We start from the raw sequence: 60181 nt of genomic DNA on the forward strand, positions 1-60181 counted from the left end.
ATCCTTAATTGTTTAGATATTCTAATATTGGTGGTAAATAATAGAATTAATTACGGATAAATTTTCAATTTATGTTATGAATATATATATTATAGCTTAAATAAATCGAGCTTGTGTGTTCATTGGTTAAAATTGGTCATCTTTCTAGTAATTAACATTGTTGGTAAATTAAACCTTAAGAGCTTGTTTAGGGTTGTTTATTAACAAGGAAAATAATCAATAAACTTGTCTTGATTATCAACAAAGTAATACAAAGTAATGAGAGATAAGCTATTAGAACTTGTTAATAATCATAATCAATTTAGTGAAAGAATAGAGTCTTATTTTTGCATCGATGATCAATTTCTCGAATTAATTCTAAAATTATACCTTAAACTGGATACTTGCTTAAATTGATTCTTCGTTAATTTATATTCTTGTAATTGTTTAGTTCTAAATTGTTTAAATTTCAAAATTTAAAACCCCCAATCATTTCTTCTATTTATTTTAATTTTTAAATAAATAGATCTAACTAATTCCTGTGAATACTACTTTTGCTTGCCATTATTATTAATTGTAAGTAGAATAGAAGAACAATGAAAATCAATTCGATCTCACAATTCTTGCATAATCAAAACTTCGATTATCCTTATTCCAGCACGACTTTATTGTTCCCATTTGATTTTCTTGCTTTTCTTAAAAAAATTAATATTTAATATATAAAATTTAAATAAAATAATAAAAGAAAAATAAAATATGCATAATAACAAGAACAAATTTTATTTTTTATTTTTAAATATAATTTATTAAACTTTGTCATTAATATCTTATAAATAAAAAAGCATCATAAATGAATACTAGAAAACCTAAAACATATTAAATAGACTAAATGTTAAGAAAGTAAAAATATAAAATTATGAGTTCGTCGGATCCGCACATAAGGCTCACCCATGTTGCTAACTGGTTTCTTTCTCTACATGTCTCTCAAATACTATATTTCAGACACTCCTATGCTATAAAATATATATATTATTATATTTTAGTAATAACAATTTCATAACCGAATTGGCTAAGTATCGCAATTTTAATTTTATTCAATAGGTATTTAATAAATTTAATTTAGTTAGAGTATATATGAATCTAAAATTTTGTCCTATAGAACAAATATGATTAAAAGGATGGATACAAGAACTGTTACCAATACCCTAACACATACGTATAATTTAATATATTTTTATTTTATTTAGCACAATAGCAATACATTAAGAATCAATAATGTTATTTATACATGAATTTTAATATTTTTTATCCTAATAAAAATAGAAGCATAATAATAGCAATACATTAAGAATCAATAATGTTATTTATACATGAATTTTAATATTTTTTATCCTAATAAAAATAGAAGCATAATTTATTTAGAACGATGGTTAAGATATAATAAATACATCTTATTTTTAGATAAATTTAATTTATTAAATTTTGCTAAACAAATTTAAAAGTAAACTATAAGCATCGAAAGATTTTTATTTATAATTTTTTATTTTTTTACACGTGAGTTACTCCTCTAATATATATATATATATATATTCATAAATTTGAAAGCATAAATTTAAAGAAAAATTTTATAGATAAACTTTACGCATAAATATTTAATCTTATGACGGAAAATGGATAAAATGGAATACATATTTTTCTTAATCAGAAAAAAGGAAAAAAAAAAGAAGAAGATATTGATGTGAAATAGTTAAATATGATATTAATTATAAGAAACTTAAGTAAGTTCATTTATATTATGGTTTATAGTACATAATTAATTTATTTTGATAAAAGATAAAAAAATATTATGTATAATAATGATTATAATAAACTTAAATATCTTACAAATATATAATTATTATACAGTTCATACAAAATTGTATGAATCATATATACTTTATTAATAATGATCGGTAATATGATTTTTTCTTCATTTTCATTAAAAGATATTGAAGAAATTGGAACAAATGGGGGTAATAGAGGTGTTTTCAAAACATAAAATGTGATCACAAATTTCACCTAATTTGAGAAAAAAATAGTAATCTATCTTATATCTTTTGTTAATAACAACGAACAATATCGTCTTTTCATAATTTTCATTAAAAAATATTGACAAAATTGAAACATAAGAAATAATAGAAGTATTTTCATAATACAAAAATATAATCACGAATTTTATCTAAATTAGAGTGGAAATAGCTATATTCCTTCATTTATTCAAGTACAGATTGAGTTCCTTTGGAAAAATGATCAGACATATAATTTTTACATTTTTTTTAATATGGGAAACTTGAGAAGTCTCTGATCACAATTAATTTTTTATTTGAATCGTCTCACCCTTTATCAAACTCACAATCCACATTGATTCAGTTTAGGTGTAAAAGACAGGGAGAGGCGGATGTAGGGGGGCTGGCACCAACTTTAGTCCGTACCAGCTCCAACTGAACAATAATTTTACTAAATATATATATATATATATAAACCTAGCAGCTCCCCTTCCCGCAACAATCCAGCCCCATTTTCTTCAACTAAATATTAATTTATATATATATATATATATCAGGTAGCCCAGCCCCCAACTAAACATTATTATATAAATTTATTACATTAATTTTTTTAATTTCTAGCCCTTACGCTCTAAATTCTTGGATTCGCCCCTGAAGACAGGTTCACTGCGACCCGAAACTTGAGACCTAACTCTCAAGATAGACTCAGACGATTACAAAGTCTCATGTGAAGGCAAAATTGAATCTACAACTAGGGTTGCAATTGAACCGAGTTTCATTGAACTTAAGCTTGATTAATATGAATTGAGCTCGAGCTCGAGCTCAACTCGCCAAAGAGCTTGAGCACGTAAGATTAAGAGATGAGAAAAACTACAATAATTTTGAGAGATTAGGAGTTCTATCGCTGGAGAAGTTTGTCGGTAACACTTGCAAACACAATCACTTGAAAGACTACCGAAGCTACTTCGTTGGACGCCTATTGCAAGCTTCGTTGGATGTTGTTGCTCTGCTCATCAATACAATGCCGACAATCTACACACCGTTATTTCCAACGACTTACTTGATATTGTTTTTGGCAAACAAAAAAAAAAGATTAAAAAAAAAAAAAAGTCCATAACAACTTTCCCAAAATCCTTTTCTCGCTCTTTCTTACTAGTTACGAGCTTTTACAGATAATTTTTTTTTTTTTATTAAAGCTTATCTAAGAAGCTTTCTTTAATATATATTTTATATATATACCTTTTTTTTGTCAAAGCTTCTCTAACAAGCTTCTTTTAATATATTATATATATATATATATATATTATTGACGGAAACATGTGTGAGTATGGCAAATTTCTAAACACGTGCAGCAGCCCATGTACTAATCCCTGTGTATTCCGACGAATAACGTGCAAATTAACTGATTTGGATTGGGCGATTTGAAATTTTGAACTTGGGAAAGGCGCATATTTTGGCGTACGCTGCAAGCTTTGACATTCCCCCGTCCTATTTAGAAATTTTTTAAAATTATTATAATTTTTTTATTATTTTAATAAAATACTATATTTTTTAAATTATTTAACAAATTAATATATTTCTTCCAACTCAACATGCTCTGTTATTTAACAAATTAACCGAGTCATGAAAAATATTTTTCTATACTTTTTCCTTCACGCTTTAACGAATTTTTAAATTTTCTCAAACTCGTTATTAATAATAGTAAGATATAATAAATAATTTTGAAAAACTTAAAAATTTTATTAAAAATGTCAAACAATAAGTGCTAGGCGATGGCGAGTGAGGAGAAATAATTGAGATAAATTGAATTCGTTAATGGGAGTAGTAATGCTGCTATTAGTAGCGATGGCAAAAAGAAGAGTAGAAAAATATAATAATTTATTAAATAGCTTAAAAATATAATATTTTATTAAAATATTTAAAAATTATAATACTTTTAAAAATGTCTCTTCAATCTAATCATATTCATGCCTTCGCCTTCGCCAGCATCGCGACATTTATACCTCTCGTTTCTCCAACAGGTTGCTAAACGGATTGTCATTGCTAAAATTTAGGGAATCAATTTTAAAATCACGCTCCAAAAGTCCTTGCCATTGTTAAATTGATTTGCCAAATTTTTGAAGAACTTGAAATCAGTCACCAATTGTGATGAGCAAAATCTTAAACTTGAGAAGAGCCCAACTAGACGCGCAAATGTTGAATTGGCTAAAGAAGACGAGTTGCAAGTGAAAGTGAAGGTAAACGAGTTGCAAACACCAAATTTGGCAGCAACGGTGTGGTGCCCCAATAATCGGAAGGGAATGACACATGAAGCAAATTTAAGTTCGGAAGCTATCTCCAGAAGCAATCTTCAGAAGAATAGAAATCAACTTCGAAAGATGGTAAATGTCGTAGCTTCGAAAGGCGTATCGGTGTAGCTTCCAGACCCGTAGCGACATATCTTCGGAAGGTGACCTCCTAGGTTCGCAACCCGTCATTGGAAGTAGGACTTCCGAAGAAACAGTCTTGATAAGTTCGGAAGATTCCTTCGAAAGATATATTTCAAACAATCATGTACGGTCGATTGTTGATCTCTATATAAGGCCAAGCTTAACGTTTCAAAGGGGATCTTTTTGAACACTAGTATTTTCTCTAACTACTTACCTTCCGAAGATCTTAGTTTCCTTTCCGTTCCTTACGTAAGTACCCCTTCCATATTAATTTAAGCTTCGGAGGGTCTTTGTGGGAAAAGTCCCACAAGCCTTCTAACCATTCTCTTACAGAAGCTTCGGAAGCTACTGCAAACTACCTTCGGAAGATTACCGCTGCCACCTCCAGTGGCCAACAACCGTCTCTTGGTAGAAATCCTTTCGGAAGACCTTTGGAAACCTTCGGAAGCCCGTCATCCGTACTTCGGAAGGACCATTCTGGTCTTCGAAAGTAATCAGTTAATTAGCTTCGGAAGTTCCCTTCGGAAGCCAACTGCATAATCGTTCTTTGTTCTGGTCTCGGGGTCAATGGCATTTATGCACGTTCCACTCGTAAAAGTTTTTAATTGTTGTATTTTAGCAACAACAAACGGTGATGAGCAAAATCGGGCGGCGGCAGCGGCGACATCTTCTTCGGCGATGGTGATGAGCAAATCAGTCTTGTGATTTTGGGATTTTTTTTGTATTGGATGAATAATATTGTGTATTTAATTATTGATTTTGTGTATGTGTATATTTGATTATTAATTTTGTATATGTGTATATTTAATTATTGTGTATTTAATTTTTAATTATGTATATGTTAAAATAAATAAAATTAAAATTTGTTAATAAATAAATCAAAATAAGAATATAATAGGGAGTATTATTTGAATATATGTATAATTTTTAAGATAAAATTAAAATATAGAGTGAATTATTTATAGTACGTCAGGTAACGGGATGGGAGGGAGATAGCCCTTTATATATACACAACGTCTGCTTTAATCGCTACTTGTCATCACTGTATGCTTCCGCCTTTCATCCATCAACGCAGATCTAGAAACAGAGATGGCTGATCAATTGTTTCAGACGCAAGGGGAAGACTACTCGAAGAGCAGGCCGAGTTATCCCCAAGAGCTCTTCCAATTCATCGCCTCCAAGACGCCCTGCCGTGACCTCGCCTGGGACGTAGCCACCGGCAGCGGCCAGGCTGCAACATCGGTCAGTTCATTTATATATATATGTGTGTGTGTGTGTGTGTTAATTTCAGCAATGCCATTATATATAAATCTGCTGATTATACAACGGAATCATCTCAATAGCTAGCTGCTATTTACAAGCAAGTCATAGCCACAGATACCAGCCAAAACCAATTGAACTTCGCAGAGAAGCGCCCTAACCTGCGGTACCAGTGGACGCCGCCTCGAATGTCTACGGCGGAGGTCGAGAGCTTCGTGGCGGAGCAGTCAAGCGTCGATCTAATTACCGTAGGTCAAGCTCTGCACTGGTTCGATCTCTGCGCATTCTATGAACAAGCGAAATGGCTGCTCAAGAAGCCCGACGGCGTGATCGCCGCCTGGTGCTACACCTTGCCGGAGGTCAGCGACGGCGTCGACTTGATTTTCCGGCAACATTACTACGTCGATTCTAGGCGTTATTGGAGCTCCGGCCGGAATTTGGTAGTGGATCGATACAGAACCGTCGATTTCCCGTTCCAGCCGGTGGACGGCGAGGATCACACGGGGCCGTTCGAGTTCAAAACGGGGAGGCTGATGAGTTTGGAGGACTACCTCGCGTACACGAGATCAAGTTCGGCGTATCAGACGGCTCGCCGCGACGGTGTGGAGCTGTTGTCGGAGGACGTGATCGAGAAATTCAGGCAAGCTTGGAACGAAGACGGCAATGAAGAAAAGGTTGTTAAATTTCCTGTCTACCTGAGGATTGGAAAAGTAGGACTGCAGGAAGCCTGAATTAAAACCCTAAAATTGAATCAAGCAAGAGAATTTTGACTTTTCATTTATGCATATGAAAAATATCATAATTCTCTTGATGAATTTAAGAATAGAAATGAAAATTTATTCACACCCATTATTATGTAATCCTAATGTCGTCTACACATTAGGATACTAGCATTACCATTGGCTTGTAATATCATATTAATTAATATAATATAACAATAGTTAATAAAAGTGGCTCATAGGTGGTTTGAAAATGTTATCAAACATTTTCATTTTATTATATTTTGTTATTTTCATTCCAATTTATTAATTTTCATTTATAATGAGGAAAAAAAAAAAACTTAAGGTTGTGTTAAATTTGCTACTTTCAGTCCGTTTTAAATTTTTAGTTTTTCAAAACACTGAAAATGCGTTTACTTTACTATTTTCAAAAACACATTCTCAAAAATAAGAATAAAATTATATATAAAACCCAAAACAAAATTTGTTATTTTGAATGTTTCCAGCCAAAATGCGTTGAAAATACTAAAATGCAAAAAACATCCCCTTCTCCCTACCCTCAAATCTTAACAGATCTCTTGTTTTTCCTTCTCTTTTATCTTTTTCCTCCTCTTTCTCTTTCCTTCTCAAGCCGCCATCAACCACACTTGCCACTGCTATCAGTGTCGCCAACAACTCTTCTTTTTTCCTTCATCCTCTATTGTCGACGGCTACATGAAGTCGACGATAATGACTTGATGATGTCGATGGCGCCAAGCAACATCCATTACCATGACAAGGGCAAGAAACAACAATCATGACAAAAGAATAAAGACCAACAACCATGGCGATGCATAAATTCATGGTCAGTCGAACTTGGCACAAACACTCAAGGGGTCGTAGTTAGAGATAACGTGTCAAAGGAGAAAACTAAGGATAGATAACGACGAAAGGCAACATTCATGGCTATGGAACCTTCAATTACCGACGACGCATCATCGACCATGACAATAACCGTAATCCCTTGCCACATGAAAGAGGTCTCTGGTAATTGGAAATCACTAGTCACGATAGTCGATGATGACTAATAATGAATTTTTTATTATATTAGAATAAGAGTTGAGTAATTCATCAAAAATAAAAGAAAACACACGAGGAATAGAGACGAGGAGAGACGTCTCCTTTCCGTGCGTCTCTGACATGCTGTGGTGCCGCCCCTCCTATTTTTTCCTTCCAATTCTGTCCGTTTCTCTCCCTAAAATGTTGAGATATGTATATATATATATATATATGCTACGTGTGTGGCTGCGACCTAACTCTCCTATGACACCATGGGCCCACCTCAATTGAAACTTCAATTCATTTGGGCTGCCATCATTAGCGTTCAAATAAATAATATTATATTAATATAATATGGATGCCTTTAATTGCACTTTCACATGAGACGTCATTTTTTTGGGTCTTCAATTGTTCTCATGGTTCCTTTCCTTGATTAAAATATTAATTTTTTTTTGGTCCCCAACTTCAATTTCAATTTCCCAAGACATGGCTGCTCCAATTTCTCTTTCTCCATGGCTCTGCACGGCTTCATTGTTCCCATTTGATTTCCTTACTTTCCTAAAAAAATAATAATATTTAATATATAAAATTTAAATAAGAAAAATAAAAATAGAATATGCATAATGACAAGAGCGAATTTTTTTTATTTTTTATTTTTAAACATAATTTATTAAACTTTGTCACTAATATCTTATAAATAAAAAGCATCACATTATAAAATCTAAGATATATTAAATAGACTAAATGTCAAAAGAATAAAAATATAAAATTATGAATTCATAAAAAAAAACCACTAGTTGTTGGATATGCAATCCTTTTAGTGGTGGTGATCCCAAGCTCGAGCTCAATTCATGTTAATCTAACTTGAGCTCGAGCTGAGCTTTTAGACTTAACTCGAATTTGAGCCTTGGCTTAGGTTTGCCAAGTTTAGCGAAATCGAGCTCGACTCGATTGTAACCCTAATCCCAACCAATTATGTGACTTTATTTGAACCACCCTCCTAAGATATCTATATAATGGCACAATGTTTAAGGAAAAAGTTTTTGTCATTTATTATGTTCCCTATTACATCACTGTTAGACCATCCTCCTATTACTATTGTGTCATTTTAAAATATAATGACTAATTTGAACATTGAATGACCTATCGAAGGGCGAGACCCCGTTTTCCTTTTTCTCACAAGAGTATTTGACACGTATTCGAGTCTAAGAATTGTTAAAATGATTTCAAGCCAATAAATAACCATAAACCCTTTACCTTATCAATAACATTCTCCCTATACAAAAGTGACTTATTTCACTCAATTAAATAATAACCCCATCAAATCTAAAAAAATCATGCATACGTTAGAACAGAAAATAAAAAAATAAAAAATGATATTTTGCCAAGAAGATAATATAAGCGCCAATTTTTTAGGAAACGAAAAAAGTATGAAGTAGTGTAGAAGATGAATTGAAACTTCTGGTAGGAGTAGTACGTCGCTTTCACAAATGCAGTGGCCAAATCCAAATGGGTAACCAGTAAGGTGGGTGAGTTCGTGAAGACCAAGGAACTGGTTAGTGGTGACGTCACCCATGACGCATTTGTTGCTTCGTTCTTCCATCCCCAATCAAAGATTCTTTAAATATTTACAATAAATATAAATTGAAGATAATCTCTCACTGGCTTATAAATTGAAGGATCCTAAGTCAAACTAAATGCAGAGAGAGAGAGAGAGAGAGAGATGGCAAAATTGTTCTTGAACCAAGCGAAGAATTACGCCGCCGGCCGGCCAGGTTACCCGGAAGAGCTTTTCCGATTCATCGCGTCCAAAACCTCCTGTCATGACCTTGCATGGGATGTCGGCACCGGCAGCGGCCAAGCCGCAGCATCCGTAAGCTTTCATTTTTCTATTTTTAATTTTTAGTCTTTTTTTTTTTTTACTTAAAAAAAGATATATAAAAATACTTTATTTAATAATTTTAATTTCAAATAAATTACACCAAAGACAGATCTAGAAATCTCTGTAGAAAAAGCTAAAATTTTTTTGAAGTATAAAATTACACATCACAAATTTTGGGATGGATTGAATTTTTTTTTGGATTAAATTATTAATAAAATTTATTATTTTTTACATTAAAAAATTATTTTTAATACTAAAATATAATTTTTAATTGTAAGCTGTGCATGGATCCACCCTTGAATTATACTTACCGTCTGAAGATTTTACTAGATTATCGTAAATATCTCCCAATTGTAATAACATATCACGACTTGATCTCCTGTATAAAATTTATCTATTATATTTTTACATTATCATATATTTATCATTAAATGTAAGCGTCTCATTAATTCTTTAATCTACCCATGAACAAACAAACTACTTATAAAAGGGTAAAATTGAAATGTGACATTTCACTTGAACAAACTCATCTCAACCTCACCAAATTCATGAGATTAAATTTAGTCACCTACACTAGATTGAATCGAGAGAACTGTAATGTTACCAACTTTCTCATAAGGTTCGATATGCTTATAAAGTCATGCTCATAGTATCGAACACACAACTTATCATATTTGGAGGACAAACTCAACTCAACTATTCTCAAACTTAATCCAAACATGTCTTTAATCATGTCTCTGGCATCTTATCGCATATCTATCTTAGCATTTTCATCTCAATCACGCTCACATTTTGCACATGTTAAAACTTTATTACCCAACAATTCTGTGTGATACAACAAACAACTGTTCCAAAATCCACGTAATTTTATAAAGTTTTAAATATACCCCATGTAGTAATAATACTAACCCAATGTTCTTCCAGTTGGGTGGGATCTACAAGAATGTGATAGCCACAGACACCAGCCAGAAGCAGCTTGATTTTGCACCAAAGCTCCCCAACGTGCGCTACCACTGCACCCCTCCCACCATTTCCATGGCCGATCTCACAGCCAACATTGCAGCCCCGGCAAGCCTTGATCTTGTCACCATAGCCCAAGCTCTGCACTGGTTCGACCTCCCCACCTTCTACCAACAAGTCAAATGCGTGCTCAAGCGACCTGAAGGAGTCATCGCGGCATGGTGTTACACCATCCCTCGAGTCAATGACAGGGTCGACTCCATCTTCCAGCCATTTTACTCGGACTCCTATCCCTTCTGGGAACGTGCACGCAAGCTTGTGGATGACAAGTACACGGGGATCGACTTCCCATTTGAGCCCGTGGATGGAGAGGATCACACTGGACCGTTTGAGTTTACTTCTAAGAGGGCAATGGGATTGGATGACTTCTTGACATACATAAGGTCATGGTCAGCTTATCAGACTGCAAAAGAGAAAGGGGTCGAGCTACTGACAGATGATGTGATAAACAATTTCAAGCGAGCTTGGAGTGAAGATGGTCATGATCAGAAGGTGGTCAAGTTCCCAGTTCACTTGAGGATTGGAAGACTCGGAAATTAATTTGAACTAGAATGCTATCTGGAATTAAGTCAGTCACATTGACAACGGATAGACCACTGTGCTGTGCCCTATCCCAATTGATGAATAAAGCACATATTTTATGTCAATCTCGAGAAGAAAGGGAATCTAAACAATGCTTTCAAAATATAAAAATTTAATTGATTATCATTTATGTTCAGAGAAACATCATAGCAGAAGAGACCAGTGTTTCCACTAGACAAAAGGGAAAGAGAAAAACAGAGGAAGCCGTAAGGAATGTAGTCAGCACAATATCAAGAGATAATGAAGAAGCACATACAATAAAAATGATGGTAAAACCAACATTGTGAAAAGCAGAGACACTGGGATCTCACTCAGCAGTGGCAAGCGCTGACTGCAGGACATCTTCAAGGTACTTCTCAGCAGCAGCATATTGCCTTTTCTTGTCCTCGATTGCTAATGCAGCCAAGGCTTTGTCCTGAAACAGAGAAAATATCGTGTAATCAGCATTTCAATAATTAAAAGGAATTATGATGGAAAAGATTATTTTCTATTGATGTATGACACTACAGGAGGCAAGTCTTGGTAGCTCCTCAAGGTGTCAAGGATGGGCTTTGTTTTCTTCTCCAAATCCTTCCTGTGCTCTGCCATCTCCACCAGCATACCATGGCTAATCTCAGGGGTGTAGCCCACACGGTTGAGTATAGCCTGCTCCCAAGGAATTAATGTTGAGTAATTAACAAAATAAATTTAGATAAGCATCAACAGAGTTTAAATACAATTAATGGAAAGCGAATTGAATATCAACCAATTGAATGAAACTTCAAAATCTCATTTTTGTGAATGAATTATTAGGGATGGGAAATTTCCTAATTCTTCCTAATAAAAAGGTATCTCCATTCTCCACTGCACAAGACTCCCAACTTTGTGAGGGTCAAGGGAAAGTTGTATTTATATGCACCCTTCTCCTTTACTTTTTTGCAAAGAGACTGTTTCCACAACTCACACCCATGGTTGTTTGGATATTTTTTTCTATTAAACCTATTTTGACCTATTAGACTCTGACTCTCTGGAAATAAGATTAGGTTTTGAATCCTTTGTCAAACACAATTGACTAAATATTATCAGGTTAGATAGCATTATTTATACACATTTAATGACTACATTTTAACATAAGAGGTCTACCTCAATGAATCTTGAAGTAACTTGTATCTTGGACACAACGGTCAGCATGTATCTCTTAAAAGGCTCTCCATTTCTTTTAGTATTTTTTTTTTCACTATTTACTCCTTACCTAGTAGTCAATAAACATGCCCAATCCTGAAATAAATTAGTGTCATGATACCAAGTTTCTGGGCATTTGGGGCTTTTATTATGTGACTTCTATTCATGTGTCCATGCCCATACACTATGCTACCAACATATAAGGAGACTCAAGTCATAATTTTAGACATATAGGATCCCCTATCTCTTTATGCTCCTTAATTTTTATAGATTCTCCACGGGCTTCCTGGTACAGACCATGCATGGCAAGAGCAGTTTCTTGGCTCTAATTTCTCATCCAAGTGGTACTATTTTTTTTCCCCAATTCAGGTTTTCTGGGATTCCTGCTGGCACGCAACCATATAGTGGCATTTATCATTTGAAGTAAAGCCCAGTTGTAGTTCACTCTTAAATCATCCTCAGCACTGTAGATTTGGTCTTCTCCATCCATCCAAATGAATTTTATTTGTAGTTTAAGTCTCAAAGATGAGTCTTGGTAGTTTTAGTAAGATTGCTCTTTTGTAACTGGAAGGTCATTGGTTCAAGTTATGGAAACAGCTTCCTTAAGATTGCTTAAAAAGATCAGAATTACAATTTGAGACTCAAAAAGCAATGAAAATTGCTCCAAATCACAAAGGAAACTGATTTGAATTGTTCCAGTTTTAGTAAGCACCTTTGTGACTTACAGTTTTAGTAAGCCTCCATGTGACTGGAACAAATCAAAGGAACTGTAAGGAAACAAAGGAAACTGTATGATTACTCCTTTGTGACTTACAATTTTCATTGGAAGCTTACTAAGATGGTAGTTAACAATTTTCATGGGAACAAATACACTTATAAAACATGTAATTCCGATCTTCTTCATAGTTAATAAGATGCACTAATGTAACATCTATTTCTCCATCTTCACTGAATAGCTTTGAGAAATACTACCCCAATCTCTCTTTGATCACTCCCTCATTTACTAGTACCTTTTGATTTTCAATTTTGCCTTATTATGCATTTCACTTGACTCAAATAATTAGTTTTCTTTCTCTTCCTTTAGTTAATTTATAAATACCTCTTTTCTCATATTTCTTGTCAAGTCATTGATATAAATTTCCATAAGCTTTGACTTCGTTTAAAAACTGCCTCATTTGCTTCCTTTTTGGCCATCATGTACCTCTTCAAATTTTCTTCATATGTCATGTAAAGGCTTGTAGCAAGCTCTTTTAGTTTTAATTTTTTTTCTCAAATCTCTTCATTCCACCATCAAGACTATTTTTTTTTGGAGCCTTTTCCTTCAACTATACTAGAATCATTTTTTTTTTTCTTTTCATATTTCCATTAGTAGTACCCATCCTCAATCCACATTTGGTATCCCCCGTCCTACAATCTAATATCTCCTGACACATACATTTTCTTTGAAAATAGTTTGTTTTCCACCTTTAAAATCCCATCATCAAGACTCTTTTCTTTTTGGAGCTTGTTCCTTCAACTCTGCTAGAATCTTATTTGCATATTTCAAATAGTAGCCATCTCAATCAATATTTGGTTAGTGACATTAGTTCCTCCTTCTACAGTCTAGTCTCTTCTGGCACAATGTGACCTTTTCTTTGAAAATAGTTTGTTTCACCTTTTAAACCCACCACCAGATTCTTGGGCTTCATTTTATATTATTCTTCCTCCCACATGACCATTAAACTCACCTTTCATAACAATCTTTTTTCCTCTAGGTGTTCATTGTATCGATCTCTTCAAATTCTCCCAAAATTTTGTGTTTATCTCTTCTCCTAACCCACCTTGCAATGCATATGCATTGACAATATTCATAGTTTCTTCTAGAAAGACTTTCTCTACAATAATCTTGTCTCCCATTCTCTTCACACTCACTATCCTACCCTTTAGAGTTTAATTCATGATAATCCCCACTCTATTCCTTGTACAGTCCTTCCCTGAATTCTAAAGTTTCTATCCAAACTCTGCCAATATTTTAGCCTGTTCTCCAATCCATCTTGTCTTTTGGAGGCAACCTAATCATCTCAGCTACCACAACCATAGATTTTCTTGTGAAAGTCTTATGATCTTGGAGACTTGGACTCACCATTGCAAATCTGATACTACATTCGAGCATCAAAGCAACAAACCTAGCTCATTTTTCATTGCACTGGGGCAATGCAACCATCAATAAGAGGATCACGGCCAACAGTTTTCTTATTTGTCTAGAATTCATGATGTTTTGACTCAATAAGTTTTATGTTGTCTGTCAACTGCCTTATGCAACCCTCCTTTATTTGGGTTTGGGATCAACTGTAAATCAAAGAAACACTTACAACACTAGAACTGTTGAGGGAATTACACAATCCACGGAGAGTTTTTACACATATTTAATCATGTGATAATTTTTTTATCAAACATCATTCCATTTTTTATTTTCAAAAACAAAAGTATTATCAAACATAATGTTTAGTTTATATTTTTTAATAGAAAATGAAAACGAACACAAAATAAATAAAAACTAACACATGAAACTGACCAAAAAAAAAAAATCAAACCCCTTACTTTTTGTTTAGACACCCTTACCAACTGCTAACAGTCCTGTATATTCAGCAGCATACACATCATGAATACCAAACAGATGCTAAAGACAAATTATGGGTTTTCTAGATAAATAACCATCAGTTTCAAGCTGCAAAAATCGGCAGTAATATTTTAGAAGTGCCCTCAATAAAAGTTTCTCCTAGAGATTATAAGACAGATTCTTTTCCGATCATTGTGGCAGTTATGTTGTAGTCACCTCTAGAATAGGGTTATATGCCATCCTAGAATCCCTTGGAAGTTAAAAACCATCCTGCTAAGAAAAGTATAACATCATAAAATACAGACCCTCCGTCATCAGTTGTCAGACAGATGTGGAAATTAATTCTTATTGAAATAAACATCATTTATATTTTAAACTCTTAGTCAAAGTCAAACAAATAATTTTCAGAATCAAGAATACATTTCTTTAGCATGTTTTTCATATATTGGCAATGCAAGTAGACCTACATCAAGGAAAAACTTGTTGTATCCTGAGGTTTCATAAGTGATAAAGTACACTTGAACAAGAGCAAAACAACCTTACTGGAAGTAAATTCTAGGAATTTGCCATAAGGGCAATGAAACCAGGAAACCCAAGTTGGCAAAAGAAGAATAGTGGATTAACATAATAACATACATAAAAGAATTAAGTGTTATACACATCACCATCACTATTTATCTAGTAAAGTAACAGAACAGAAAAATATAAATTCATCCACCTAAGATTCCTGAAAAATAAATAAAAAGAAAAGGCATGAAAATTCAATAATAAGATGCAAATAGAAATAGTTTTTTTTTTTGGGGGGGGGGGGGGGGGGTGTTGGAGTGGGGGAGGGGAAAGGAGTTGGGTTCCATGATATAGTTGAAGGATGACTTTGGCAATTATGCTGACCCCTCAACTAACAATTACAGAACTGAATGCAGAATACTGGCACCTTTTAGTTGGAATATTATCAACAAACAATTACAAAACTGAAGGCAGAACATTGGCACCTTATAGTTGGAATATTGTTGCAGATATTGCCTCTCCTTAGAAACCATAATAGCCAAGTTTGTCTTCCAATTCTCCATTTGAGATTCACAAGGAGCTACGTCATCCTCAAGTTGTGCAAGTGTTCTACAAATGTAAGTTATTGGGGGGGAGGAAGATAGATGGATATATCAGCAACCCCTCACCAAGTTCAAGTTTTGAAATACCTAAAGATTTAAAAAATTGTTATTGAAACTTTTTATCAAGAACCCAGAGGGTAATATTCGTATCTTACCTTTTTAAATAAGTCAGCCTGGCTATTGCCTTTCTAGTGTAATCAAGAAGAATTTTTGACTCTTTCTGAACTTTAACCCTCTTCTCCTCTACACCTGTCTTCCTTAGAGAAATATCCCCCATTGCTACAAGAAAACTGCATGTTTTCTCCAGGTAAGACTTTACTCAGGGGAAAAAATAATTAATCTAGAACAAAAACAAAACCAACCTGCTTAGTTCAGTATCTCTAATATTCAACAAATTTGCCACATTTGCAAGAACTTGTGCCGATGTGACCACATTAGATGGCAAACTGTCTTGTGCCAATCCCACATTCTCCAAAATCTCTCTAATCCTTGCAGCTAGAATTATCAGATATTTCGAAATAATGCCCTATCAGATTCTTTGAAATTGAATTGCATAAACTGTATAATCAGATGTACATATGCATACACAGACGCATATAAATCAGAAGACCTTGAGAACGATACTCAGCAGCTTTTTGGCGGAAATCATTTGCAACAATTTCTGCAGCTTGAGTTTTGGCTCGGGAGAGCGTAGCAAGGCTGTGTAAATGAGCAATACTTCGAGGCGTGTACTCGAAATCAGGGATATCTTTTCCAGCTGCATCAAATTGAGAAGCAAGCCACGCTTTCACTTCTGCAATTCGACTAGCATCAAACCCACCACTCTTGGCTTCGGCTACCGGCGGATTGGCTCCAGAAATCATATCACTCATGCTGCCTTCACAATGGAATCAAACCTGCAAGAAGAGTAGAGAAAACCAACAGCCATTACTAACAACAGACTTCCGTTTTCCGTACATGTAGGAGGGTAATTACTGGGTAGGATTTGGAAAATTTGCGATGACTGCAAACTAGTTAAAGAGTAAAAATAGTTCCATTTGTCAGAGCACAGAAATCTCATCCAGCAAATACGAACACATTATAATCAACAGATACTGATCTCCAAAGAATAGAGAAAGTCAACAAATCCGCCGTGTTCAGTAGGATTTGGAGAAATCTCGGTGTTAAAAATGGGTAAGAGCGAAAATTCGTCGCCAATGGATCCAGAATTTGGTTACTGCAGAAAGAACTCCAAAGAGGCAAAAAGGGGTTTCATAATAACCAAATTGTTCACAGATCAAAAAAGAACTAGCTAGGGTTCCCCATTGCTACAGGAAAAAAAAATCAGATCAATCAAAGCGTGGAGTGTGAATTCGGGGAATTTGAACTAATTTCACTATTTCAGCACAAGAAAAGCAGAAGAAGAATCACATAAATCTTGAAGTCTCTCGTGTAAATGCAGAGAGAGAGAGAGAGAGCTTGCCGGCGGTGTAAGAGAAGGCGGAGAGAGAAAAGCCGGCGGGGCTGGTCTTTGCTTCGTTGGATATGGTACTGGAATGGAAGATTTTTGAAACTTGAACGAATATATATATATATATATATATGACGTCATTTTGTCGATAATTAATTAATTAAGATTTAGAGGCAAAGTTGAATTTGGACTTTGGCCCTATTTGTTGCAGTTCAATTAAAGAAATTATAACTTCTAACTTCTTAGATTATAGCTTCTAAAACTTAGAATAAGTTATAAACCTGTTTGCTGCAACTTCTTAGAAGTTGTAGTTAAGTAGTTGTGGTGTTTGATACCATAAGCTGTAAAATAACTTATTTTTGTATAATTATCTATAATACCCTTAATAGTTATAGAATAATAATTTAAAAATTAATTAGTGTATATATATAAGTTTCAAGTGTTATAAAAAAATTAATTAAAGTATAGAGAGAGGAAGATGGCGAGAGAGGGGAAGAGATCTAAAAATGGAGATGGTGGTGGAGAAGAAAAACCCATAATTGCATAGACAATAGGGTAATTCTTTATTAAAAATAAGGGCAAAATTGTCATAAAAATGTAATTATTTAAGCAGAAGTTACCCTAACTTTGAAAAAGCCAGCTTCTATCCCTTCTAAAAGCTAATAGAAGCTATAAGTTAGAATTCTATAAACTAAAACAAACACTACATCCTAATTTTTTTGAAGCTAGAAATTAAAGTTGCAACTTTTAAGTTGCAACAAACAGGCCCTTTGGCTTATGTCTTTTAACCTCATTATAATATAATGTGTATTATTATTTAGTTTATCATTTTTAGTAACATAATTACATAAATTTCATATAACTTTAATTTAATTATTATCTCATTAAACTAATATAATATTGACATTATAATAAATATTTTCTCCCACACCCACTAACAATTTTATTTTTAAAATAAATGTATACAAAACAACTCAATACAACTATCAAACAAATATCATAAAAAAAGTCAAAATTTAATAAATGAACAAAATTTTACTTCTTATTTAATGAATAATGTTAAAAATCAATGTCATTAATTATATATCGTAATTTCAGTAAAAAAATGTACTAAACAGATAAGATAATGACATATAATTTCTTTAATCTTCTCTGATGAAAATACATCACATGACTAAAGAATTTAATAAATGAACTAGATGAATCTTAATGACTCCTAATTTTATTTTTATTTAATAAACGAATCTAATTTAATACAAGTCGATTCTATTCATTTATGTTCTACAACAAACTTATTTGCATATGGTTCAAAACTTATTTATTATTTTTTGATTGTCCAATTAAAATATATACGCATGCATATAATTTATATTTATATAATATAACACATGACTTTTAAATAAATTGATTTATGAATATAAATGAGCCAAGCTTATATATATATATATAGTATTAACGAACAAAGTCCGAATACCATTTGCAAAGCTCAACTCATTTGAACACGTTTGTAACTAAGCAGGCAGGGCCCAAACAATGCTAAGCTCAAGTTGACTCGTTTTTAGCCCTAAGTTAGGTCCAAAGGACGCGCTACGCTGGGAACGGAGGAGCTCGAAGGTGAGCATTACGATTGACACAAGACAGAGAGAAAGTAATGGAAGCTTACGAGAGAGTTAACGGCATGCATACATCCAATAAAACCATTTGTTTATATGAAAATACTAATTGAACATTCAAGTTTGACACTTTTTACAACGACGATGCAACTAAGCTAAGCTGCAGCTGAAAAGATGGGATGAGACGGGCACTGTATACCCAAATCACCAAACACAACGGTAAGTGACATGAGACCCTGTAATCTCACCACTGTAACTAACTTTAACCACTTGCCCCTTCTCCAGTCCATAATATCGTGCAATTGCATCTTTCTGTAACATTCGAGGAAGCTGCAGGCAAGAAGACATAACTAAATAAATTAATTAAAATACAGTATTTCCAAGAGGGGAGGCAATTAAATTCTTCACCAAACCCAGGGAATTAGAGAGCACGAATGGAAAATCACGAGAGAGAGAGAGAGAGAGACAAAAGGGCACCATTGAACATAAAATAGTTAGATCCCTTTAGTAGACCTACTCTTAATACTCATAATACAAAAGTATACATATCATATAGAGTAACGTTAGTAAAGATTAAGTAACAATAAATGTACATTGCTTTAGATAAAGTGTATGTATTGGATCTTATTTTTAACATCCAAACAATTCTATTGGTTGATGATAAATGCATCGTGTTTTAAATTATTTAATCAACCAACAGAAAATTGTTTTGAGTGTTAAAAACAACATGTAACAAAAACAGTGTCTAAAAATAAAGTGCATTTATTGATGATTAACCATTGCCCTTAACATTCCACTTTAAGACAATAGTCAGCATTACCTAGGAAATAATATTAGAGCTTCAGTTTGGTGTTTGAGAAAATTCTTTCTATTTTTAAGACTATATTGTGTTTACATTTGTAAAATTTAGGAACTGTTTGACAAAGTTTCCTATTTTCATTTTTTGGACACATCTAATTTCAGTTTTATGTCCAAAAAACAAAAAAAAAATGAAAGGTTAACATGTTATTTGATAACTATGGTTTGTTTTCAGTCTTATCTATGATTTTGTTTTTTTTTTTTGGGGGGGGGGGGGGGGGGGGGGGGGTTATTTTTTCCTCCTCTACCCTTATCCCACTGCTGGAATTCACCAGTGAGTCACAAACTCCCAGAGGCCTTGAGAGTTGCTGGCGTCTGCTGGAGGGATAAGGATAGGAGAGGGCAAAGAAATAATAAAAAATGAAAATTGTGAAAACACCTAGTGTTCATTTTTTGAATAGTTTTTTTTTTTTTTGAAAAAAGAAAACAAGAAAACAAACATTATTTTCTGTTTATGAAAAACGAAAACAGATCATTGAAGACTGAAATGCCTACCAAACGGGACTTTAGATTAAAAGCTATCTTTAATATTTTAGTACTACGGGAGTTCAACATGTTATGACCTGCTGAACCCAATCCCCCCCTTCAACTGGGACTAGTAGAGGATTGGATAGAGGTATTCAACTTACAAGGGTACAAGTAGCAGAAGTATAAAAGAAAAAAAAAATCTTACTAGAGACGGGCTGGTGTTCATTATCAGTATACACCAAATGAACTTCGGAAGCACTAAGATGCAGGTGACTTTCTGTCCTCAATCTAACCATTGGCTGGACTTGAAGAGAGAGAAGAGAGAGGGTTCTAATTTAAATAGAGTCAAACATTGACATTTGGATTCATGACAAGTATCGGGTCCTCATCTTAAAAAACAAAAGAAAGAAATGAAAAAGGAGCAACTTTCAGCTGAGTGCATCAGAGAGGTCAGAAGTATTTGTATTGTCTGGACCTTTTTATTGCTAAGTGACCTTTTTATTGCTAAGTAGCCTGGACATAGTTTTAAAATAGAACAAAAATATTTTAATCTGAGGAGGAGAATTTCTATTATTATTAGGCATTCATAATACAGATTTGAAAAGCATGGCAATCACAGCAACCTAGGAGAATGAAAGGAAAATTATAATGCTTCAACAGCATGAAACAAAATTTCATTTCATTTCCAACAAAACAACCAAAACATTTCCATTTCCTAGAAAGTAAACATTAGATATTCATGAAAAACACAAAATTCTAATATTTATACCAAAACATACTAAAACACTATGAAAGATTCCAAAACAGTGCGTTGCTTCAATAACATGAGGAAAATCTAACATATTATTTTGATATACCAAATTCATTATAGAAGTATTCAGAAAGTCTGAAAAAATATTTAATAGAGGAAAAATGAAATAGAAGAAAAATTAGTCATCACTTATTCTCTTGTTTTGTTGTTTCATGCAGGCATTTCTTATATAAATGTATAGATTTTTTTTTTCTTTTTACATGCTGCAACTATACAACCGTGTCAAGTCTCTAATGTGAGGCTTGAGCAATTCTGAAATTATAGAGTAACCAAAAGAGAGAGAGAGTTTTGGAGGGAGAATTTGAAAGATGGAGGGGAATTGAGAGAAAGAAATGAGAGGGAAAGAGAATTAGGAGGGAAAGAATTATGTATTACTCAACATGAATTCCCATCCTCATACATTCTAGCCTTATATAGGCTCTTCCTTTCGGCTAACAACTTAACCATAGAGGTACAATCATCATGGCAGTAACTAACTAGTACAATTGGCTAATGCATCAACAACAAAAATTCAAATTTGCCCCTGGGATTGTAACAAACTGCCCTTTTAGTAAATCCTTTTTCGGCAACAAATCAAGTAAAATTTTTAAGTATTTTAGTACTCATTGTCCAATATTAAACTTCATTTTAGTTCAATCATATAAAAGAAAATTAAAAAGGAGAGCTGGTATTTGTACGAAACCTTTTCTCTTGCTTTTAATTTTTTTTTTATTTGCAGAAAATCGCTTCCCACAACTCAAACTTGTGATGCTCTAGCCACAAAAGAGCAACCTTACAGTTGCTACCAAGGCTTGCCCTAAAAACTTAATAACTTAACCATTAAATATTTTTTAGGCTAAAAGTTTTTCTATATAAATGTTCCAATTAAGTAATTTGAAAGTAAATTCAACAAAATAAAATTTCAGAAAATAAATACTACAATTAAACAATAAAACTTATATCCCTTCTCTACTTCACATTTTGCCAACCTTTCTAACATATCTTAAGATTTCCCTTTTTATTCTCCACCGTATTCTTATAATGAGAAAAGATAAATAAAATGAAATCCTCATAATTTTCAATCTGTTTCTGAATGTTTCACTGGAAACCTTGAAAATTCTGTTTCTGAATGTTTCACTGGAAACCTTGAAAATTCTGTTTCTGAATGTTTCACTGGAAACCTTGAAATTTCAACCTTTTAGTAAGTTTGTTGTCATTTTCTCAAGAAACAGGAATGTTTCGGCTGTTTCAATAAAATTAAAATGAAATTTGATTCCTTGAGCCACAACAGATAGTGCTTTTTATTTTCTATTCTCCATTATGCTGCACACAAAGTATTACTACAAAGATGCTTCCTGAAATGGAATATGTGTAATTCAACTAAAGTACATAAGATTGTGCTGTAATTCTATGCATCTCACGAAAGCTGAATACATAGCAATATTTAAATATACTCTTAAACCTTTTATAACCTAATTTTAGGGAAAAAAATGAAAAATTAAAATGAACACATCAACCATAGGTGTGTGAACATATAACTTTCCTGCCAACCAAAAGCAGGACCAACATCCAATTTGATAGGTTTTATTTGGAATTTGTTGTAAATTGTACTGAAATTAAATATTCAACCATCTATTTTAGTCCTATACTGAAAGCACCTATCTATATACATAGACATCACAAAACAAATTGAGAACCCCTTAAACAGTAGAAAACCTTTCTCAGGTGTCAATGACAATATTTGGTTCAGTTTAAAAACAAGAAATATTATCAGAAATTTAACAACTTACCTGCTTGTCTTCTAAATTGAACTTCTTTAATAGCTTTTGTTTTTCTTCTTCAGTCAGCAATTGGTGTCTAGGCTTTAGGGCATGCTTGGTAATATTAACAAGCAAGTCCGTGATCTAAAGAAATAGAAATGAGATATTAAGGACATCAAACAGCACAATCATAAAAATTAAGCAATTAGTCTAAAGGGGCTGATTACAAAAGTATCATTTTAAAATGGGGAGAAAAAGTCAAAACTAAAATAAGAGGCTGTCCCAGTGCCTAAGGCTCTCTGCTTTGCGAGAGTTGGAAGAAGGTCAAAACTAAAATACTTTAACTAATCTAGTACCCTATATCACCACTTATCTATACCTTTCCTTACATGTATACTGTTAAGATTGTCTTGAATCCAAATTTCAATAACTCAATCCAAACTAAGAGAATTAGAGATAGGATTGCAATATAACCCAAAACTCAGCGAGATTTGGATTTTTTTTACCTATCTTTCTCTCTTTTATAAATAAAGCCCAGATCTGAATGTCTGATTTGCATCAGGGCATTAAGTGTGAGCATTATAGAATCTTAAAACGAAAATGAGTTCAAGTGTGCAAGTGTATTAGGCTTTTGAGATTGAGAGAGAGAGAGAGAGTGAGTTTATCTCTTTTTGTAACGAGTTATTCACACAAAAAAAAAGTTCCTCATTCACACTCATGGACATAGGCACATTCCCGAACCACATTAAATCTGCATGTCTGTGACTTTGATCTTGTGTGGACATTACAGAACTTAATTTTGTATTTGACTTATTCCCTAACAAGTGACATGAGAGCGATACATAATATATAACCTCATTAACTCCATTCATCTCCACATCTGTTCTGAACTTACTGGTCAGAAACAATATCATCAATGCTGTAATGAATGATTTAAAGTTCAAACACTTTTGGCAACGCCAGTCCAGAATCTCAAACTCCATCTTAACCATGCACAACTGATGGGCCCATTGGTACCCATTTAATTTTCAATAATTTGTTTTCGTTTTCATTATTTTGAAAACAAAAATAATGTTTATAGATTGTTTTCGTTTTCAAAAATTTTGAAAACTTTTGGGGTAAAACAATGAACACTAGAAAAAGGTATTTTCACATTTTCCATTTCATTTTCTTCCTCTTCCCTATCCTCCCATCTCTACGAGTAATATCACATAAGGCAAGAAATGAACGAGAGGAGAAAAATATACAAACATTTAAAAACAAACTAGAGTTATTAAACAGCATGTTAAGTTTCATTTCTTTTCTTAATGAAACAAACAGATAGGAAAATCTTCATGCCTAATGTTAATAATATGCTCAATCAAGTGAGAGAATTATTCAAGAAATATGCATATTGCCATGCTTACCAAACCACAACTAAAGAACCTGCTGGGGGGATTTATTCCCTACTTAACGCTTCTGTTGAAATGGAAAGGAGACAAATCCCTTGATTAGTGGGGATTGGCTCCAATCCTTGATTAGTGGCCTAAATCTTTGATTGATTGATTATAATTTAGAATTAAAATATCCTATTTTGTTGTATCCTCCCTCTATAAGAAGAGAGGAGTCATGTTGTTTCATTTATGGTGAAATAGAAATCTTTTTTCTCTTAGCTTATATGGTATCGGAGCAGGGAAGTCATCCTTGCACCATCAAACCTTAAGCCAGGCTACCTATCTCAGTTGCTGTCACTGCTCTTGTCCGGCGTCGTTGGTCGTCAGATCCTCGCCTGCCGACACAACCAAATCTGGTCTTTGTTGATAACCAGATCTGATCTTTCTCTTGGTGCTGTTCTTACTGCCTCTTTTGCCACCATGTCTGACATTGCATCAACCACTCCTTCGTCCCATCAGCCACAATCCAATCGAGTTCAGTTCTGAGTCCCTCAAGTCTCATTTGACTCACACTCGGTACAGATTACTACTATTCGTCTTAATAACAGCAATTTTCTACGTTGATCCCAATCTGTTCGTATGTACATTCGAGGACAGGGAAAGATCAGTTACTTGACCGGTGCTACACCGACTCTTGACAATAAGGACCCAATGCATGAAATTAGGGATGTCGAGAATTCAATGGTGATGACGTGGCTTGTGAACTCCATGGAGGAAGAGATCAACCCAAACTACATGTGCTTTTCTACAATGTCACGAGACTAATATGTAAATAAGGGGAGGATATAGGATACTATAGTAATATGAATTAGGTTGGCAATTACAACATATGGGCCTAATTCAAATATGTAACCCAAATATTGGCGCCAAGGTTTGGGACTTATATAACCAACCTTCGCGGACAGAGAAAGAGACTTTTGGAAATATAATTGATTCAATTTCCCTCTCAACTTCTCAATCTCTCTCTCCCTTCTTTATTTCTCTATTTCTCTCCCTCCATTCTTCTTCTTTCCTTCTAAATTCACCAGTTCCCATGCAATCCTTACTGAATTGCGAGAACTATCCCTTGTCAAAATCACATTCTGACATACAACAAAAGAATTGTGGGATGAAGTCACCACCATATACTCTGATTTGGGCAATCAATCCCAAATCTACAAACTTAACTTGAAGGTCAGTGAGATTCGGCAAGACAGCGACACCGTCACCACATACTTCAATTCTTTGAAGCGTATATAGCAAGATTTGGATCTCTTCAACACTTATGAGTGGAAAAGTCCTGACGATTGCAAGCATTATCAACAAATGGTCGATGTTAAACGAGTGTTTAAATTCCTTGCCGAACTCAACGTTGAGTTTGGTGAAGTTCGAGGAAGAATCATTGGAAGAAATCCTCTTCTTTCACTAAGTGAAGCATTTTCGGAAGTTTGGTGTGAAGAAAGCCAAAGACTTGTTATGCTGGGCAAGAAGAATAGTAGCGCAAGTGGGCTATCCGAAAATATGGCGCTTGTTACTGTTGATGCTAATACCAGTGGACGACATATTTCTGGTCAACGAAAAGTTGAAGAGAAGCCTCGTGTTTGGTGTGATCATAGCAACAAACCACGCCATACTTGGGAAATTTGTTGGGTGCTTTATGGAAAACCAACCAATTGGAAACTCAGACAGAAGCGCTCCCAACCCACTGCTAATGAAGTTGAAGCAGGAACATTCAACAAAGAGCAGATTGATCAACTTTTGAGACTGCTAAATCACAATTTGTCACTTGGTATACCAAATTGTTCATTGGCCTATTCAGATAGAAATTCCTTTACCCTATCTAGTTCCTTTAAATCAGTTCCCTAGATTATTGATTCTAGAGCATCCGATCATATGACCAGTTTATCCCATCTATTCAACATGTATATTTCTTAGTCTGGTAGTGAAAAAATAAGAATAGTCGATGGTAGTCTTTCACCCACTGCAAGTAAAGGTCTCATTAAACTCTTTGATAATATTAGTCTTCAATCAGTACTTCATGTTCCTAAATTTGCCTGCAATCTTTTGCCTATCAGTAAACTCTCAAAAGACTTAACTGTCGTGTTATCTTTTTTTATTCCTACTGTACTTTTCAGGACCAGAATTTGGGAAAGACGATTAGCAGTGCTAGAGAGATAAATGGACTTTACTATTTGGATGGGGATGTCTTCCGTCATAAAAAAGCTCACAGAATGAGTGGTACTACTTCTACTTCTGTTTCTACTCAAAAAATGCAATAACATCTTAGGCTAGGCTATCCTAGTTTTCCTTATTTAAAACATTTATTTCCTAAGTTGTTTAAAGGAGTGGATCCTTCTATGTTTCAATGTGATAGTCGTCATTTATCTAAAGATCATCGTGTTAAATTTATTTCAAAACCCTAATGCCCTTCAAAACCATTCTATTTGATACAAATGCTTTAATCAAGTGACCAAAAAAACTTAAATAAGTATGGATATGTCTTTTCTCGAGACTCAACCTTATTTTTCCAAAAATCATCTTCACGGCGAGAAAATAAATATTGTGGAAGAAGATAAATTTTTGAATCTTCATGTTGAGGACGATACTTCTTTAAAAATCTCTTCCAACCGTGATTGATACTCCACTCCACCCTGATAAACAATTTAAGGAAACAAATGTTCAAAGAAGTACGAAACAGGATGTCTTTAGTTCACAGGTGCCCAGCATGATGGGATTGAAACCAGGGAGAGAATTACCACAAATGGATCAAAACAATCCAAAACCGGAGCTTCAGTTTTATATGAGAAGGCAAACTCAGGAGAATACTATCAATCCAAATATTCTTCTAACAATTGAACAGTCAGCATCTCCGAATGATGGTCTTTCTTCTTTTTAGGGTAACTCTAAACTCACTCCTTCAGATTCTTTCTTATTTAACATGTTCGATCTTGATGCCCCTATTGCTACTAGAAAATGAGTGAGATCTTGTACCAAACACCTGAATGCTAAATACTTGTCATATCAAAAACTGTCCAATCACCGTAAAGCCTTTATTTCCAAGATTTCTAGCCTGCATGTTCTAAGAACTATTCAGGTTGCCCTTGGTGACCCATATTGGAAGTTAGCGTTAAAGGAGGAAATGAATACTCTTGAAAAGAATGGGACTTGGGAGATTGTGAAGGTATCAAGAGGCAAAACAATTATAGGTTATAAATTGGTTGTCACTGTAAAATATAAGACAGATGGGAGCATAGAAAGATACAAGGCAAGTCTTGTTGCCAAGGAGTTCACCCAAACATATGGCATCGACTACCAAGAGACCATTGCTCAAGTAGCAAAGATAAACTCTATTCGACTTCTCCTCTCTCTCACGGTGAATTTTGATTGGCCTTTACACCAACTCAATGTGAAGAATGCCTTCTTAAATGGCGATTTAGAGGAAGATGGACCTCCCACCTAGATTTGAGAAAAGCCTCGGTACTAACAAGGTATGCCGTCTAAAACATCCTTGTATGGTCTAAAACAGTCTCCAAAAGCGTGGTTTGAAAGGTTTGGAAAAGTGATAAAAAGCTATGGTTATACTTAGAGCCAAACGGACCACACAATGTTCTTTAAGCACTCTAGTGACAATAAAAGGGCAATTATAATCGTCTATGTGGATGATATAATAATGACTGGTGATAATAGGGGAGAGATTGAAGAGCTTAAGAGGAAACTAGCTCATGAGTTTGAGATCAAGGATTTGGGCCGCCTAAAGTACTTCTTTGGGATGGAATTTGCAAGATCTAAGGAGGAAATATTTGTCAACCAACATAAGTATGTTCTGAATTTGCTTAATGAAACAAAAAAGCTTGGATGCAAGATAGCCAAAATTCCCATAGAACCCAACTTAAAGCTACAATTTGTCGAAGCCAAAGATGTGGTAAATAGAGAGAAATACCAAAGACTTGTGGGTAGACTCATCTATTTATCTCACACCCGACCTAATATAGCTTTTGCAGTAAGTGTTGTAAGTCAATTTATGCATTCGCCAAGTTCAAAGCATTTGGAAGCTGCTTACATAATCCTAAGGTATCTAAAAGGAACACTTGAAAAATGATTGCTCTTCAGAAAACAATGACACCTACACATAGCAGACTATACCGACGCAGATTGAGCAGGCAACATTATAGATAGAAGATCTACTTCGGGCTATTGCACCTTCGTGAGAGGTAATCTTATTACTTGAAGGAGCAAGAGACAAAATGTACTAGCCAGAAGTAGTGCTGGAGCTGAACTCCGTTCAGTAGCCCACGGGATTTGTGAGGATATGTGGATAAAAAAGATTACTAGAGGACTTCTATTTCCTTATCGGTAAAGGTTTACTGTGACAACAAAGTTGTAATCTCCATTGCTCATAATCCGGTTTTCCATGACAGAACGAAACACGTAGAGGTGGATGAACATTTTATCAAGGAGAAACTTGACAATGAGGTAATTTGTATGCTTTACATTCCAATAATTGATCAAGTTGCCGATATCCTCACAACAGGGTTACATAAGGAACAATTTGAAAATATAGTGAGCAAGCTTGTCATGGAAGATATCTTCAAGCTAGCTTGATAGGCATTGTTGAAATGGAAAAGAGACAAATCCCTTGATTAGTGGGGATTGGCTCCAATCCCTTGATTAGTGGCCTAAATCTTTGACTGATTGATTATAATTTTAAATTAAAATATTTTATTTTGTTGTATCCTCCCTCTATAAGAAGAGAAGAGTCATGTTGTTTCATTTATGGTGAAATAGAAATCTTTCTTTTAGCTTATAGCTTCAATTTTTAATAAGAAACTGTTCCAACATATCTTTGGAGAAATTCTTAACTGAAATCCCAGTGATGCCATGGAAAAACAAGTTCCATATTCGTTTGTAATGCCTAAAGCATTCCAATAAATCATTTTATTATCATAAAGAGATGTTGTCAATTGTTGACTTTGTTGCTAAACCTCACCTTTATATAAAGCATTTCAAAATTGGGTTCATCACACATTCCATGCTGGTGTTGGTTTATTTTTATTTTTTTTTATTTTTTATTTTTCAATTAGAAGAGAGAGGAGAGAGAATGAAGGGTAAATTGATCATTTTACCCCTTTATTTAACAGCAGGGGTAGTTATTGTTATTTCTCAAATGTGAAGGGGTTTCTTGCAACTTTGCCATGTCAAACCTCAAGGGTGTACTTTGCAATTTACTCAAAGTAATAAGTTCTTATGAAGCATCAAGTGCAAAGCAACCATAGATGTTCTGAGGGACGATGTTAAAAAATTTCTACAAGAAAGGCTTTCACCCTACTAAAAACAACTCAATTGGCAATTAATTATGAAATTGAAGAGATTAAAGATGAAGAGAAGATTTTCTTAACATAAGACTTAATGCAAGGATGTGTACTGAACAAGGCCTTTTGTGATAAATTCAAAATTTCCATTATGGAAAATCAATGTTTTGATTAAATTGCCAAACAATTCAATCTTCTCTAAATTCAAATAAAGGGGAGGGATAATATTCTTCCTTCCCCAACCAAATACGACTCCACAAAGTCATCCTACTTTTAGATAAAATGCAAATTTCTTGCTATTAAAGGTGCTCCAAATACTTCCAGCCATCAATACTTGGTTTTCCTAATAATTGTCAGGAACCTGTCCTGACCTAGGGTTTGATTAAGAACATAATAGAGAACGAAAGAAGAAAAGAGAAAGAAGAGGGAGAAAGAACAGAGAGAAATTAGGGAGAAACAGAGAGAATTGAAGAGAGAGAGAGAGGAATTTCAAATTTCTTATGTGCAGGTTTTTCAGTTATAACAAATATAACTGCTAACTACTTCAGTTATAACAAAGCTAACCGCTTTGCTCCTGAGAAGTAATCTGCTACAATCTTTGCCCTCCTGTAAGCCTACACCCGAGGTCTTGACAATAATATAACTGCAGAAAATTAATCCTAGAGAGAATAAAATCGTTGTTATTTCCCTTAGATATGATATCAATATATACACAAGACATCTACATAATGTAGGAGTCTAATCTAATCTACTTTACAAGATATTTATGTTATCTAAAATACAAATAATCTATCTCTAAAATTTAGGAGAATAATTAGAACTAGATAATCTTATCTTTATAAATCTTATCTCCTATAATTTAGGAGTCTTCATGATAGTCCTCTTTTGAATTCTTCTTTATCTTCTACACTCCCCCTCAAGCTAGGCTGAATATATTATTCAGGCCAAGCTTGGTACTTAGCTCATCAAACACTCTTCTTGGTAGTGGCTTAGTTAGAATATCTGCAACTTGGCTATTTGTGGAAGTATAGTTCAGTTGAAAAACTCCTCCTTCTAACTTCTCTTTAATAAAGTGCCTGTCAATTTCGACATGTTTTGTTCGGTCATGGTGGACTGGGTTTTTGGCAATACTAATAGCCGATTGGTTGTCACATAATACTTGTATTGGTTATGCCATGGATACATGTAACTCTTGTAGCAATCGTTTTAGCTCTATACCCTCACAGAACCCATGGGCCATAGCCCTAAATTCAGCCTCTGCTCTGCTCCTAGATACCACAGATTGCTTCTTGCTGCGCCAAGTAACTAAATTTTCCCAAACAAATGAGCAATATCCGCAGGTTGATCTTCTATCACAAATTGATCCTGCCCAATCAACATCACTGTAAATCTTCACCCCTCGATTAGTAGTTTTCCTGAACATTAGCCCTTTGCCTGGTGTCATCTTAAGATATCTCAGAATCCGATATACAGCTTCCAAATGCCCTTCTCTAGGATCATTCATGAATTGGCTTACCACACTCACGGGAAAACCTATATCTGGTCTTGTATGAGACAAGTATATAAGCTTTCTCACTAATCTTTGATATATTCCTTTGTCCACTGAAGCACTTTCTTTGCCCACGTCCAACTTTAAAGTGGTTTCCATTGGTGTATCAGCTGGTTTGCATCCCAACATTCCTGTTTCAGTGAGGAGATATAGGATATACTTTCGTTGAGAAACTAATATTCCTTCTTTGGACCTTGCAACTTCCATACCTAAGAAATACCTTAGGCTTCCAAGATTTTTGATTTCAAATTCTTTTGCCAACACTTCCTTAAGCTTCCTGATTTCAGAGATATTGTCTCCCGTAACAATTACATCATCAACATATACAATAAGTATGGATATTTTACCTCCCAAGGAGTTTTTGATGAATAAGGTGTGGTCTACCTGACATTGAACATATCCATGTTTCTTGACTGCCTTTGTAAATTTCTCGAACCAGGCTCTAGGAGACTATTTGAACCCATACAGTGATTTCTTTAATTTGCATACCTTGTTCCTTGTGAGATTAGTTTCAAATCCATGAGAGATTTCCATATATACCTCTTCTTCGAGGTCTCCATTTAAGAAAGCATTCTTCACATCCAATTGGTAGAGTGGCCAATCCAAGTTTACAGCTAGGGATAGTAAGACTCTGATTGTATTCAATTTTGCTACTGGAGCAAAAGTCTCTTGGTAATCTATACCATAAGATTGAGTGAACCCTTTTACCACTAGACGAGCTTTATACCTATCAATTTCTCCATTTTCTTGGTATTTAATTGTAAATACCCACTTGCAACCTACAAGATGTTTTCCAAGAGGTAATTCAGTAATTACCCAAGTCCCATTTCTCTTCAAAGCCTTCATTTCCTCAAGAACTGCCTCCTTCCACTTAGGATGTTGAAAAGCCTCCTGAACTGTTCTAGGAACCTGCACCTTACTGATATTTGATATAAAAACACTGAAATTAGGTGAGAGACCTTTGTAGGAAATGTAGTTGTGAATGGGGTGTTGAGTGCATGATCGTACTCCCTTTCTCAATGCTATAGGCCAATGTAAATCCTCATCCAAGGCTGAATTTTCTGAAATTTCAGAATTTTGTCCAGCAGGCATAGTCTTCCCCTTTTCCAACAGTTCCAGTTCCAGATCAGAATTTTTGTCAGCCTCAGGACATGTTGGTTCCCCACATTCTTTCTGTTTAGACCTTTTCCTAGAATAAACTTGAAGTTCATGAGGAGAGGGAGATGGATTTATAGGGTTTACAGGTAGCAGTGGCTGATTTTCAGGCTGTTGTTGTTGGTTAGATAGAGAAATTCCAAGTTCTGGTTGCTGGTGGTTAGGCTGAGGATCCCAAAAAGAATCCCAAAACTGATATTCTTGAGGATTTGGAATATTCTCCCCCTGAATATTGGTTTTGGGATAATAAGGTTGTGTTTCAAAAAAGGTTACATCCATGGATGTGAAAAATCGCTTAAGGCTGGGAGAATAACATTTGTAATCTCGTTGGTGTGGAGAATAGCCAAGGAATATACATTTGATGGATTTTGGGTAAAGTTTACTCCGAAATTGAGAGTGAATGTGAACAAATGAAGTGCAGCCAAAAATCTTGAGAGGAAGGTGAGAACGCACCTGGGTGTGAGGAAAAGAGGCAAGAAGAAGCTGACTAGGAGTTTGAAATTTGAGGATGCGTGAGGGCATTCTATTGATAAGATAGGTAGCCGTAAGAATAGCTTCACCCCAAAAATGTTTAGGAGTATGAGCAGAAAATAATAAGGATCGGGCCACTTCCAATAGGTGTCTATTCTTGCGTTCTGCAATCCCGTTTTGTTGGGGTGTATCAACACAAGAACTTTGATGAATGATGCCTTGTTGGGACAAATAAGTGCCTAGAATTGAATTGAAATATTCTTTAGCATTATCTATTCTAAGAATTTGAATGTTAGCATTGAATTGTCTTTTCACCATGGTATGGAAGGTTTGAAAAATGTGGTCAGTTTCAGATTTCTCTTTCATGAGAAAGACCCAAGTAAGACGGGTATGGTCATCAATGAAAGAAATAAACCAATGAGCCCCGGTAACATTTTTGACTCTAGAAGGCCCCCACACATCACTATGAATCAAAGAAAACGGATAGGATGGAGTATACTTGAGACTAGGATAATGATTATGAACATGCTTGGAATATTGACAAATTTCACATTGAAATATGTGTAAATCTGAATTCTTGAACAAAGAAGGAAACAATTTCTGAAGATAAGCAAAGTTTGGATGTCCTAATCTATAGTGCCACAACATAATTGCACTATTATTGGAATGAAAACTAGACAAACAAGGAGGTGAAGTGGAATGACAATAGCTGGATTTTACTTCAGTTTTTCTGGAGTCTGTCCCTTGAAGAATGTAGAGTCCCGAACATGCCTCAGCACTGCCAATCATCTTCCCCGAAATCCGATCCTGAAATTCACATACATCTTTTGAGAATTTTGCAACACACTCCATATCAATAGTGAGCTTACTAACAGATAAAAGGTTGCAGTCTAGATTAGGCACAAATAGGACATCTTTTTAGTGTCAAACCAGTGGACAGAACAGCTGATCCAATTCCTGCTACTTTTGCTAATGATCCGTCAGCAATCCTTACCTTCCACTCTTTGTCACATGGCTGAATGTTTGTTAACAGTCCACCATTACTAGTCATGTGATCGGAAGCTCCTGAGTCAACAATCCATAGGATAGATAGCTTACTATTAGCAATAAAAGCATGTAGAGGGTTACCTTTGTGGGCTATAGAACCTGCTGCCACCGTAGAACCCTGCAGCTGGGTTTTCCCAAAATTATGCTGCAGCCACTCCATCTGCTCTTTGCTAAATAAGCTAGAGTTTGAGGCCGAAGTTGTCTCTTCGGTTGCTGTAAAATTACCATTACTCTTCCTTTCATGTGCTGGTTTCCAATCCAGGGGCTTGCCATGGATATCCCAGCATGTATCCTTTGTGTGACCAGGTTTGTGGCAATGATCACACCAAGGACGACCCTTCTTCTGCTTGGGATTTGATAGGCTGCCTCCTCGGGTAAATAGTGCAGAATGTTCCAGCCCTGAATTTGAGGGCTTTAACATTAGTTTCAGCCTACTTTCTTCTCTGCGAACCTCAGCAAACGCCTCCCTGAGGCTTGGTAGAGGTTTTGTGCCAAGAATCCTACCTCTCACACCATCTAGGTTTTTATTTAAACCAATCAAGAACTTATACAGCCGCTTCTTCTCCACTATTTCTTTGTATTTGGCAGAATCTTCAGTGCACTTCCATTGGATAGTATCACACTTATCCAATTGAAGCCAAAACTTATTCAAAGAATTGAAATATTGAGTGACTTGGGACTCACCTTGTCGTAAGTCATTGAGAACACTTTCTATCTCAAACAACTCGGAAGTATTCTCAACGTGGGAGTAGGCTTCTTTAACAGCCTCCCAAATTTCTTGGGTTGTATTGTATAACAAGAAATTCTCACCTATCTCATTGTTCATCGAGTTAATCAACCAAGACATCACCATGTTGTTTTCAGCCTTCCAGATCCGATACTGTGCTGCATCCTCTTTCGGTTTGCTGACTGCTCCAGTTTGGTAATCATCCTTCCCTTTTCCACATATGAACATCATAACGGATTGTGACCACTGAATGAAATTCTGGCCATTTAGTTTATGACCGGTGATTGTGAATGGACTGTTGTTGTCCATGTTCACAGAATTGGTGGTTTGGAAAGGGACAATCTCAGAGGGTTGGCTGCTCACTCCGACCATGACACAAGTTGATCAAGTCCAGCGGCTATGAAAGGGAACAAATCGGACATAAACACCTTAGTGAATCGGCGGAAATTGGCTAGGACTAACAGGGAAAAAAGAGAAGAAAATTCTGCTCTGATACCATGCAGAAAATTAATCCTAGAGAGAATAAAATCGTTGTTATTTCCCTTAGATATGATATCAATATATACACAAGACATCTACATAATGTAGGAGTCTAATCTAATCTACTTGACAAGATATTTATGTTATCTAAAATACAAATAATCTATCTCTAAAATTTAGGAGAATAATTAGAACTAGATAATCTTATCTTTATAAATCTTATCTCCTATAATTTAGGAGTCTTCATGATAGTCCTCTTTTGAATTCTTCTTTATCTTCTACAATAACAATACCTTCCTTAAAATCCAGTCAACTCAAAACACTAGTCTCCTTGGGTCAATCCAAATTGCAGCCAGATTACTCATCAACAATGATGATTCCATTATGAAAATTAGGAGGTGCCAGGCCAAAATTATATCTGATATGCCCTGCAATCAGAAGACAGTTCAGATATAGAGTAGACCCAAGTGGTAGATCCGATTCAAAATATATGAGCCGGCACCCGGGTCAAGTGCATGTCTAGATGAGCTGAAGTCCACGAACCAAGAACAAAAAACTAAATTAATCGGGAAAGCTACAAGGAAGGATTGGAGAATTACTTTAATAAAATGAAGCAATGCTGCAATAAGAGGAAGAACGAAGAAGCCGCACAACAATTAAACAATATGAAGTTGGAGATTAAATATTCCAAGGCCAGAACCGAGTGGCCATTGGGCCAAGCAAGCAATTAAAATAAGAAGCTGGGCAATGGAAGTGAAGCCATGCACATATATAATATAATATTATTTGAATTGGAGAAGATGGGAAGCAGCAAGTGAATAATTGGAATTAAGGGGGAGGAATTGGAGGAAGCAGAAGGCGCACGGAAGCAAGCTGTAGCCCATTAACTTAGCCAAGTGGCCACCACTTGGCTATAACCGAGTGGCCACTCGACCAACAACATTAAAATATAAAGTTTTCACTTGAAGATTAAATCAATTTAAATAATGTGAGGAACTTGAACCTTGGCAATTGAACAATTGGAGGAGCAGCAATTAAACAATTAAATAATTGAACTTGCAGAGCTTAGAGATCAATTGACAATTAAAGTTGTAGAGACCAATTAATTAATTGAAGTGCAAGCAGTGGCAATGTGAGCACACAAGTAAAGGCAAATGCAAAAAGTTGGCCACCACTCGGTTTCAAAAGCATTAGCCACCACTCAACTAAAACCGAGAGGCCTCTCAGCCGGTTCTAAGTGGCCTCACAGCCATAAATGCTTTCCAACCCTCGGGAGCCTCCCTTGAAGCCAATGGACCCTCCCGGGGTGTTCCTCGAGCCGAGTATTTCGAGAAAATAGTTGATTGTCCATAAAAGAATTCTAATTTTACACGGACTTTGAAACAATTGAGATAAATACCTCCATGAGAAATTTCGCGATAAGCATCATCCGTAAGAGATAGATGTCGTCCATAGCAATCCTAGTCCCAGGCAAACTAAGGATAATTAAGATAAGCGCTATCTACAAAGAATCCTAATCTCGATTTAATTAAAATTACTTCATACTCCTCTATAAATAGGAGGCTCGCCTCCTCATTCAAGTACGCACACTCTGATACTGGAATTCTACTTTTGCGCTCAAGCACTGGAAGATTGACTTAAGCATTGAAGGGTTCGTGCAAGAAGAGTCCCTTGCACCTCTCACTGTTTGTTGGTTTTGGCAGATCTCTCGGTTCAAGAGAGGGCACTCGGTTCTTGGAGACCACTCGGTTCTCAGGGGCACCCAGTTCTCCAAGGTCACTCGGTTATTTGAGGGCTCCCGGTCATCAATAAGCAGGCAGCCGCTCACCAGCATTAGCATGTCATCATCCCTCAAGGCCACATGATCATTTTGGGCCTCCTCATTATTTTGAATCTCCTAATCATCCTTGCCGAAGAACATAAAGAGTATTTTTTCCCACCTTACAAATCTATTGTTGTATCTTGACAACAACAATATCATTGCAAGCGGCCTCACTACATCAATCCTCCAAGCAAATCATCCAATTTTTCTCTCTCAAGATGTATTGCATTGACAATGTTTTCTGAAGTTCACTGATATGCAATTAATGTCTGGTTAGCTGATTGTTGCTGATGGTTACAGATGACAAAAAGACAAGACATGGCATGGAATCATGAAATTTGAAACTCAACCTCGTAGAGTTAACATAAAAGCAACAACAACAATATATCAATACTTAATCCACTACATAGGTTCCTATAGAGTTAATATAGAATGAAAAAATGCAAAACTTAAAAATAACATAAAACTTACTTGAAATATTTCAACTTTGAAGGGAAAAAGTTCCACAGCTTTCATAGCTTGGCTTGACACGTCATTTTGAACAACTAATATCAGCCGACTCAAGGTGTCTTTGTTAATAATTTGAGTCACAATACTGCGAATAAGATTTACTTTAACTGGTCCTGGACCAAAGAAAATGACAAGAACCTGCAGTTAGAGAAGGTGATTTATTAAATTGAATTACAAAAAGTTCTTTTGAATAAAAATACACCAAACCAAAGAAGAAAATACATAAAAGTAGCATGGAACATGCTAAGAGAAACTGCTCCTGCGGCTGATTTTATTCAACACCTAGGCCTGTGTCCATAGAAGTCAAAGGATGAGATCATTCGTAAAATAAGTGGATACACCTTCATGTCACCTTGTTTATTAACCAAATTTCTGCATATCCCTTCAATCATGGATTTTCCAGATGTAAATACATATGAAAACTGTTGATCGCTTTCAGGCTCCCAATGGCTTATCATCAAATTGGGCCTATATGATCTCATAATGGGAAAAGCCACCCTTAGGCCTTCAATTTTGACCATTATCATGAATTCACCAAAAGCTAAAAACAAATTATTCAAATCAAAAGTTTGAATTTGATAGACATGATCTTTTTCCAATTACAACATAATTTTGAATTGTTAGTGATTTCTTCAGGTTCAATACACATACATACATATATAGATATAAGGGGTGCCCCTGGGGATATAATTTGGTGACCAATTAACCCCATTTTCATACTTGTTTTAATGAATTTTCAAATAACCTTTATGCCTATATTCCCTATTTATGGATATCTTCAACTTGCTTTAAATTTAAATGGGCTTAATTGAGACCTACTAGGGACCCATTTACATCCCTAGGGTCCCTATTGCATGAGGCTCCCCAGATCCCACTTCGCGAGGGTTGTATTCATATATAGCCTTTCCCTTGTTTTTTTTCATTTGGCAAAGAGGTTGTTTCCACAACTTGAACATGTGACCTTAAACAACCCTGCCTGCACATCTTTAATAATTATATTTTCGTTTTATTTGTTTGATTTAGGCTTATCCCATTAGTTGGCAGTTCCAACTATTATTGTTTTGTTTCCATAAGCGTTATTATGAGTATTGGAATTATTATATTCTTTTTTGCTTTCTTGTTCAGTCTTTTTTTTTATCTTTTTTCCATCACCATCCTGAAATTTGTTATATACCAGATTTTGATTAGGAATGAGTTTGAAATATTGAATACATAGCAATCAAGCAAGTTACAGAAAATAATGTAAGTATAATTTTTATATAAATTGAACAAGTATGAGTACCCTCTAGACATCAATTATCCAATGGAGAAGGGGATCAGAAACTAAGTATATCACCTGACAGGTATGGTCAAGGGCACAAGGAAGGAGGTGTGATTATGGGAAATGAGGAAAGGATCAGTCCATTGCATTCCTATGCATGATTCTGTGACAAATTACTTTAACAGGATTTGCTTCTCAATTGATCAATTTGTCTTTAGATTATTTAACATGCCTGCGAGGGATCAGCTGACCATCCCATCATATCATCCTATATTTTCTTTTTCTTATTCCAAATAACAACAAATCTCTAAGCCTTCCTAGGTATTGAGCGTCTGACAGTTTTATGTAGTTATATTTCCTTACTATTTCCATGAATCGGAATGGAAGAAGATTAGGATAATGGGGAAGTTACATGAAATAGTATCTTTGTCTATATACACTTGCACTATATTTGAATGAGAGATTAGATTTTTTATAGGATTAAAAACACTATGAGATAAAAGGTAGGATTCGATAAATTACAACTATGATCATATTAGATGGGATGCTGAATGTCGATTTTAAGAATATGATAAGAAATTTACTAATTGTCAAACTTATATCCTTACTCTCATGAGCAATGTGAGTGTATATATAGCATAAAATATGTAACAAATCAAATATTAATGCAATAAAAATTTGTAATATAAAAATTTAAATGTTAAATATTAATTATGTATAATATTATATAATTATAACAAACATGTTAAATTATACAAAATACTGATGCAATTGCATAGTTATGTACATGAAAAGAGCATTTTATTACACTCCTGCAATGTTAATAAAACAAGTATTACAATAAAAAATGTGTCGGCATGTTATTTGCAGAAGAGATGATCCCTAAACTCCTAGATTAGCCCTCTTAATTTTAACCCATTGTACTCTTTCCAATTTCAATTTTAACCTAGGAGAACAAAATTTTCCACTTAACAATAGCCTGATAAAACTTTACAAAGGGGATGGCTACTAAGAGGAGCCTGTCGCACGGATTTGTCACTCGAGCCAGACAGCATTATCCAACTAGGGTTTATCCAAAAGAAGGTTACCGAAATGTCTTTACGGGAAACCGAACGCATACTTTCATTGTTCTCATACTTTCCGTCATTAATAAAAAAAATTCCAAAAAGCACGCATTCAAAATTTACACGTTCATTGTTCTCATACTTCCAGGAAACCAAACGGGCACAGAAAGAGAGGTTTGGGCGAAATTAACGGACCTTGATGCAAGGATCGGAGCGGAGATAAGCGAAGAAGCGAAGGCGGTTGGGGTCGGGATCCTGGCCGTACATGGAGCGGAAATCGTCGAGAGAGAGATCGATGTCGGAGGAGGAAATGGCGTAGCCTCGGTCCTTGAGCATCTCCAGCAGAGTTCTACGGGAGCGGTAGTAGCGGTGACTCTCGGTGCTGCCTTGGTCCACGAACCGGCTCAGGCACTGGCCGTAGGCCTCGCCGTTCAAGTCCATGTTGTCTGGAGCCGGAGGTAGAGCTTTCCCGTCCATTGCTCTCTGGCTCGCTTTCCCTCCGTCCCTCGCTCGACACTCCTATGTCCGAATCGGCAAACTGTAGAGCATGAACTGTAATTTAAAACCCTAAATTCTTAATTGTAAATTTTATTTTGTTAAATACATTTATTATATTTAATTTATTTCTTAAATAATTTTATTAATTAATAAAAAATAGCATTCAATAAATATACTTTATCTAACAACAACATACATTTATTATTGCTTAAGGTAATAGTTAACATTACCTATTTTGTAATTATAAGGATAAATAATTAAAAATATTAATTTTGATAAATTTATTAATTCTCCATCAAATTTTAAAAATTATTAATTTTATACATATTGGACCGTTCTGGCCCAATCTCAGCCCTCGACCCATGGCCCGATCCCAACCCTGCACTAGCCTACAACAATATTATTGTAGTCGTATGTTTGATATTTCTGCGTCTACTTAAGATCTTATCCTCATTAATGGCATATCACACCCTCATTAACGGCAAATCCCATCTATATTAATGAAGGTTTCGTCAGCACTATGCCACCATCAGGGAGCCTCGTTGGCGCCAGATATCCAATCTCATCACTCTGCAAATACACAACGCATACATACAGGAGGACATTTCCTCCTTCTATATAGGTCCTGTTTGTTGCAGCTTAAAAGTTGCAGCTTCTAGTTTCAAAAAAGTTGGGATGTAGTGTTTGTTTTAGCTTATAGAATTCTAACTTATAACTTCTATTAGCTTTTAGAAGGGGTAGAAGTTGGGGTACCCCAACTTTTATAACTTCTGCTTAAATAATTACATTTTTATGACAATTTTGCCCTTATTTTTAGCAAAGAATTACTCTCTTGTCTACGCAATCATGGATTTTTCTTTTCCACCGCCATTTCCATTTTCAAATCTCTTCCTCTCTCTCGTCATCTTCCTCTCTCTCTATACTTTAATTAATTTTTTTATAACACTTGAAACTTATACATATATACTAATTAATTTTTAAATTATTATTCTATAACTACTAAGGGTATTATGGACAATTATACAAAAATAAGTTATTTTACAACTTATGGTATCAAACACCACAACTACTTAACTACAACTTATAAGAAGCTGCAGCAAACAGGTTCACAACTTATTCTAAGTTTTAGAAGTTACAATCTAAGAAGTTATAAGCTATAATTTCTTTAATTAAGCTGCAACAAATGGGGTCATAGACCAGTTCTCTTTAGAGACAATGTATATTATCTTCTAGTCTACCAACACTCTGGCAACTTACTCTCTTACTTACTTGAGTGCATCAGAGTGCCTGTAGATATTAGCCACCCCAGAATCCCTTTCTTGTCGTGGAGAGCTCATGTCCGACCACCACCCCTTTTGAACCGGAAGGAACACGTATTAACTATATAATAAAGTTAAGTTAAAATGGGACAATGTACAATTAGATGTGTAAAATAGAATGGTAACAACGGTAATATTATTTCTTGTAATTAGAATTTGATAATATTAAGTTGCAAAAACAATCTCTCTGTGAAAAAGCAAAGAGAATGCTGCTTAGTCTCACAAAATCGTGCATTCGGAGCACCCTTTAAAGCTACACCCTTTAGGGCTTAAAAGCTTATTTGTATGATGTTCTGGACCAACGACCAAAGGTACCTTACCTGTCCTCTTCCTTCTGCAGCAGCATCTCAGTTGCTTTCCTCTCCATCAATCTTCAATCACCAGTAATCTCTACATGAGCAAGAGCCCCCCTTAAAGGAATGAAATCGACTTCTATCCCTAACCACTATCTCCAACCCATAAATCTTAGAAATTAGCTTCATCACAACATGACAGTCCCTGCAAATCCTCAAGTTCTTCACAATTCTTATAATCCTGCCCTTGCACCATCTTGACATCCCAAATGCAACCGCAAGCTTCTCGCTGTGCTTAAAGAGAGCATCTTCCTTCTCCTCCTCTTCCACATCGTGCAAAACGTTGCCAACCTCAGGAACATAGCCTCCTTCGATCGCGAGCTTTAGCATTATCTCCTCTAGTTTTTCATATGCCTCTTCTGTTATCTTATTTTGCTTTTGACCTGCGAAAAAACTGTACACGATCTTGTCGACTTCGACCATGCTCCAACCGGGAGTTTTCTTCAACCTCTGGTGGCTCATAGATCTTCTTACCGCTGCAACATCCTTCCACTTCCCTGCGACAGCATAGGTATTTGACAACAAAACATGGTCGCTAGAATTGTCAGGATCAAGCTCGGACAGCCTTTCCTTCACTTGCTTGGCCAGTTGAACGTGGCCATGCATGCTGCAAGCCCCTAACAGAGTCCGCCAAATAATGGCATTGGGTGATACCGGCATTTTAGTTATAAACTCGCATGCATCTTGCAGCTGACCTGCTCGACCATAGAGATCAACCAAACAACCATAATGCTCAATGGCTGGTTCTATACCATAGATTTCCTTCATCTTGAAGAAATACCTGCATCCTTCTTCGGTTAATCCAGCATGGCTACAAGCATATAGTAGCAAAATGAATGTGATTCCATCAGGTCTAATTCCTGACCTCTCCATCTCGTCGAAAAGTTGTATTGCTTCTTTGCCATATCCCTGCATTGCAAGTCCTGCCATCATGGATGTCCAAGTAACAATGCTTTTCTTCCCCGGCATGCCATCAAAAACCAAACGAGCCATAGCCACATTTCCACATTTAGAGTACGTATCCAAGAGGGCATTATTCACCGTCACGATCCAAAGTAACCCGGATTTCTGAATGTATGCGTGCAGGATCTTCCCGAACTCAAAAGCCCCTGCTTGTGCACAGGCAGAGAGAACTCCAGTCAAGCTCACTTCATTGGGCCTGATTCCCACCCGCTGCAACTCCCTGAAAAACCCAAAAGCCTCGTCAAAACAACCATTATGAGCAAACCCAACAATCATGCTACTCCAAGAGACATCATCTTTCACGGGCATATCCACAAACAATTTTCTCGCAAGTTCAAGTTCACCCGATTTCATACACCCCGCAAGCATGACATTCCACGACGTCAGATTCTTACACGGCATTAGACGAAACATCCTCTCCGCATCCTTGACATCACCGCACCTTAAAAAAGCAGTGAGCATCGCATTCCACGCCACAACATTTGGTTCAAACATTTCATCAAATACCTTGGTTGCACAATCGACGCGACCACATTCCGCGTACGTACTAATCATGGTTGTCCCAACAAAGAGATGGGCATCGAGGCCGAAAGTCAGGGCTTGAGAATGGAGCTGAAACCCAGCTCCCAAATCCCTCGAGTTCGCAGCCGCTTTGAGAACGAAGGCGAAAGAGAAGCTGTCCGGAGACGCAGTCGATTTCCGGCGCATTTCAACGTAAGTGAGAATGGAGCTTTGAGGGGAATCGGACTCGGCGAGGCCGCGGATGAGGGCATTGTACATGAATACATCTGGGTTTGGAGTGTGGCGGAAGAGACGCCGGGCGTACTCGAGAGCGTCGGAGATCAATACGCAGCAATGGAGTATTAGTTTACCGGCAACAAATGGGTCGATATCGAGGCCGGTCTTGCAAGCGTAGGCGTGGACTTCCTTGACGTTTTGGAGCGTCTTGCAGCGTGTCAGCAAAGCGGCACAAAGCTGCTCGGCGGCGTTCATTCGTCCAACCGGAAATGGGTAGTACCGGCTACGGCATGCAAACCATATAGGATAATTCTATACGGACGAACGGTTGGATGCACGGCTCGACAAACCTGAGTAAAATTACAAGTTAACCCTCCTTCCAAATTTACAAATTTATCCTCAAATTGGACGCCCTTACTCTGGCTCGCTCGATCTCTCTCACACTCTCTGATTTTGGATACGTAAGAGAGAGTGAGCGAGAGATCGAAACAGAGAGTAAAAGATCGCGACCTAAACCCTAAATCAGAGAGATAGAGAGAACCGTCGGCAATGGAGGAACAACCCATGATGGTGAGGACGGAGAGTGAGCGAGCGAAAGAGAGAGACAAGAGTCGTCCACAATAGGGGGTGAGGATGGAGGGGGAGCGAACGAGAGAGAGAGAGAGAGTCGTCTGAAATAGGGGTGAGGGCGGAGAGGGAGAGAACGAGAGAGACAAAGACAGAGAGAGAGTCGTCAGGCAATTGGGGTGAGGACGGAGAGGGAGCGAACGAGAGAGAGAGTAAGACAGAGCGACCAAAACCCTAATTTTTTTCATTAAGCGAGGATAGAGGATGAAGATTAACTCAAAATTGAAACCCAATTTATCGCGATATTTTTAGTCTCAAAATATCGCGATTACTCAGGTTTGTCAAGCCGTGCGTCCAACTGTTCGTCCGTATAGCATTATCCAACCATATATTTCTTGGTTTGCGACACACTGTCTAATCTTAGACATTCACATTTGCCCGTTAGCACAATGGAGGGATTTTTTATATTTTTATTTGCTAAAATAAAGAAAAATATCGTTTCAAAATTTTTAAAATATTTTTTATATTGAAACATTAAAAAATATCAAAAAAATAATTTTTGACCATTTTTGTAATTTCGAAAACGTTTTGGAGTTATTTCATAATATTAGAAAAATATGTTTCTAATTTAGAAACACATTTCTAAAGGTTAGGAATGGAATCTTAAATTTAAAATTTCCTCTAATTTTTTTCTTCTAAAATTTAAATTTAAATTAATTTTTATCTATTTTTAATTAATAAGTCATTGTTCATGGATAATAAAATTTATATTTATATTTGTTTAAATAAAATTTATTTTTATTTTTATATTGAATAACTATTTTATACTTTTTTATATTAAAAATTATATTTACAAAAGGTCCATATATATATATATTTTTACATGTTTTCCCTCCTTTCTATTTTCTACTTTTTTTTAAAAGAAATATCATTTCTCCTGTTTTTATTTTATATCGTATTCATTTTTCGTTTACGTTTTTATACAACCTAGCTAATGAGAGATTTGGAGCAACTGACATTACAAAAATGTTATGTTGCTTAGCTCGGGTTTGTAAGAGGTAGGTGTGTGGGTCCCACTCCCATGAGGCCCATGCCTCTCCTCTCAATTTATTTACATCAAGTAAATTTTATGTTATCCAACGCGTGCAATAGAAAATTTTCTATTGAAATTATATTAGCTTCATTTGCATTATATATATATATATATTCAAATATGAATTTGTGTAGAATTATTATGAATTTATATATGTCACATAAATTATTTGTCAAACTTGTTTATAGGTACAATATTTTTCTTTCAATAAATCCATGACTTTATGATTGGGGCACCACCAAGATCTTATTTTCAATTTAAATTAAAAATTTAAATAATTGTAATTTGTAATAAATTACAGCATATGTTAACCAATTGTATAATGAACTCGATAATAAAAATATTAAATTTATGTTAAACTAATAAATATACATATTAAAACATATATATTTAACTATAAATAAAAAAAATTAAAAGAAAAGCAAGCGAAACAAACTTTGCTTGGAACCCATTGCAATGATAGGTTCTAAATTATAAGAACCTATTGTGGTGGTGATGATGGGTTCTAGCCATTTAGAGCCCAAGAAAGAAACAGAGAGATGATGAAATCGGCCTCAGTTTTCTTTATCTCTTCTTTCGGCTCACGTCAATGACTGATATACGGAAGGCAATCTATGATGCAATGTTTTAAAATTTAGACCGGAGAGGGAATCCGCCTATTTAGTCAATTAATTTATGGATTAATTGGTTCGATGAGTTAAATTGGAATGATCCAACTGAATGATGTCATATATATTTTATAATTAAATAATATATATTAAATATATAATTTAATATATTTAAAATATTAAGTATACGTTCTCTTTGTTATTTTTAAATTATTTTTATTTTTTAATTTTCTAAAATAATAAAAATATGTTATCTTTATTATTTTTAAAAATGTATTTTTGAAAACAAAAAAAAATTGTAAAGAAAACTCAAAACAACAAAAAGTTGTTTTAGTGTTTTCATCCAAAACAAATTTTAAACTCAAAACACATTTATTTATTTATTTATTTATATATTATTATTGTAATGGAAAAAATATTATAAAATCCATTAACTTTAAAATGTATATATTTTTTAATAATATATTGACATTAAATATTTCTAATTTCTTGAATAATAAAATTTATTGAATAAAATATCATTAAAAAATTATTTTCAAAATTTCAAAGTGAATACGTTTTCTAACTTTCTGTTTTGAAAAATAATTTTTCAAAACGACAAAGAGAACGCGTTTTCAATTTTCTAAAAACAAACTACTAAAACAGAAAACTGAAAACGAATTCAAAACTTAAAATTGAAAATTGAAAAGTAAAGAGAACGCAGCCTAATATTCTATATATTATTATGAGAAATGTTATTATTAACTAATATTTTATATATAATTGTTATATATGTTATTAAAGAATTAATTAATTAATAATTAAAAATTTAAAAGTGAGTGAGGGGATGAAAAAAATCAGGGTCAACCTGGTTCTAGATTACCAATTCGATCGCATTTTGATCAGGTTGAAAGACATTTAATTATTTAAGTAAAATCAGACTAGATAGGCCACTGGTTCCCGGTTAAACCGGTTCGATCGGCCAATCCAATCTGGTTTTTAGAATAGTGCTATGATGCAAGGAAATATTGTTGGGTGTTGTTTTGACCTTTTTAAAATATTTATATTTTTAAATTATTAAAAAATATTTTAAAATTATTTTTATAATTAAAAAATATTTTAAAATTATTTCATAATATTAAAAAAATATCAAAAATACGTTTGCAAGTGTTAGAGATGAAATTATTTCAAAATTTTAAATTTTTTACAGAATTTGTTTTTGGAATATGTTTGAATTAATTTATGGAATTTATGTTTATTTTTAGATTAAATATTTATTTTTTAAATTTATATTAAATATAATATTTACAAAAAAGCCTATATATATTTTTATTTAAGCATTTTCTTCATATTTTTGTTTTTTATTTTTTAAAAAATATTATTTCTTTGTTTTCATCTCATATTATGTTTGTTTTCCATTTTTGTTTCTGTACAACTTTGAATGCAACAACCAACAATAGAGATAACAATGTGAACAAATGGCCCTTACGAGCGTAGCACAGTTGATTTTCAGAGAGCAGATTGCACCCAATGATGCAACTTCGAGTCATGACAGTCGTAGTGTGAGAGTTTCACCCTCTTGTGGGGTGGCTCCTTGTATACACCATGCACTATGTCTCCTACCTGGTGCGCTGTCGTATATTATGATTAACTCCTCCCACGTGCGGGACAGTGTGTGAAGACCCTTAAGGTGAGGAATTCTACATTTTTTGCACCCAACAATGAGAACAAGTGTTGCAAATTGTACAACTTTGAATGCAACAATCAACAATAGAGATAACAATGAGAACAAGTGTTGCAAATAGTGAAAAGTAGTTTTAGCAACAATGGAAGGCAATTACAACGCTGATACTTTCACTATGTCAAGCGGCATTATTTTGGATGCCCTCTTTTGCGGGTGCTCTCGTTGCTCGATCCCACAATTTTTTACAAAGAATGTGCCAAATGGCATTACTTGAAAATACAATATCTATTTAAGAGTTTAATCATCATTTACTTTGTCAACGTCAAATTTTTTGACCTAAATGTTGCATTTTAGAAAAGTTGGTTACTGATAGTTTTCTTTTCTTTTTTCTTTTAAATGATGATATAATAATGTTTAAGCTATCTCAAAATATAAAAAAAAATGCTTTTAAACCGTTTCCATAATTTTAAAAAGGTTTTAGGACCATTTTGTAATATTAAAAAATATTGAAAACGAGTTTTGATTTATAAACTTTTTTTATTTTACAACCACATTAGAGACAAATTAGTGTCCTGATGACCACGTTGGAGATAGAAGCATCTTGTGTTTATATTTGTTTAAATAGATAATGGAATTTATGTTTATATTTGATTGAATAACTTTTTATAATATTTTATATTAAAATTTATATTTACAAAAATACTCATATATTTTTTATTTACATGTTTTCCAACATTTTCATTTTTTATTTTTTTTCTAAAATATCATTTTCCCATTTCTATTTTCTATTGTATCAATTTCTCGTTTTATCTAACTATATGCACTATTTGGGGTTGAGTTTGAACATACATTGAATTAAGTTCATAGTTAAACACAATAAATGAGGTATTTAACAAATTACAATCTAACTCAAATTAAGTGATTTAGAAGACCCAAACTTAATTTGAATAATTAGATATATTATGTGAGTTTAAATTTTTTTTTTTCAAATAATTATAACTAAAGTTCAACTCAACTTACCAATTTATAAATAATTTTATACAATCGAACTCATTTTACTTTTAACTCAACTCTTTTCGACCCAACCCAATGCCCTCACCTCAATTCTAATGGATTTGCAACCATCTAAATGACATTAATATGTTTATATCGCAACATATTAATGTGTTATGTGAGGTCATAAGGAAATTTTATCCCTTAGACATTTATAAGATTGTTGAGTCAACTTACTCATATTATTAAGTTTTGATAATTAACAAAAATATTTTTATGATATAAATGTATTCTCTTTCTCATATAAAAAGTAAATTTATTTTGAATTAAAAATAATTATTTTTAAACATGTTTTCTCTTACTTATACAAAAAGTAAATTTATTTTGAATTAAAAGTGGGTACAAAGAGTAAATTTATTTTAAATTAAAGATAATTATCTTTAGACATATTCTTTATTTTGATTATTTATGTCTTAAAAGTTTATGTTTGAATTTTTATTTTTGATAAATGCATTTCTTATTTATGCAAAAAGTATATTTATTTTGAATTAAAGGATAATTGCTTTTAGATATGTTTTCTCTTTTTCATACAAAAAGTAAATTTATTTTGAATTAAAGATAATTGATTTTAGATATGTTTTCTCTTACTCGTGCAAAAAGTACATTTATTTTAAATTAAAAGAGAATTGATTTTAGACATATTTTTTTGTTTTAATCATTTATGTCTTAAAAGCTTATATTTGAATTTTTAAATTTTAAATTAAAGGAGAATTATTTTTAGACATGTTTTCTTTTACTCATGCAAAAAGTAAATTTATTTTAAATTAAAGCAGAATTGTTTTTAGACATGTTTTTTTATTTTAATTATTTATCTATCAAAGCTTATATTTGAATTTTTAAATCTTGATTTTTCATGTAAAAAGTAAATTTATTTTGAATTAAAGGTGATATATGTTTTCTTATTGTTTGAGAAAGCCTAAATAATTTTTGAATTTTAAATTTCATATTAACATTTTCTTTAATGGCTAGTGTGTTTGGAAAATATATATATATAGGGTAAGTATGGAGGCTCAAGATAGAACAAACTTCATCAAGCATTCAAACAAGAGAGAGAAGGTTCGAAGTACTGGAAGTGTGCTAGCTGGTAGATTCTCAACCGTTGGTGACTTGTTTGTAATTGTCTCTTATTGTAAGTTTGTTACTTTTTTCTCATTTGTTGTGTGAGATGATTGTATTTACTAGTAATGTGCTAGTGATTTTTGTTTAGGTAAGAGATTGTATGTTGGTTCTAGCTCTAATTAAAAGTTAGTGTTGATTCTACTTAGTGAAACCTCAAGCTAAATTTTGAGACAAATGATTAGGCTCTTTAAAACTGAATCTTTATAAATTTCTCTTGTTCTGTGAGGTTGTGTGATTTTATTGTTATCAATTATATTGCAATCACCACATATTAAGATCACAAATTTAAAAATTTTTAAAAAAGTTAAAATTATTAATTTTTAAAAAATTCAATTCACTAATCTTGGATATTTTTCTAGGCAATAATTTTGTTTTATTACTTATAATGTTGAGTAGTTAAGGTTACGTTTTCTTTACTGTTTTCAAGTCATTTTTAGTTTTCAATTTTCTAAAATAATGAAAACGCGTTCTTTTTACTATTTTTAAAAATATATTTAAAAAAAAAAAAATTTTAAAGAAAACTCAAAACAACAAAAAGTTGTTTTGAGTGTTTTCATTCAAAACAAACTTTAAACTCAAAATACATTTATTTATTGATATTTTATTATTGTAATGGCAAAAAATATTATAAAACTCATTAACTTTAAAATGTATATATTTTTTTAATAATATATTAACATTAAATATTTTTAATTTACTGAATAATCAAATTTATTGAATAAAATATCATTAACAAATTATTTTCAAAATTTTAAGGAGAACGCATTTTTTAATTTTTTGTTTTGAGAAATAGTTTTTCAAAATAATAAAAAGAACACGTTTTCAATTTTCTAAAAATGGACTACCAAACAAAAAATTGAAAATAAATTCAAAATTCAAAATTTAAAATTAAAAAGTAAAGAGAACGCACCCTAAGATTTTGAGAGTTGTGATTAAGATGATTTTTAAACGTGAGTAGAAGATTGATAAAAAAAACTCTTAGGTGGTGAGTTGACGAAATAAAATAACCTTGCAGGAAAAGTGAGAAAAATGCTAAATTAGAAAACTCTTATACCAAACATCAAACTATAATGACTTTACGAAAAAAATGGTCATAGATATAGTTAAAGGCACTTAATGAATTTAAGTGTTCGTTTGATATTGATGTGCAATTTTTACTATTTTGATAATTGTTTTGTAAAAAATATATTTATAAGAGCCATTTTAAGGACACAATAATGCTATCCTGACATTTAATTTTGATGGTTATAGACTTAACAATATTTATTTAAGGAATTAATTTCAAACTATCTAGTTTTTCTTTTTTGTTGATAGAATACAATAATAAATTTATCATTTGGAAATGTCGTTGTCAAGTTGCTTGAACTTTGCAAAAAAAATAACAATCAGAGAACGCAGGGCAATCATAGTGTAAACTATCCGATACTTGAGTTAGACATTGAAAATTTAAATGTCATATTGAAATTAGTGTTAAATATCTATCTCTTTTAGAATGATAGGTCGTCTATTTATAGAAGAGTGTTGAGTTTTCTCAGATCTCTTAATATTAAGATTATTCTAAATAATATTTATTTTAATATTTAAAGATTTATTAAGATTATAATTATTATAAATAATAGTTATCTTGATATTTCATTATCCACTAACCTGCTAAAATTAAGATTTTTGTGGATAATATTTATCCTTTTTACATAACATAACTCTTAGGGGGATTTTTGGAAGTTAGAGTTACTCTCTTTGCAGTTTATTTGGAATCCCCAATGGGAATTTTACACATTTTTAGCTCCAAAAATTATTTTAGACTTTTAAACTTTTTTGATCTTTTAATGGGTTTTTGCTTAGGGAGCATTTGTTAAAATAAACAAGATAATAGATATCAAGATAAGTTTGGAATGCATTTCGAATCAACGTAAGGCTGAAAAATATTCCAAAATTTCTATCAGAGTGTTTGTTAATTTTTTTGAAATTAACTGATAATTGTATTTTTTTTTATGTGTTTGTTAATGTATATGATAAGCACCAAGATAAGAGTTTTTTTACCAAAATATCCCTATTACCAAATTTGTGATTAAAATAGTATTTTATGATTAATATGAATTGTCAAAAAAATTAAAATTAAAAATAATATTTTATTTTCTAAATTCATGTTCAAAAATAAATTTAAAAAGAGTTGAAAAGTATAAATAATTATTGTTAGAATTACAATAATTCCACCTAGATAGTTAAAAATGGTCAAAACATATTTTCATAATAGGTAATAAAATATAAAATTAAATAAAATAATTTAAAAATTGGTGAAAGAAATTATATTATTTAATAAAATATATAGAGAGAGAAATTTAAATTTTAAAAATTAATGAAATGAATGGTGTCATTTAAAATTTAAAAATTGTCAAAACATATAACAATTTAAAAATGTATTAAATAATATTAATTTTAAGACTTAAATAAATATTTTTTTAATAAATTTAAGTCTTTAAAATGCATTAAATGACACTAACTATCCTATAAGGGGCATATAAGTAATTGAAACTTATCTTGAAAGAGCCAGATAAATTTATCCGATGGGGAGGTCGGATAAATTTATCTTAAAAGGGAGAGATAAGAGGTCACGTGAGCGCTTTTTCGGAAGTGGTCAGATAAGTTTAACAAATACGTTGGAAAGATCAAACATCCGGAATGCTTCTCATATCTGACATTTTCTCCCTCTTATCTTGATTAACAAACACTCTCTTATAAAATATCACCTTTTAATTGAAAAAAATATAATTTTCAATAATTTAAGGGCATGTTATGTTATTGAAAATGTTTTTTGTTTTTTTTAACTTTAATATTAACTTTTCCAGATTGAGCACGACATGTATGATTTAGCTAAAAAAGAGAAGTCTCTTCATGCAAATTAGTATCATCTTATGAAAAATTATAAACGAGAAACGAATAACAATTTTTACTCAGATTTAGCCATCATTTGATAGTTTTGGTTAATTTGCACGAGTATGGACAAAAAAAATTTATCCAATAAAATGAGTATAAATAAGAAAGAAAATATTTGCACAAGTGTGGATGATTGGAATTACAACTTATAAAACGAAATCTATCTAACTTATATAAATATTAGTTATCGACTATCAACTAAACCTACACTCGTTCTCATTGGGCAACTCATAGCTAAGATTTAACTTGTCCGAATCAAAAAATCGACATTCAAAACCAATATTAACCTCGTGATTGCAAATTTTATGGAGAATTTGAAATACAAAATTAATAAATAAACCAAATTTTATTTTAAAATAAAATAAGTACGACCATCAAATGGACACTTGTTGCAATGCATGATGTAGTTTGACCCAAAGGGCATGGTTGTAAATTTGGGGGTTGCCAAGTTAGTAGGGATCTAATGAGAAGGAAATGTGAAAGGAAAGTCTGGGCATTTTCCTTATCCTTAAAGTTTGGTTTCCTTTTGCTTTCAATTGGTCCATTTCAAAGCACAACAGCTTCATGTGCCTGTCCATTTCTAGCTATTGCCTACAAATAAGCCCAGGGGTAATTTGGGAAATTTTTGCATGATTTATTACTATAAACCTTATAATTAATATATTCAATTACTAAGAATAATAAGGTGTAATCATATTTTATTTTAAAAAAAAAAATGACCCCGAGAAGGATTTTGAGGTCATTATCACATGTTTTGTGCGATAGACATGCTATTTTTTGATTTTTTTTTTTTTTTAGTTCTAAGGTAGTTCTAACGATTCTTTAGTCCAAATAGTTTTTTCTGTAAAAAAAAAAAAAGGTAAAACCTAATCTCTTGATAGATCTTTTAACGTTAAAGTCAGTCACTATATTCAGAAATGACGTAATAGTGATGTAATTAATGTAATATATTGCTCTTATTAGACTATGCCTTTATATAAGTTGGTTGAAAAATCAATACAAACTAAAATAATGTCATGTGGATGATTGAATTTGATCTTTTGAGTGAATTAGACAAGGTAACTATACCTGCAGGCTTGGCTCGAGTCATTCTTCGTACTTCTTACTTGGATAATTTTAGATTGAGTTTTCGATTAGAACCAACCCTTCATGTTTATCTAGCTCGAGTTTATATTAAAAAATTAATCATCAAATAAAAAAAAATTAAAATAAAAAACTTAACGTGAAAAACATGTGCAATAATTAATAAGGTGAGGCACCTTGAAGAACTCAACCATGTAAAGGCCACCAGAGCGGCCTACCATATATTCTCTATGTCTTTTTTAAGGGGCTTTGATATAATAACACATTTAAAAATATTATTAATATATTAAAATAAGTTAAAAATATAAATATTATAAGAAAATATCATAAATATTTTTTTAAAATATTTATATTTTTTTATTATCCTTTAATATATTTTAAAAATATTTTTAAATATATTAATACCAATCTTACTTTCCACCAGAAATAAGGGCATTAAAATCCTTTCTTTTGTGTCTCCCGGTCTCTATCTCCATCCACCTCCCTGACAGTGCCCTCACAACCTACCCCTTCTCTTAGCAATCTACGTATTATTGTAATAATTGCATATTATTTTTAAATAAAATATATTTGACATATTTTTAACCTTACTGGTAAGAATTTTTTATTATTTTAATTACATCACTAAATTTATATTTTTAAGTTAATTTAATTTTTATACTTTGATATTTTTTTATATAATAATTTAAATTTTTTATTATTTCGATTATACTCGTGTATATATTTTTTTTAATTAATTTAACTCTTGTATCTTGATATATAAAAAAATATTTTTTTAATACTTTGAGGTTTAATTTAAAGGAGAGTAAAAGTTTATTTTAACCGAACTAATTGAATTTAATCGAACCGAAAGAACTTGTTGATTTGGTTTAAAACGATATTATTTTGATGTTTATAAGATGACGTTATATTTTTTGATTTTATATGTTTTTTATCAGGTACTTAGTTTTTATTTTTTATTTTTTTACATTTATTCAGTTTAATAGAATCAATTCGATTTATATGATTGAGTTCGATTTTATCAGTTATTCGGGTTTAATCAGTTCAATTTTGCTTCTTGATTCGATAATCGAACCGATCATTTGCACATCTCTAGTTAAATTGACTAAAAAATATAACTACATAGATATATAATTAAAATAATAAAATTCTTGAATTGTTATATAAAAAAAATATAAAAATAGAATGAAAATAAGAAAAAGAATCGTAAAAGTAAAGGAATGGAAATATGAATTTGGGGATATGAATGGGCACGTGGGAGGGAGGAGGCGTGATACATAGGTAGAGGGAGTTGGATTTACGATCAGTGAATTTGAGATGAGAGGGAGGGAGTGGTTTCGCCATTGCTAGGCTGTATTGAATTGAATTGAATTAAAGTCACGGCTTTTCAAAATCAAAAATCTTCGAATGTCGAGCCTCTTCTCCGCGTGGCGTGGGAACGCATTGGCCGTGTCCTCCTCCAAATATCATCTTCTTTCGTCAGAAGAAGCTCCAACGGAGAAGGGGAAGAAGAAAGCGACGGCGACAAGCAGTCACAGAGAAAGACAGAGGGGGGAAAAGGAGAAGGGAGCTTTCAGAGAGAAAGAGGAGGGAGGAGGAGAAGTCATCATCTCATCTCATCTCATCTCATCTGATCTGTTCTGTTCTGTTGCAGTGCTGCTGTTGGCTTTACTTCTCTCTTTCATCTTCTTCAAGAGTCACAGATGGGTTGCTCGGCTTCTCGTTCCCAAAACCTTGTCTCCGCCGACCACCAGCCGCCCTGCTCCTCCAACTCCAACCCCTCTTCTTCCTCTCCGTCTTCCTCGCGAGCTTGGTCCGATTCCATTTCCAATTCCTACGCTCCAGCCTCTCGAACCCTCTCCCTCTCCACGTCTCTGGTCCACCACCCCCCACTCCGCAAGGGCGACACCAACCACCTCGTCTCCCTTACCTCCACCACCTACGGCTCCCTCGTCCTCGTCGACTCGCGCCCCTCCGACGCCGCCAGAACCCTAACCCTAGCCGACCAGAAAGAGCCGTCCTCCCCCTCCCCGGACTCCGTCATCAACACTTGGGAGCTCATGGAAGGACTCGACGACTTCGACTTCGACTTCTGCCTCGTCCAGAAACCGGCAATCGAGTCCCCGAGAAAAGGCTGCGACTCGATTGATCCCTTGAATGCTTTCGAAATGGTCGAGCATCTGGATTCGAAGCCCTTGTGGAAGCATTTGTCCGAGGAGTCGTTGCTCTCGAAGATGGACCCGAACGTGGTTTCCAGTTACAGGCGAGCCCTAACAAAGCCGAAGACAGCTAGGCCGCCACTCTCTGGTACGAAGAATCTCGATTTACCAGGAACCGAAGATAGAATTGTCCTGTATTACACTAGTCTGCGTGGAATTCGGCGGACTTACGAAGATTGCTGCGCCGTTAGGATGATATTTAGGGGATTTAGGGTTAATGTAGACGAGCGAGATATATCCATGGACGCAGCTTATAGAGAGCAATTGCAGAGCGCCTTGGGAGGGAAAGCCATGGCTTTGCCTAGGGTTTTTATTCGGGGGAGGTACATTGGGGGTGCGGATGAGATTAAGCAGCTCCACGAGTGTGGCGAATTGGCCAAACTGTTGGAAGATTTTCCCGTTCGCGATGTGGGTTCAACGTGTGGCAGCTGCGGGGATATTAGGTTTCTGCCATGTCCCAATTGTAATGGCAGCAGGAAGGTTTATGACGAAGATGAAGGGAGGCTGAGAAGGTGCCCGGACTGCAACGAGAATGGGCTGATTCGGTGCCCGACTTGCTGCGCCTGAAGGATGCAGCTGGTTGACAACTTGTGCATATTGGCATTTGCTTGTTGCTGCTGGGTCCAGTGATGAAGTGAATATGCCTCTGTTTTAGAATCTTATTTAATCTGTCTATATGCCTTAGCTGTTGGATATTCTTGTTCATGCGCTCTCTGAACAAACTTCAAAGTAATAAACATTAAACAGCATGTGCGTGTTTCTTTCTGTTCAGTCTAACAGTGTTCTGAAACTTCCCTTTTGTTTGTTAGTTCTGTGAGATTGAGATTGTTTCTCATGAAGTTTGCTTCTCTTGTGTTCAATTGTGGGGGCTAAGCTAGAGATAGATAGTGGGCTGATCAGATCATGTTGAAGACACGCTGCATTTTACCTAATTGCTGCACTTTGCTGCTTTCATACATGTTTGCTATTTTCCTCCTCTCATCGCATTCTTTTTCCATGACGCACATCTAGATAGACATGACATGCGAGGGCTAGCCTTGGTAGCAACTAGCAACTGTACCATCGCAACTTGCGCTATCGAGTCGTGGAAACAGCCAATTGTAGTGTACTGGGCATCTAAATATATGTTTTGAGGGTTGAAATCCTCATTTGTTACTTGCATTTCGTCATATCTTTGAGCCTCTTGTCTCCTAATCTTTTGTTGGGGTGTTTGAAAGGATACTTGTGGTTCTGTTTGTGAAAGAATTCATGCTACTACCTGCATTATGTTGGGTGTTTGAGCCCAGTAATTCGTTGAATGTCCTAACCATGTCGTCATAACTTTGTTCGAGATGCTTGCTGGTTGCTGCCATTTGCCAAAACAGGGCTGGCCCTGTTATTTTGAGGCCTGATGCCATGAAGATTCTGCACCCTTGTTCAGGGCAACAACCTAGTCTTCCAGCTATTGTCAATGTTCTCTGAGGTACTGTACTCAGAGCTTGTAATGCATTGCCAAGTTAGTGGGAAATTGATCGTATATCTTTTACATTTTAATGATGTGATTCAAATACTCTCTAAACTTTAAATTCAGCCCGACTAGTTTTTAAATTTTCCCAAAACTAGTCGCAGCACTCGGTTAATAATATTAAGTAAATTGATTGTTCACCTCTTGAAGTTTGAGTTTTTGGCCCAAACACTCTTTAAATTTTTATTTTTCTTGTCAAATCATTCTCTGAATTTTCTCGAAAAACCTAAGACTAATTTGACAAAAATAAAAGTTTATGGGTGCTCAGGCCAAAGATCCAAAATTAAGGGGTATTCGGCTAATTTTAATGTTGAGAGAATGATTGAGCCAAATAGTTAAGATTTAAGGGATGGTATGGTCAACTTATTTAACAATCTAGTTAGGTAGAATGATAAGATCTGTAGTTATTTTGTTATGCTTTCTTATGATCGTTAATAGGCTTCATTATGTCATTGACAATTGTCAAAGTAAACTATCAATGCACATCTTGTGATTGTTGTTCATGCGGTGAGTAAAATTTCTATTAAATTGAAATAATTGAATTGGGTCGGTTAAAATTGACAGTTGAGTTCACTTCAATTTGTAAATTAGTTCGATTTGATTTTTAAATATGAGTTTTTCAGTTATTTTTATTCGATTCGACTTCCTTATTAAAAAAAATCGAAATAACTGAATTGATTGAAATATTAGAAATGATATTTTTGATCAAAATTAGATATTTCAATTTAATCAAAATTTTGCTTGTCCTTAATTACTTATATTTGCATGCACTTTATTATTATTATTATTTTTTCAATTTGAACAGCTATTTATTCTACTTGGTTCAAATTTTAGGAAAATATTTAATCTATTCATTTTAAGAAGTCGACCGAATACTCCCTAATTATTGATTACTAAATTAACATTTAGGACCTGTTTGATTACACTTATTTTCTATGAAAAATGAGTATTTTCCATCCATGTTCTAACTTTGGCAGTGTTTGATTGCATTTATTTTCTCAGAAAATTAAGTTCTCATTTTCGATCACGTGATACTCTTTTCTAGCTTTTGCGGGAAATGATTTTCCTAGGGGGGCTTGTTTTCCATTTCCAGGCAATTCAATCATCGCGCGCACAGCACATTCACTTCTGTCCACCGCAATTTCTCTAGTTCTTCTCCTATTTGAGTCGGCTTCGTCCCTTTCCTCTTCATCGCCATCCATCGCTAAAGTCGAGCCCCAACTCGGGCTTTGTCGCCATCTCCGACTTCTTGTGAGTCGCCATCCACCGCCGAAGACAAGCTTTGTATTGGGCTTCGTTGCCATCTCCACAGGAAAAAGAGAGAGAGAGACTCATAGTGATGACGACAACGTTGCGGCTGACCCAGATGGCAACGATGGGGTTGGAGGAGCCGATGATGTAGAAGATCGACGATGGGGTTGGAGGAGCCGATGATGAGGATCTGGTTGTTGGCCATGGTCGCGGGAGATCGACGCTAACCCAAAAGATCAACGATGGGGTTGTCGCTCTGATCTTCTGCACTTTTAGAAATGCCTAACAACGGCGGTGGCAAGAAGGAGACGCGGGAGGGAGACAGAGAGGGTGAGAAAGTGGGTTTGGGGGTGAGAGAAGGTGAGATCGTGGGTTTTGTAATTTTTTGGTTTATTTTTATTTTATTGCTATATTTCATTACAAATTAATAAATAAAGAGTGTTTATTATTATTTTTAATTTTTTGTGATAAATAAAATGTATAGAAATGAAAAATAAAAATTATCAAATTCTATAAAAATATTACCAATTAAACAACAAAAGATGGAAAATAACATCATTTTCTAGGTAGAAAATTATACAAATCAAACAGTTTAAATTCCTAATTTCCATGAATTCTTTTTCCTTGTAATTCAATTATCTGGAATTCATTTTTTTTCTACCCAAATTCTACCATTGTAATCAAACGCACCTTTATTGTAAGCATGTGGAGGGTTTGACAATATTTTATTTTTTAAAAAATATTTGTAAGGTGTCTCAGGGCGTAGATCAACTAGCAAAGAAAGAATGTGCTGGGGTGTTGCTCTTTGGGCCTCTAAATTCTATATTCGAGCCCTGGTCAGGAGATAGTTCAGCAGTTAAGGAGCGACTCTGAAAAATGAAAAATATATGTTATCCTCATGTTTGCGGTTGTATTAGAGGTCAAAACTTACCTGTTGGATTTCCTGATTTATCTTTTTTGCTGAAATCGTGGGACCGAATAGTGGAGGTGTTTGTAATGGTGCGTTAACCAAAAAAACATATTTGTGAGGCAGAGGACAAGTTTTTGTTTTTTAAATTGATTACTTGGAGAAGATCACTTGGAGACAAAGATATTATCCTCTTTTGGCAGTCAAAACTAATTACAAGCCAATGGTTTTATTATATTTTTTAGGGTTTTATAATGTTCAGTTTAAGATGTGTTTTTAAATTAAAATTTTGTACGTAATCTGTCTATCTTTTAAATTATAATTAAATTGTCAAATATTTGAAATTATTTAAATTAAAGTTTAGATAATTTTAATTATAATAATTACTTAAAAAATAAATGTATTAACAAGAGTAACATTTTTTATTTGTATAAAAAAATTGAGAGTTATCAATTAAATTACCCCACAAAAGTCAGTAATGTGCATGATTAAGAGAAAAGTTGATAGCTTTAAAATAATGAATTTGTTATTTATTAGATAATTACTTAAAATTTATTATTTTATATAATTAATTATATATATATATTTGTAACGTGAAAATTCGAGAGGTCTCTGATCACAAACAATTTTTGACCCAGACAATCCAACTATCTCTAAAATCTACGGTCTATTTTAGTCATGACCTAGATATACAAATAGATTCACCGTGAAACAAAATCTAAGATTTGATTTTTAGAATA

The 60181-nt window shown here is 34.0% G+C and overlaps 6 protein-coding genes and 2 long non-coding RNA genes across 10 annotated transcripts; 2 read left to right on the forward strand and 6 right to left on the reverse strand.

Annotated features, from left to right (window-relative positions):
• Nucleotides 1–5397: 5397 nt before the first annotated feature.
• On the reverse strand, nt 5398–8022 carry LOC127787983 (uncharacterized). Its single transcript, XR_008020287.1, has 2 exons — nt 7565–8022; nt 5398–7455 (listed from the first exon to the last, which is right to left on the reverse strand). It is a non-coding gene; the product is annotated as an uncharacterized LOC127787983 (long non-coding RNA).
• Nucleotides 8023–9146: 1124 nt separating this feature from the next.
• On the forward strand, nt 9147–11019 carry LOC127788716 (uncharacterized). The gene is made up of 2 exons (XM_052317309.1): nt 9147–9343; nt 10277–11019. Exons 1-2 carry the CDS (start codon nt 9194–9196, stop codon nt 10910–10912), a joined length of 786 nt encoding a protein of 261 aa, XP_052173269.1. The 5' UTR covers nt 9147–9193; the 3' UTR covers nt 10913–11019.
• A 10-nt stretch (nt 11020–11029) lies between these two features.
• On the reverse strand, nt 11030–17360 carry LOC127788715 (AUGMIN subunit 1). Of its 2 annotated transcripts, none has more exons than XM_052317307.1 (7): nt 17286–17360; nt 16434–16719; nt 16186–16318; nt 15979–16113; nt 15707–15830; nt 11462–11599; nt 11030–11369 (listed from the first exon to the last, which is right to left on the reverse strand). In XM_052317307.1, the coding sequence occupies exons 2-7, from the start codon at nt 16693–16695 to the stop codon at nt 11262–11264; spliced, it is 900 nt and encodes a 299-aa protein (XP_052173267.1). In that variant the 5' UTR covers nt 16696–16719; nt 17286–17360; the 3' UTR covers nt 11030–11261. The 2 variants fall into 2 exon arrangements, with proteins under 2 accessions (XP_052173267.1, XP_052173268.1); XM_052317308.1 differs by having other exon boundaries at nt 17234–17332.
• Nucleotides 17361–18913: 1553 nt separating this feature from the next.
• LOC127788606 (DNA-directed RNA polymerase V subunit 5A-like) lies at nt 18914–40046 on the reverse strand. The gene is made up of 4 exons (XM_052317084.1): nt 39765–40046; nt 37206–37382; nt 22793–22906; nt 18914–19216 (listed from the first exon to the last, which is right to left on the reverse strand). Exons 1-4 carry the CDS (start codon nt 40044–40046, stop codon nt 19091–19093), a joined length of 699 nt encoding a protein of 232 aa, XP_052173044.1. The 3' UTR covers nt 18914–19090.
• On the reverse strand, nt 19972–22786 carry LOC127788607 (uncharacterized). Its single transcript, XR_008020429.1, has 2 exons — nt 22148–22786; nt 19972–22111 (listed from the first exon to the last, which is right to left on the reverse strand). It is a non-coding gene; the product is annotated as an uncharacterized LOC127788607 (long non-coding RNA).
• LOC127788605 (uncharacterized) lies at nt 28199–37154 on the reverse strand. Its single transcript, XM_052317083.1, has 2 exons — nt 33787–37154; nt 28199–33465 (listed from the first exon to the last, which is right to left on the reverse strand). Exons 1-2 carry the CDS (start codon nt 34802–34804, stop codon nt 33431–33433), a joined length of 1053 nt encoding a protein of 350 aa, XP_052173043.1. The 5' UTR covers nt 34805–37154; the 3' UTR covers nt 28199–33430.
• LOC127788604 (pentatricopeptide repeat-containing protein At1g74630) lies at nt 39975–43768 on the reverse strand. Of its 2 annotated transcripts, XM_052317080.1 has the most exons (3): nt 41707–43768; nt 41337–41447; nt 40065–40107 (listed from the first exon to the last, which is right to left on the reverse strand). In XM_052317080.1, exon 1 carries the CDS (start codon nt 43693–43695, stop codon nt 41764–41766), a length of 1932 nt encoding a protein of 643 aa, XP_052173040.1. In that variant the 5' UTR covers nt 43696–43768; the 3' UTR covers nt 40065–40107; nt 41337–41447; nt 41707–41763. The 2 variants fall into 2 exon arrangements, with proteins under 2 accessions (XP_052173041.1, XP_052173040.1); XM_052317081.1 differs by lacking the exon at nt 41337–41447 and having other exon boundaries at nt 39975–40107.
• An 11102-nt stretch (nt 43769–54870) lies between these two features.
• LOC127787874 (uncharacterized protein At5g39865) lies at nt 54871–56550 on the forward strand. Its single transcript, XM_052315933.1, has one exon. The coding sequence runs from the start codon at nt 55264–55266 to the stop codon at nt 56344–56346; it is 1083 nt and encodes a 360-aa protein (XP_052171893.1). The 5' UTR covers nt 54871–55263; the 3' UTR covers nt 56347–56550.
• The last annotated feature ends 3631 nt before the right edge of the window (nt 56551–60181 follow it).

Source organism: Diospyros lotus, chromosome 13 (genome assembly GCF_014633365.1).
Source record: "Diospyros lotus cultivar Yz01 chromosome 13, ASM1463336v1, whole genome shotgun sequence".
Taxonomy (NCBI): Eukaryota; Viridiplantae; Streptophyta; class Magnoliopsida; order Ericales; family Ebenaceae; genus Diospyros; species Diospyros lotus.

Excerpts from the sequence above, each read along its gene's own strand:
- LOC127788604 (XM_052317081.1), bottom strand. The coding sequence starts at position 43,695 with ATGAACGCCGCCGAGCAGCTTTGTGCCGCTTTGCTGACACGCTGCAAG.
- LOC127787874 (XM_052315933.1), top strand. The coding sequence starts at position 55,264 with ATGGGTTGCTCGGCTTCTCGTTCCCAAAACCTTGTCTCCGCCGACCAC.
- LOC127788715 (XM_052317307.1), bottom strand. The coding sequence starts at position 16,695 with ATGAGTGATATGATTTCTGGAGCCAATCCGCCGGTAGCCGAAGCCAAG. Across the intron at positions 16,319-16,433 it reads TGCTGAGTATCGTTCTCAAG|CTGCAAGGATTAGAGAGATT; the intron begins GTCTTCTGATTT and ends TGATAATTCTAG. Across the intron at positions 16,114-16,185 it reads AGAGATACTGAACTAAGCAG|TTTTCTTGTAGCAATGGGGG; the intron begins GTTGGTTTTGTT and ends GAAAACATGCAG.
- LOC127788605 (XM_052317083.1), bottom strand. The coding sequence starts at position 34,804 with ATGGTCGGAGTGAGCAGCCAACCCTCTGAGATTGTCCCTTTCCAAACC. Across the intron at positions 33,466-33,786 it reads AGGTTCTATAGCCCACAAAG|GATCGGATTTCGGGGAAGAT; the intron begins GTAACCCTCTAC and ends TGTGAATTTCAG.
- LOC127788716 (XM_052317309.1), top strand. The coding sequence starts at position 9,194 with ATGGCAAAATTGTTCTTGAACCAAGCGAAGAATTACGCCGCCGGCCGG. Across the intron at positions 9,344-10,276 it reads GCGGCCAAGCCGCAGCATCC|TTGGGTGGGATCTACAAGAA; the intron begins GTAAGCTTTCAT and ends ATGTTCTTCCAG.
- LOC127788606 (XM_052317084.1), bottom strand. The coding sequence starts at position 40,046 with ATGGACGGGAAAGCTCTACCTCCGGCTCCAGACAACATGGACTTGAAC. Across the intron at positions 37,383-39,764 it reads GCTCCGATCCTTGCATCAAG|GTTCTTGTCATTTTCTTTGG; the intron begins GTCCGTTAATTT and ends CTCTAACTGCAG. Across the intron at positions 22,907-37,205 it reads TCAAAGTTGAAATATTTCAA|ATCACGGACTTGCTTGTTAA; the intron begins GTAAGTTTTATG and ends CTATTTCTTTAG.